The sequence below is a fragment of the Hippocampus zosterae genome, chromosome 11 (genome assembly GCF_025434085.1).
Source record: "Hippocampus zosterae strain Florida chromosome 11, ASM2543408v3, whole genome shotgun sequence".
NCBI classification, from domain to species: domain Eukaryota; kingdom Metazoa; phylum Chordata; class Actinopteri; order Syngnathiformes; family Syngnathidae; genus Hippocampus; species Hippocampus zosterae.
In genome coordinates, this window is record NC_067461.1 from 2,158,782 (window position 1) to 2,219,729 (window position 60,948).

Consider the following 60,948-nt stretch of genomic DNA (forward strand, 5'->3'; position numbering starts at 1 on the left):
GTGACGGGCGCCCTGACGTGGCTGCTTTGCGCGCCGCTGGCGCTGGGGCTGACGCGCCTGCTGTGGAGTTTGCGATGGAGTCTGAGCAGGGACCCCCGAAACCCGCTGCCCCTCCCCCAAGGCTCCATGGGCTGGCCTCTGGTCGGGGAGACCCTGCACTGGCTCGTCCAGGTAAGCGTCGAAGGTTTGGTGATCAAATTCAGCCGCGACTATTTTGACAGTCGATTCCGTTCATCGAATCTCTTTGACTTCTCCAGTCGAGACCAATTCTCTCTGTGTCCCCCCCCGCCCAAATAAGCCACTTTCGCTTTGGAAAACAACGGTCAACCGGAGGGATCAAGGAGTCCGTTTCCAAGTCGCTTTGTCTTGCGCGACTGTATTCTACTGCCTCTCGGTGGCCACACCAAAGTATTTGCCACAAGCAAGAAGCACCAGGATGTCTGTTGGGGGGGGGGGGGGGGCGAGTTTAGCCTCGGGTGTGAGCGCCAGCTAAAAGGACTCCTTGCTCTTTGGGGGGTTTTGTTGCTTTTTTTTTTTCAAAATCTCCCAATCCGTAAGCCGCTCATTTTTAAGAGTCACGGTGACGAGGGTTCGGAAATGAAGTGTATTTTGGGGGTCATAGTTTCAACGACGAATGAACAAAGGCAATCGGAAAGATTTTGAGGGGATCGTCATCAGCGAACTAGAAAAAATCTGATGGGGCGGCCGGTCGGCAGGGCTCCGACTTCCACGTGTGTCGCAGGCGGCGTCACGGCAACGTGTTCAAGACGCACCTCCTGGGCAAACCCGTCATCCGGGTGACGGGCGCCGACAACATCCGCAAGATCCTGATGGGCGAGCATAGCCTGGTGTGCACGCAGTGGCCGCGCAGCACGCGCATCATCTTGGGACCCAACACGCTCGTCAACTCCACCGGTGACGCTCACAAGAGCAAGAGGAAGGTACGGCCACTCAGCTGGTGCGGGGGGGGGGGCTGCGGGGGGGGGGTCAAAGGTCAAGCGAGTCGGGTGGAGTCAAGTCTTGGCTTAGGCAAATGGCCACACACTGTTGGGAAAAAGGTGCGGGTCCGTCGGCTCGTCACTGGGGCGGCATTTCCTGCGATCCTTTGAACTCGCCCCCTTCGCGTCTGTCAAATTGGCCACATATTTGTACCCTTTGCGGGCAAACGGGTAGCCAAGACGACGACGCGCTACAATAACTGACCCGGCAAGGCCAAGATCTATACGTTGCCGGTGTGATTCCTCAAATCGGGGCAACTTTTCACGGCTGACGAGAAGTGTGTCGCGACACGTGTCTGTCCAGGTGTTGGCCAAAGTGTTCAGCAGAGGCGCTCTGGAGTCGTACCTGCCCCGGCTGCGGGACGCCGTGCGGCGCCAAGTGGCCGAGTGGTGCGCGCGGCCCGACGCCGTGGACGTGTACGCCGCCGCCAAGTTGCTGACCTTCCGCATCGCCGCTCGCGTCCTGCTGGGTCTGCGGCTGGACGAGGAGCGAGTGGTCTACCTGGGCGCCATCTTCGAGCAACTCATGGACAATCTCTTCTCGCTTCCCGTGGACACGCCGCTCAGCGGTCTTCGGAAGGTCCGTGTCCGATCTTTCCCCCGACGTCGGTTTCTGATGCGGTGCGGTCGCGGGGGATGCGACGTCGTCCCAGTTGATCGGTTTGAACGTGAAAGGCCTCTCGTCTTTGTCGCGCGTTCAAAGAAACGGAGGGTTGAAGGTGATTTGCAAATGGTTTGTAGGGGATCAGAGCCAGAGAGATCCTGCACGCCAACATGGAGAAGATCATCGCCGAGAAGATGGAGCAGCAGCACCACCACCAACATCTGGACGCCTTTGACTACATGTTGTCCGGCGCCAGGGAGCACGGCCGCAGCCTCACCATCCAAGAGCTCAAGGTACGAACTCCCGTTAGCCTTGCAGGGACACCTCAGCCTGCGGGCCTTAGATGCTTGGGTGAGGTAGGCTTAGAACTCCAGCCGATAGAAGAATATCCTCCACCAGAGTTCTTTCGGGGGCAGAAACCGCAAGCTCCCGAAAGGATCTTCAGTGGAACCGCCGAAGGAGTTCACGTCAGGGCGTTCTCGCTGACTTTGCAGGAAACGGCCGTGGAGCTGATCTTCGCCGCTCACTACACCACGGCCAGCGCGGCGACGTCTCTGCTGCTGCAGCTCCTCTGCCACCCGGCCGTGGTCCGACGCCTGAAAGCCGAGCTGGATTCCGAAGGGCTGACCGGCCCAGGAGACGGCGGCGATGGTCCTCGGGCGAACTTGAGCCTGGATAAGCTGAACCGGCTACGCTACTTGGATTGCATCATCAAAGAGGTTCTACGCTTCCTGCCGCCAGTTTCTGGAGGCTACCGGACCGCCCTGCAGACGTTTGAGCTGGACGTAAGTAACCGTCCGTCCATCCACGCGTATCCGCAAACGTGGCAGGCAGGACCTTAGATCCGAGCGCACGAAGGAATCTCGTTTCTGAGCAGCTCGCATATTAGCAGCAAGGCGTTGCCGTGAGGATCGTCGCCCCACCATGGCCTCCTCATCCTCAGATGCCCCTCAACCGCCCCCACCGCGCCCCCAATTTGCGCAGGAGGCTTTTTGTAAAGATGAAAAAAGATTTCAGAGGAATTCCCCCAAGACTATTGTGGTCCACGTGAGGCTGTTGCTGCTGGTCTTTCTCAGGGTAGAACCGGTCTATAGAGCACAAAATGTCATTATGCCTGTTCACTCAAGCACCGAGACCCGACCCGGCCCGGTAATTGGACTGGAGTTAAGAAAAAGCTCCTATCAAAAGGAGAAAAACCACAAGAGACGACAAGTTTCCTCTTGCTTCTTCTTCCCAAACAAAGACTCGGGCCACAGAAATGAAAAGGAGTAATCTTTCTTCTAGACCGAGTCCGAAAAGAAGTTTTTGGCAGTGAATGAGTTAAGGGTAAAATGATGACTACTTTGGCCCGCCATCTTGTAAGCTTTCACCGTGACAACACAAACAAAAGTACTTGACACGTTGCGCAGGTCGAAGAAGCGCACTCGTCGTGGTTTAGAGAAAACCAAATTTGAGGCGATGGTCCTGGTGGGAAAATGGAGGAAGTGTTGGGGGGCGAGATCCCGTCCCAGGCCCAGGTGGAGGACTTTGGCGATGATGTTGTTGTCTTGTTCATGGGTCAAGGGCAGGATGGGGGGCGGGGGGGTAATGGACAGGCGGATCAAGCGTATCGGTCTGTCGGGGCGAAGAAGCAGCTGAGCCAAAACGCCAAGCTCTCGATTTTCCGGTCAATCTACATTCGGATCCCTCACTTGAGGTCACGAGCTGGAGGTCGTGACCTAATAACAAAGCTCATCGGATACGAGCGGCCGTAATGAGTTTCCACCGCGGGATGTTCGGTGCTCTCCCCCCCACTTAGAGAGGGGGTGAGAAAACCGGGCTCGAGCATCTAATTAGGATTGTCTCCTGGACGCCTTCCCGGAGAGGTGTTCCGGGTCCGGGTAGGAGGCCCCGGGACACGCTGGAGAGACCATGGCTCCATGAATGCCTGAGGAAGAGGCTGTGGGGGGGCTCCTTCCGCAACCCGGCCCTGGAAGCGCAAGTGGGGGGATGGCGACATCGATATTTATCAGCACCTTTGTGTTTGTGCTCTCAGGGCTACCAGGTCCCCAAAGGCTGGAGTGTCATGTACAGCATCAGGGACACGCACGAGACCGCCGCCGTCTTCCGAGCCCCGGAGCTCTTCGATCCGGACCGTTTCGGGCCGGACCGCGAGGAAAACCGCTCGTCCCGTTTCAGCTACGTGCCCTTTGGCGGCGGAGTGCGGAGCTGCGTGGGCAAAGAACTGGCTCAGATGGTACTCAAGACTCTGGCCGTGGAACTGGTGGCGACTTGCGAATGGAACCTGGCTACCCAGGACTTCCCCAAAATGCAGACGGTGCCCATCGTGCACCCCGTCGACGGACTGCACGTGCGCTTCACGCCAAACCGGCCGCTTCGTTAAGACGGACCGGCGTACCGGGAGGCGGGTTCCACTTTTCAGGACTTTCTCAGACTCGCAACTGCATCAAGTCCGGTCTTGTGTGCTACGATTGCACTCCGGCAACATTCTGGCCAGAGCAACACGTTCCGACCCGATGTCGACACGCATTCACGCCTAATGGACGCCGCATCGATACGCATTTCCCCTTCCTATCAATACGATTGAACTCAAATGATCATGACGGAACCGCATACCACCGAGACCATGACACTTTGCGCCGCTGAACCGAGGACTGGCCGATCCTATTTCTTTGCCGCTGCTGTTATACGCCAAAACAATACAGTGGAACCTCTACTTACGAAATTCATTGGTTCTGGAAAAATGTTGTAAGTCAAGACGCGTTTTCCATGTAAATGCCCTAATTCGTTCCGAGCCCCCCAAAATTCCGACATAAATGTTTTTTAAAACATCCCCACAATATCGTGATCATTCTCGAATCGCAACCCTCACCCATTCGTACACTCGGTATCAAAAAAAAAATTGACGCGTTACATCAGTCCCACGCTGACAGCCGACATCCAGATCAGCTCTTGACGATCCACGTTCAAACCTCGAGGCCATGGGATGGCAAAACACACACTGACAAGCCGCCTCTCAACACGTTCGCACCTGATCTCGGCAACGCCCTCTGTAGCGAGACGCGGGTTCACATCGCCAGTCAACAACTTCGCACTCGACGTGAACCCGACGCTGACGTCCGCTTCCCGACACGTCTGCGTGATCCGACGCTTTCGGCAAACGAGCGAGCGGGAGGAAGCTGGCTGCAGGTGTGCCAAATAAAGTGGGTAGCATGTGAGGGGGGTGTGGGGGGGGGTGGATGAGCAATTACAAAGCTGTTTTCGCCATGTGACTTGATTTTTTGCGTGTCGTGGCGGGGCAGGCCTAACGAAGCCAGCGCGGGGGGGGGGGGGGCGGGGGGGGGCGTCAGCGGTGCCAAGGTCGTTATCTGGTGGACTCCCAGTCGCTGTGAACTTGGCGACATTTTGAAGTGGGAGTTCAGCAGAGTGCCACCGGGGAGGTAGGGGGGGGCATGGGGTCAGTGGGCGGTCAGTCTGTGCGGGGGGGGGGGGGGGGGGTGGAATCGAGGCGGCGCCAAGAGCACACAAGGGAGCGGCGACGCGTGACGCAACCTGCATACGGCGGGCGGCGCGGTGGGCCGACGGACGGCACGTAGGATCTGCCTCACCGGGGCCCCCGGGTTCCGCTTTTCGCCAGTGGCCTGCTCGCGCATTATGCCGGCGGGGCTACACAATGGCAGCTCCTTCAAAATAAAAAACCGAATAAGTCTTAGGGTACACGAACAATGCCTGAGCAAGTTTTTTGGGGGGATTTTGCGTGGTGTCCGGCCTTAGGACACCACAAAAACGTGCTGACAGACTCCGACTGCGGTGCAATATTGCAAGATTGCCTTTCCAGCGCTAGCGCGCAACAGCGTAGCGCTTATTAAGAGTCACGGTGATGAGGATTCGGAAATGAAGTGTATTTTGGGGGTCATAGTTTGCGGTCTTTCAACGACGAATGAACGAAGGCAATTGGAAAGATTTTGAGGGGGTCGTCATCAGCGAACCTGGAAAAATCTGATGGGCGGCCGGTCGGCCACCTGTAACACCTGATTTGGACTGACGACCAGTCCAGTTTTGGTCTTATTTTACGTGCCATGATATTGGTTAGCGACCAATCATCGTTTGTCCATGTGCGCCCTGTCATTGACAAACCAGTCCACTGTCGACACGCACCGTGACATTGGCCGGCGACCAGTTAGCCGCATGTCCGGATGTAGCTGGCGACCGGTCGGTTGTCTACACGTGCCCCTCAGACCGAATGGCGACCAGTCCCTTGTCCGAGGTTTTCGTGAGTCAACGGCACTGTCGAGGCCTGTTCGACGGCAGGTTGGTGGGACAAAAGCGGCAGGTGGCGCTAGGTGGCGAGTGACAGCAGATTGCTGGCAGGTGGGGGGGGAATTTAAAGTCAGCTAGCGGCAGAAAACGGCAAGTAGTGGTCGCTTCGATGTTAGCGGCTGGCATTGGCTACGCGTTGGCTTCTTGACAGCTGAGAAGCCGCCGAGTGCAACGCGTTCTTGTCTCGGGTGTAAGCCAAGGTGATTTCCAAGGTTAGCAAGTGAAGTCAGAGCAGCGCCGGAGGCAAAAGTAGGAGGAGGAAGAGGAGGTGTGGGGGGGTTGGGGGGGGGGAAGCCGGCCGGGGCCACACAGCTGTACAGCCCATAATTATCGGCTTCGGCAGACAACATCTGTTATGTCAGCATTCCGGGCCCGCAAGCCGACACAAACGCGGACACTGAGCGCCTCGACCTTTTACACGCGACCTTTCACCTCCGGGTCAAAGTTGCCGTCGGTGGACTTGAACCTAGAACGTGACCTCTCGCCGTCCCCGGAGCGCCCCCTGGCCCCCGAACAAGTTCAGTTCAACCAAGACTTCCGTCCAACAGTCAAACGGTCCAGCGGCCACCACGGCATCGTCGTGGACGCACGACAATGACGACGACGATGAAAACGGGAGAGGAGAGCGCCTTGCGTTCAAGGTCAACGTCAAACGTCGTGACAGGCGACGGGTTACCTGAGGTGAACTTCGTCTTCCTGACACACAATCAATCAAGTGCAAGCGATTCATCGAATGGAAATGTCAAGATACGAAGATCATTCAGTATGCCTGCCAACCCCCCCCCCAACCCCCTAAAAAGAAATCAGAGCATATTTAGCCTTGGGAGGAAATTGGACAAATCAAAACAGTTGATTTGATTTGATTTGATTCAATAATCGGATCAATCGTCGATGAATCGGTTCATTCTTGCACCTTCACAGCAGGACATCCTTGTTGCTGTGGTAACCGCATCAGTCCACATTTTGTAAGCACGTCTTGGGAAAATGAAATCCTCCTTACAAAGGGCTCGACAATTCCGGGCATAAATTAAAAAAAAAAAACGGGCCGCAAACTGTGGCGACGATCTGACGCAACAGTCAGAGCAAAAAATTAATAAAAGCTCCGCTCAGAGCTGAGGCGAAGCGGCATGGCCGCGTGCAATAAATGCAGCCGAAGCGTCGGGACTGCGACTTGTCGAAACGCATTTTTCTCGGCAAGTTTGTCTGCGCGCCACATTGCCGCGAGCGCTTGACGGGTTTCACCCCATTCGTGAACTCCGGCTGGGCTGACGGAGGTGCTTCTTTTCCTCCGCACGCCTCTCGCAGGTGTTTTCGCTTATCCTGCCCGAGTGGAGCAAGGTGGGCGTGGCCTGGGCTGCGGCGCGAAGAGCCGGAGTGGGGGGGCGGGGGGGGGGTACTCCGCCGTAAGTCTCGCGGTGGCCCGCAGGCACGCGCGGACTCCTCCCCCGCGCTCGCTAAATTTGACTAGGAGTTGAAGGCACGGATGCGCCGGAGTGGATGTGTGCGGGTAGTTTAATCGCAAAACGGTCGCGGGTGAGTGGAAGAAAAGTGACAGGCGGTGGCGTAGGGAAATTGCAAATAGCTCCTGGCGCGACATTCCGGCGGCGTTGTTTTGTGTGGGGCCCTTGGCACCCGGGCCAATCCAAACAGCGAGAGGTCGCGAACTCCGTGTTTGTCCAACGGTGAGAAAAGGTGACGCGGCGGCGAGGTGGCAGCCGAGCGCTCGGCGGGAAGAGCAAAGCTTCGGAATGACAACAAACGGAGACGCCGAGCTGTTCCACATCGTTGGCTGCCGTTTTGGCCAAAGCCGGGCTTAGAGCTCGACACCTTCATCGTCGGCCTCCTCCTCCTCCTCATCCTCATCATCAACACTACCGCCAGAGTGTCCGTTTTGCCTCTTTTGCAATGACGATTTCCAAAGGCACCAGAGATGCAGCTAGGCTAACGCCTTCCTCGATTCAAAATGGTCGTCCGATTAAAGTTACCATTCAAAAGCATTCCTGCGGTGTCGGCGACAAAGCAAAGTCGGCACCATTCTTCGGAGAAGGCCACAGTCGAACCGATGCCAACCGGCCGCACGAGAGAGCTTCGCGAGGCGCCGCTCGGTGATCACAACACCAAACAAATTTGCGCCGTGGTCCGGTTAACGCAACTCATCGAAGAGTTACCAAATAACAAAACAAGCGCACCCTTTTTATGACCTGCTCTGCTGCAGGAAGCTTGTGGAGAGAGCGCACGGCTTCCTTTTCGAGTGAGGGTCCTCGTCAGGGCTAGTCTCCAAACAGACTATACTGGATTGGTCGCCTGGCAATCAATCCCTGAGCGACCAGTCAGTCAAGCAAGACAGCCACCGGCATCCTCGAAAGCAAACCTCCTGCAAGCGCCTATCGAGAGCAGCCAAACATGGAGAAAGGGTGCCATCTGCTGGCAGTCTCGACACAACACACTTTTTTTAAGGTGCATAACAGTAGCTTAAATAGACATTGTGCTCAAAAACAAAAAACACACTCAAATGTTGTTTTTTTTTTTCAAATCACTGCTCATCGCTAAATAATTTAATTTTGAGTTCCAACAATTAATTAATTGATCGGACGTTGTCGTGTACTTCCATTTGTCTACATGAAATCGGGTTAAGAAAACAAACACGTTTGTCAATAAAAGTAACAATAAATGAACGTCTTACCTTCAAAATGTTTCTCCGCGGCAGTTCCTTCGGTCCAGTTGACCCTCAGACGTCTTATGTAAAGTTGATTGATGTTGAAAAAATAAAATCACATATTTAAAAAAAAAAAAGTTTGACAGCGTTGCACTTTAGCTGTTAGCTTCACGATAAACTGAGCTAATTGTTTTGTCACTTCAACTAGCGATTTGCTCGCTGCCACTCTTGAACGTTCACGGTGCTCACAAGAGCTTTAGGAACAATCTTGTCACAAATAAAGTATGGATATAATTCATATAGGAGTGTTGATGATGACCAGGAACAATTACTTGACATCTTTTGACGTCAATTGTCCCACTTGGAGCTCACTTGGAGAAACAATTCGGCGATACACATGACTTCCGTTCAAGTGCACCGACTTTCAAAACAAAACGTATATGTTCGTGCTCTTACATTTTCTAGTTCCGTTTTACATTTTCGTTGGCAAATGAACGAAGCACAAATAGTCATTTATCCTTGAACCCCTCCTACTTGGGGCAGCATCTCTTTCTCGACTTGGAAAGGGCACGCCAAAAAATGAAAAATAAAATACAAACCTTTGTAGAATTTCAAGCGAGTTGTTCTCAATATGAAAAAGTGCACACTTCAACCTTAGAAAAATCGAATATCTTTTTTAAAATTTAATATAAGTGGGAAAAGAAAATCCCAGAGCAACCTAAAGACACAAATCTGTTCCATACACACCCGTACATGTGATCAAACGTGTAAATGAGGCGATTTCAGGGAATCCAACCAATCGGTTTAGGATGGGTGCAATATGCGGGCGAGCCAGTAGTTGGCACTAGTGTGTCACATGACTTGGTGGGTGCAATATGCAGTCGAGCCAGTAGTTGGCACTAGTGTGTTACATAAGATAAGATATCCTTTATTCGTCCCACACTGGGGAAATTTACAGCCTCCAGCAGCAAGAATGTATGTAGAAAGAAGAAAGGAGAAAGAGAAAAAAAAACAACAAACATCTTTCAATTAAATACAATATGAACACAAATGGATAAATCGCAGTACTATTTACGATTTTCCTTCACATCATTGAATTATTATTATTATTATGATTGTTATTTTTTATTCATCAGCCTTGATGAATATGAACATGACTTGATGGGTGCAATATGCAGGTGAGCCAGTAGTTGGCACTAGTGTGTTACATGATTTGATGGGTGCAATATGCAGGTGAGCCAGTAGTTGGCACTAGTGTGTTACATGATTTGATGGGTGCAATATGCAGATAAGCCAGTAGTTGGCAGTAGTGCATCACATGACTCGAGGGAGCTCGCGTCTTGTGTTTGACTTGCACGTGGACATTGAACAGCATTGTGGACTTCAGACCGCTGCGTGTCCACAGCGTGCACACAATATTTGAACGTGCACGCCGTCCGGCAACAACATTGTCTTTCATTGGCTCTTCAGCAGGGTCACATGACCCTTGCCATTTTGGGGCGCCGCTCAAGTAGGTCAGCCCCCCCCCCTTGCTCCTCTCAAGTGGGGCGTGAGGTGCCAAGGTTCCGCCCATTGGCCAATCCGCCGATGGTTTATCTTCATTTTTATCAGGCACTAAACCTTTACGGCCGTCTCTCCGTTATCGGCGACCTCGTCTCTCGCTAGGCAACCACATCAATCGGGCGGTTATCTGTACTTGACATCAGCAGCGTGATGATCCTATGGATGGATGCAGCATGCCGAACACTTTTCCTCCGTGTATTTGAGCGTGAGGGAGAGTGCGAGTAAAGCTAGCTGTACATGAGCAGAAGATTTGGAAAAGAAGGCCGAGAGTAAGTTCTACAGTATATAAACACAGCTGTTATATATAAAGTATATAAACACACAGTCCTGGCAGCTGTTTTTCTGATAACCTCCCTTCCCACTCTGCCCACCTTGACCTTTTTTTAACAAACATTGTGAGCCATGTCAAATGATTGTTCCTTTTTTTTTTTTTTTTGCTTTGCATGTCATAAGCCACTGATACCCCCTGATCCAGATGATAAATTTGTGTGTGTGTGTGTGCACGCGGGTTCACCTGGAATCAACTCTATCTTTGCCTGTGAGGTAATGTGTTTTATTTGCAGGTGATGTCGCTTTTGGAATTGCGCCGCCAAAGACAATAAAGCGTGAGGACACCATGAGCACCAAAAGGCCTCTAATATCTCATCCATTGATTTTGTTATTATCTAGGGCGGCCCAGTAGTCCAGTGGTTAGCACGTCGGCTTCACACTGCAGAGGTACCGGGTTCGATTCCAGCTCCGGCCTCCCTGTGTGGAGTTTGCATGTTCGCCCCGGGCCTGTGTGGGTTTTCTCCGGGTGCTCCGGTTTCCTCCCACATTCCAGAAACATGCATGGCAGGCTGATTGAACACTCTAAATTGTCCCTAGTTGTGAGTGTGAGTGCGAATGGTTGTTCGTTTCTGTGTGCCCTGCGATTGGCTGGCAACCGATTCAGGGTGTCCCCCGCCTACTGCCCGGAGACAGCTGGGATAGGCTCCAGCACCCCCCGCGACCCTAGTGAGGATCAAGCGGCTCGGAAGATGAATGAATGAATGAATGATTTTGTTATTATCTTCATGTGAAGACTTCACGAGCGGTTCCATTGCGCCATATTTAGCCGGCGTCCTTGCTCAGTGAGTTAACATGACTTGAATGTACTTGAATGGCTGCTCAATAAACCGGGGACGACGATTTATTTCAATTATTGTTGACGCACGTACCAGTGATCAAGCTGTGTCAGGGTGTAGCCCACCTACTTCCCGCAAATGACTGGGACAGGCGCCCCCTTGTGTTGAGACACAGGTCGACATGACGTACCCAAAACGACATTGGCCACATTTGATAAAAATTTGCAGGGTCACCCGAAAGGGCGCAAAGACAGCATGCCAAGATTTTTGAGGACACGATAATCACGATGGTCCACTTGAACATCAAAACGGGCCAAGCAGGTAAGTCTGGACAGACTCGAGGCCCAATTGGCATTTAAGGACCCAAGATGACAAAGATACAACCAACGTCTTTTGATCTCAATCTTTACTGCACCATTAAAAAAAAAAAAGTTGAGACAAGCTTTGGGAACATTTCGACCTGACGTGAACCTTTCCACGCTGCAAAGTCCTTATTTCGCTCCGGACCGACGTTCCAGCAAACTCAAGCCTGCTGTTACAACATGCATTCTGGAGCGTCGCCACCAATGATCAGCATTATTTTCTCTGGCGTGTGTGTGTGTGTGTGTGTGTGTGTGTGTGTAGCCCTGCAGTGGTGCCTGGAGATTTGAGTAGTCCCAAGTGTTTCAAGAACCTTTCAGCTGATGTTTTGCTTTGAGGTGCAAACTCAACCTGGACATACGAGTGCTCTAGCTATGTTGGGAGTGAACTCGCGTGATTAAAAGCATCCATTTGGTTTGGCAAATAGTAAACAGTTATTTAAAAAAAAACGTTCCAATGTGTTTCAAACGAGCACATAGGACTGTAGCTGACCCTTTCAGTCCACTAACTGAATGCTAACGCTAATGATCATCGATGCTACCGACAGGAGTCACGGTTATGTGTTCTTTAGTCTCTGCGACGTGCACAGACGCCAACAATGTGTCAACGGAGGCGGACAAAAATCTCACGGGTGACTGTGAGGCAGGCGAGTTGGCCAGCAGAGGGCGCGCCTCGTCTTTTGCCGAAGCCGCTGGCCGTCGGGTGCCATCTTTGCCGTTGCGAGCCCCGACAAAATTAGCCCTGCCCCCATTGGCCGGCCGGCTCGCCCACTCTGCCCCCATTGGCCAGTAAGCTCGCCCACCCTTCTCCTATTGGCCGGCCGGCTCACCCGCTTCCTGCCGATTGGACGCTGTGGGGAGCGCGGAGCGCTAGAAAGCCAGCCGAGCCCGACCCGCTCCGCCACTCACGTACGTCGCGCCCCAGCTCGGAGGAGGAGTAGGAGGACGACTACGAGCAAGCACACCGCCGACCAGGAGAAGACGAGCGACAGCAATGTTCTAGAAGAAGCTGACTTTAGTTGGAGTGCTCGGATCCGAGCTTTTGTTTCCCCATGAGTGCTGCCAGGTGAGAGCTTGACGTCAACTTCCCAAAAAAAAAAGTCCTTTGCCAGTCGTCACGTCGCTTCCGCTTTGAGCGTTGACAGCTTAAACGTCGTCGAAACGGCCAAAAAGAATCCAGTGACCAAGTTAAAGTCGAAGGTCTGCATAAGTGACGCACAGTTGGGAAAGTATTCTGCGCCTCAAGTTGAATGGAGGCCACTTCAAATCTTTTTCAAGGTCAACTTTTGACAAATAATTGACGCTTGAGACGTACGTCGTCTTTTTTTTCTCAAATTGTCGTGCCATTACAAAGCCCCGTTTGATTGAGAATCTACGAAGACAACTTGTTTCGTCTTTTCTTCTTCCTCCTAAACTTCTGCTGCTCTAACAAGACCAAAAGTAACAATAAAAGTTTTGAACTCAAGTAGTTTATCCGTCTCAATGTTGATTTCACAAAAGATGAATTGAGGCAACAATTGTCCTTGAACGATGAACTGGGAGACTTGAGAATCTACCCAGACTTCGCCTTCTATTAAGAGTAACAAATCATCGAGTCAAGTACAACGAACAAACATCAAGCAAAGAAGTGTATCTAGCAAAGGTGTTAATCTGTGGAATAATCTCGAAACGGACCTAAAAATGAGTAAATCGCTTGCTGAGTTCAAAAACAAATTCAAAAAAAATAGTACAAACAACCTACATCAATCAGAGTTAAAATGATAAATTCTAAACATTAAATATAATGATAAATCGGAACTAAGTTGATAAATAGAGAAAAGTATTGAAATTATGAATACAAGAGAAAATTGACACAAGAGCGCCAGGGTGAGGATGTATATAATCCCGATACAAACCAAAAGCTGTAAAAATATCACGGTTAAGGGTAAAGTATGAGCCTTAATGGAGACTTCTTACTTTTTCTTTTCTGATTATTATAAAAATGATTTAGTAGATATAAACACATAACGGGGTAGAACTAGATTAGTTTTTTTACTTCATCCTACTCCCTTGAACATAATAACTGTGTTGAATGAAGACTGATTTCTTACTTTTTTACTATTTTATCGACCTTATTTTCCGTCAAATTATTACTGAATATGTTTTATGTTCAATAAACAAAACAAACAAACAAGTAACTTGAAGTAACTGAACTTCAAGTGGAATGGGGGGGGCCGGGGGGGCGTGGCTCGCTTCCACTTTTTGCGGCTTGTCGTGACCCGAGTGACCGACGTTAATAAATGCTGCTCTGTCCTCATATTTCCTTCCTTTTATTTTGAAAAGTAACAAATACCTCAAGGAACTTGAAGCGACTCGAGCGAAAGTTGCCACCAGTCCGGGTGCCTCTAATTTTATAGATTTATTATTATTTTTTTTTAACGGATTTATCATGAGCATGAGGGATACTCGTCCGCTTTCTTCTTCCGTCGCAAGTAAAAGAGTGTCAACTTTGAAGCATTTGTGTGGAAGCTTGTGCTCACCGTCTCTTCCTGTCCCAACGCGCAGCCTTCTGCGGTCCTTCAGTCCGTCGGCGATGCCCGGGCCGGTCATGCCCATGGACGTGGCCATGCACTTCTACATCAGCCACTCTCCTCCTCCTCTCAGGGGCTTCCTGAGCTCCTACGAGGCTCCTCTCACTCGGAGCAAGAGGCGGGACCGGGCGGCCGCCGCCGCCACCGCAGCCGCGGCGGGGCTCAGGCCCTGCCTGAGCAGCCAGCAGAGGGCAGCGCAGCACGAGGGCTGGAGCGGCAAAGGCGAGAAGAAGAAGAAGGTGGTTTTCGCCGACTCCAAAGGAATGTCGCTCACCGCCGTCCGCGTCTTCTCCAAGAACGAGGAAGAACGCAACGGCGATGAGCTGCAGTTCGAGATGAGCGACCTGGAGAACGCCGCCATGGACCTGAAGATCAGCTCGGCCTGCAGCCTGGAGCTGGACTTCAAGCAGCCCTCGGCCGACTACCTGGACTTCCGCAACCGCCTGATCCGGAACTCGGTCTGCTTGGAGAACTGCTCGCTGCAGGAGCGCTCGCTCACCGGCACGGTCAAAGTGCGCAACGTCGGCTTTGAGAAGTCCGTGCGCGTGCGGGCCACCTTCGACTCGTGGTCCAGCTTCGTGGACGTGGACTGCACCTTCATGAACAACGTGTACGGCGCCAACGACACCGACACCTTTGCCTTCGTTCTGGACCTTCCCGCCGACATCCCGCCGCACGACCGGGTGGAGTTCTGCGTCCGCTTCGAGGCCCGGGATCGGATCTTCTGGGACAACAACAACGGCAAGAACTACGCGGTCAAGCACGTGGGCTGGACCGCCGCGTCCTCGCCGGCTCCGGCCGAGGAGCAGAAAGCGAACGGCGTCAAGGTTGTGGAGATGGACCTGGACCAGTTGGGAAGTCCTCGCATGTGCAGCGGCTTCTTCCCGGGCTGGCAAAGCTGGAACCACGCCGATGCCGCCGTGCCCTACTGGTGACGGGCTGCCACTCGACCGCGTCGACGACGGACTTTACGTCCTTCATATTGAAGGGGGGAGCCGGCCGACCTACCAGCCGGCCGGCCAGCCAGCGAGCCAGTGTGGGTCCTGACGGATGCAAGGCGGATTTTTTTTTTAGTGTGGGGAGGGGGGATGGGGGGTGTCTTCTGCGTCTTGGACATGCTGATGATGTCATCAGAGGGCGACTGCACCTTTTTATTGCTTCACACGCTTTTGGTACTTGCGGTCTTCCGCGTCTTTGTGATTTGCACAGTTTGCGTGCGTGCGTGCGAGCGAGGCTGCCGATCAAAAAGTTTCGTTTTCTTTTGGCAAAAAGGAAGTAGTGTTGTTTGGAATAAAAGTTTATATTTGTGCACTGACGTCTCCGTTTGTTGATTTGGTTGAGGGTTCGGCACGGCGAGCGCTCGAGCGAGCGTCGTCCGCCTCATGGCTCCGCCCATCCTGCGCCTGCGTGTCAAGGCTGAGAACTTAAGTAAGGGCGGGGGGGCTTTGGCGTTAAACGTGACACACCTTCCGTGCGAGGAATCCGTGCGACCGCTCAGGAAGGAAAGCCGGCCGCTCCTCCATCTTGGACTCATCATCCAGAGAATCTCCTGCGGGCAGGATCAGGACTTCCTGCTGCCGCGTTCCTGACAGCGGCTCAAAGCTGCGATCGGACACGCAAACATTCGGCTCGTGACATGAAAACGTGCCTTCCACACACACACACACACACACACACACACACAAAAGCCAGACCAGATTTTCCGTTGACAAATAGCCAAAGCAGGTGGAACTGAGTTCTCCTTAGGCAGAGCAGGCACATCCGGATAGGACCCCCCCCACCCTAAAAAAACAAAAATCAAAAGAATCAAAAGGTTGAACACGCTTCCTTCTAAACGACGATGCGAATGAGCAACGCAAACACAAGAGAACAAAAAATATTGAAACTTGCTATAGGAACAATTGTCATCTAAGAAATGCCGCCAGTCGGGAGAGAAAAATGTCTTCCAGGCACCAGCAACGGTTAAATTTTCAAAACAACTTCATTTGCGAAGTGTGTGAGTTGGTCCAAACACACACACCCACACACACAGACCGCAATCAGACATGCATTCAGGTCACACAGTCAAGTCTGAACAGGCCGAGAACTGTTAGCACAGCGCTAATGTTAGCACAGCGCGAATGTTAGCACATAGCGCGAATGTTAGCACATAGCGCGAATGTTAGCACAGCGCGAATGTTAGCACATCGCGCGAATGTTAGCACAGCGCGAATGTTAGCACATAGCGCGAATGTTAGCACATAGCGCGAATGTTAGCACATAGCGCGAATGTTAGCACAGCGCGAATGTTAGCACAGCGCGAATGTTAGCACATAGCGCGAATGTTAGCACACAGCGCGAATGTTAGCACATAGCGCGAATGTTAGCACATAGCGCGAATGTTGGCACATAGCGCGAATGTTAGCACAGCGCGAATGTTAGCACAGCGCGAATGTTAGCACATAGCGCGAATGTTGGCACATAGCGCGAATGTTGGCACAGCGCGAATGTTAGCACACAGCGCGAATGTTAGCACATAGCGCGAATGTTAGCACATAGCGCGAATGTTAGCAGGTGGTTTTGCAAGTACACGTGTCAAGCTAACTTCGCTTGAGACAAAAAAAACCCGAGGCAGCTGAACAACAACGTCGGTTGCCGGGGCAAGCGCTAGAATGCGCATACTGTCGCTAACTGTCGCAAGTAGCTTAACGTATGCTAGCTGGGTGTGGTGCCCAAGCTTCTGCGACTAAACTGCTAGGGGTTGTGTCATTTTTTTATTGGTCAATGAATTAGATTCAAAAAAACATTTTTAATTGCCTCTTTTAGTCAACGGCAGGACAGTATTTTGAATTGACAGCGCAGAAAATGCATGAGCGAAGAAATGATGATTCAGCAGCTAGTCCGGTCCATAACATTGGCCTCAAAATCAGCCCAAAACATCGATCATCGTTTTGCAAAGTAAAAGCAAGCGTTTGCAAAAGTCTTATTTGAGTCAACACAAAAGATAAGCAGTCAGTTGTCAATATTTACGATTGAGAGGTTCAATTGCCGACAATCTGGAGTCAAACCAGCTCTCGAAACACACAAACCGATGTGGATTAAGTTGATCATCGATCATTCGTTGAGGAATCGTTGCAATTCCGCTTGAAGGCCATTTAGCAAATCCAAAGTGCCTGGTCGTGCAGACTTGACTTCAAGACCAGATAAACGCCGATAAGCCCAGATAGAAGACAGAAAGGCGTGGAAGACAAAAATAGGATTAGATAAAAACCTCGCTTCTCACTTAGTGCTCGGCCTCTTTATCAAGTGGGTCAAACTCGGCTCTGATAAAAGCTCCCGCAGAGAACCGCAAAGACCGAAAGCCGATGCGTCCGTCGCGCTCTTGGTCCGAGGTCTGCCGCGCTCTTCGGGACACGTTCCTTCAAGTCCTCAAGGTTCCCAATTTCCAGGAGCCTGTTCAACTCTTTCAAGTCCTTTAGGTTTTGGAGGTCACATTCAGTTCTTTTAACCACTTCAGGTCTTTCTAACCTCCAGTAGTAGTTTCAGTTCCTTCAGGTCCAAATCTTTGAGGTTCTCTGCCTCCCTCCAATCCCTCATATTCTTCAAGTGTGCGAGATTATTTTCAGTTCTTTCAGGTCCTTCAGCTTTCCAAGAGCCATGTCCTTCCTTCGGGTCTTTCTAGCCTCCAGTAGCATTTCCAGTTTTTGAAAGTCCTTCAGGTCTCCTTTGTCCATGGCAGTTGTTTCAAGCCATTCAGGTGGGCTAACTTTGCGGCTGCGTGTGAGGTGAACATTCCACACGCGCGTGGAAGGGAAGGCTTCCATCGTGATGTGTGAGTGACAGCTGCTGTAACTGGACCTCAGCTGAGCTTACATCGGCTGGCGGTCTTGACACGGGTGACATTTATCTGCTTTTGTCCAAGTACCAATCCGAGAACCTCAATGTTGGCATCGCATCAAGACTCAGAGAAATGGCAGTCTTTGGTCACAGACTCTGTGTGTGTGTGTGTTTGGGAGAGGGACGACAAGGGTTATTAAAGTTTAACATTTTTAATTATGGTTAATTTTATTTAGTTTTGAGTTGTTTTTTTTAATGTAATTAGTTTTCAGGGCAGTTTTGTTCGTTTTTATTTGTTTTTTATTTTCAAAGACACAGTCTTAATATTCGTTCTTGGTTTTGTGTTTGTGTGTGTAAGAGATTTAAAAAAAAACACCATGGTAAGTGTTGTCTTGCAAAAATTCAACCAACAATTAATTTTAAAACATGTTGACAGTGCAGAGTACGATCTGACGGTCCACAGACTTTGAATTACAAAAAAGTGCATTGCATGATAGCGCTTCTAAAATTAGACGTAAATTGGCTAGTTGCCAACTTCTCAATTGGATTCGTGGCTTGATTTATTCGTGTGGAAGATTTAAACCCGGTACAGTGTACCATTGTTTGGATACAGTATATAAACTTTTTATATATGAAAGGAAAAAGGAAAGCACTTTTTACCTAGCGTTGCGTTTCGGGCTGTGTTGGCAAACAACAAACTGGTCTCCCGAGATCGACGTCATCAGCTGGCTATTTTTTCGTTGGCTGCTGCTTATGGCGTCACTTCTATGCGACACGCTTGGGGCGAGCATGCAAATGGTTTTTGTCGTGTGCACAGATTTGAGCATGAGAAAGCAAACCTGAGTCAGGTGATTGTCATAAAAGGATCATCAAGTTTACAATCGTACACCGTATACAATCTTCCATATGAATATTTAATTTTTCAAAGCGACGTCGCTGGCTGCATGTCAATCACAGACACTTGCGCAAGTTGTCTGGAACTCACACCTGGGGCGGTGGCAGCATGAAAAGTCTTTATTGCCTTCAGCAGTGACTCTGCACTTTTTGCCCAGTGTGCTTATGCAAGCGCCAAGAAAGAATTTACAAGACGCAGCAAGGCCTCCTTGTCTGGGGAGCAAACAGCAAGCACTGACCTACTTTTACAAGCTCAATTCCAATATTTATTACGTTCATTTGTTTTACTTTTTTTTGTCCAATCGAATTGCAGCCTGTCTGTATTGCCACATCAAAATAAAGCTTCAATGAATTTGGGATCCCGTGTTAAACATAAATACAAACAGAATGCAATGATGTGCAAAAAAAATATTTCATTGAATATGCTACCAAGACATTAAAAGTTCAAACTGACCAACGTGATTGTTTGAAGCAAGTCATCATGAACTAAAATAATCATGGCCGCATTCTGAGTGATTATTACCACTTTGTTACACCACCTTTTCTATTCATCAAGGAAACTAATGATCGTAGGTGAAATTGTTTCCCATTCTTGCTCGATGGGAGACAGGTCTGGACTGCAGGCAGGCCAGTCTAGTCCCTGCACTTGTTGTAACACATGCAGAATGTGGGTTGCCATTGTCTTGCTGAAAGAAGCAGGGGCCTCCATGAGCATATGTTCCTTCAAAAGCTAAACGCACCTTTCAGCATAAATGGTGCCTTCACAGCATCACAGACGCTGGCTTTTGAACTTTCCGGAAGGTTCTTTTCCTCTGTGGCCCGGAGGACACGACATCCACAATTTCCCCCAAACTACTTGAAATGTGGGCATGTCGGCGACGTTTCTGGCTGTTGTTGAGAAATGGCTTGCCTGCAACTCACCACTTAAGAAAGATTCGTCAGCCAGTCACAGGAAGTGATGAGACAGGTCATACCTAACGAAACATTTAACACTGCCAAATTCTTTGTGTGTGCGTCACGCAACTCTCCCAGGGAATGACTCGTGTCTCGAGTTGGGTTACGTTGTAATTTGTGAGACTGTGTCCGGTTGTTGTGGTGTGTGTGTGTTTTTTTTTAATGGACAAACAAAATGTAGCATCAATGTGGGGCCAAGAGAGGAAGTGGGAGGAGCTTTGATGAAGAACATAAGGCTGACAGACAGGGGGCGTGGCTAAAGCAGTTGTTTTGGAACCAGAGTAGGGCAAGTGTGTTTGCAAACAAGACGAGGACTTTGAATGGAGCCCCTGGGATGGGGGGGAGGGGACACTGTGTGTTGTGGGGGGGTTGGGGGGGGGCTCTCCAATGTGGGTTAAGTAAAAGAATGTTAACACAGCCAACCAATAAGCACTCCACACCGTGGGCCCCACACCCTGGACCCCAAATCCCGACAGAAAACAGATCAATGAATGAAAAAAAGGCAGTTGAAGGTCATTGGCCGAGCACCTATCACGTTTGAGGGTGTGCGCGTGTTGCGGCGTGGGCGAAACTACCAAATAAGACTACGGGTGGGTAGTGCAATTCCCTTTAGTTACTCAATGACTAAGCTGGCCGTGCCCTACTTCATCTCCAACCTTACTGTAAATACTTAAAATACATACACCGCTCAGTTCAATAAATATTTACTCACCCTAACTCATGCTGGTAGTAAATTCATACGACACATGCATCCATTTTCTAATTGGCTTATCGTTATGAGGGTGGTGGGCGTGCCGGAACCTATCCCAGTTGTCTTCGGGCAGTAGGCGGGGGGGGGGGGGGGGGGGGGGCGCGCTCACACTCACACCGAGATACGGTGTTGCATTAGCCTGCCGTGCATGTTTTAGGAATGTGGGAGAAAATCGGAATACCCGGAGAAAAGCCACGCAGGCACGCGGGAGAACATGCAAACTCTACAGTGGATCGTCAACACGAGTACCCGTCCTATGTTGTGGTTTTAGCTTGTTGGCTAAAGCAAGGTCAATGACTGTTGCTTATTATGAATCATATACACGTTTCTTCATTCTTCATTCTGGCAATGGAGACGAGACTTTGTGTGGGCCACGCAAAGCTTCAACCAAGACTTTTAATGTCAAACTTTCAACATCATCGACGACAGCACGCAGGAGGTGAACACACACTAGTCTCAACGCAACTATATTCTCTTTGCTAACAACAACAACAAATGCCGAGACAGACATCTTCTAGTCACCAGGTACTAGTTGTCAGCTTCAACCCGTCATTTGCGTCTCGCTGTCAGGTTGTCAAGTTCTAGTCGCTGACTTCTAGTAGTCAATTTTTTTGGCTGTGTTATTTTGTGGTCATCGGGTTCGAGCCGCCATTTTCTCGTCGGCAGTTTCCGGCGCTCGTGTTGTAGCGCTCACTTGGGGACTCCCATGGAGTGAAAGAGACAAAGAACCTTTGAGATTAAGCCGCTTGTTATTAGGGGGGGTGCTGGAGGCTCCATGGGTTGGGGCCACGTTGCGACCCACATTATCCACTTTGGCTCCCGGCCACCAGTGCCGCTTTGGGAACTTGCGCACGTTACCATGGAAACCGGGCCGGCAGGGCAGCTGAGGGCCAGCCACAGTTTGCGGGGCGACGGTGCTGATTCTTTACCCCTCCCTGCTTTATTTTGCGCTTTCTCCTCCTTACGATGCACTCCGTCTACTGCTAAGCTAAGCTAATGCTAAAGCTAAGGCGTGTCCTGCAGCGTGTGCTTCTTCAACACGGTACCATGTCAAACATCGACAAAGGAGTCTTCAGTTCCTTGTCGGGGTCCAGGTCTGCAGTCCTGTCAGCTTCGAGTTGTCAGGTTCTTGTAGTCGTCAGCTTGTAGTTGTCGGGAACAAGTCAGGTGAGGGTCAGCCATCGCTACTCGTCAGGTTGCGGTTGTCACATTCTAACCGGATTCCAGCTGTCTGGTTCGAGTGGTCAGATTGTCGTCATACATTTCGTATTCTGCTTCGAGTTGCCAGGACGTCATCATCGTCTGCTCTTTTTGCGCTGATAAGCTAATGCTAAAGCTAAAAGGCATTAGTGTTGCAGCTGTCACTCAAACAGTTCCTAATCAAAAGGCTTGTGCTGCTGCAGCGTCTAAACACACCACAATGTCAAACTCTCGGGGGAAAAAACCAAAACAAAACAAAACGTCAGACTGGTGACATTTCGCACAATAGCTGCTAACTTTCTCAGCACGTAGCTTAGCTGGATTTACATTTTCCGACTCGCCATTTCACCTTGAGGAACGCGGCGATACTGCGATACGCTTGCGGCGCTAACTTGTTCAGGCGCTTAAGTACGATCTCGATAAATAAAAGCAAAGTTACCAAATTGTCCGTTTAAATAAAAGTAGCAAAACAAAGAGCACTCAGGAACGCTAAAATGGCTAGCTAGTGCCCAACCGGAGAGGGAAGGAGAGGAGAAAGTCACTCGAGGCCGAAGCCCTCCGCGTTGGAGATGGCGATGGTGAGCTTGTGTTTGAGCTCCTTCTTGCTGCGATATGGCGGCAAGCAGATCTGATTGAAACACGTGTGCGACACGGGAAGCCTGAGGACACACAAACATAAGAACACGCTTAGCGACTGGCTGTCACAATGAACAACATGGCTGCCAATAGGGAGGAGCTTGTCAGAGTTCACGACGTAGCCATTTGGTGGCTAAATTTAGCCCCTCGGCCAACCCGTGTCCCAAAATAACGTGACTTCCTGCCAAAGAGCTTGTTGGAAGGCAACGGCGCAGTCCGACTGACGGGTGTCAAGTGTTATCATTGATAGTCGCAGTTTGTAGAAATAACAGATGTGTGAACACAAACGGTGGAGCAACACGTTTAGAGGGATAATTGGAGGGCCCATTATTCATTCATTTTTCATTCATTCATCTTCCTAACCGCTTGATCCTCACTAGGGTCGCAGGGGGGGGGGGGTGCTGGAGCCTATCCCAGCTGTCTCCGGGCAGTAGGCGGGGGACACCCCGAATCGCTTGCCAGCCAATCGCAGGGCACACAGAGACAAACAACCATTCGCACTCACACTCACACCTCGGGACAATTTAGAGTGTTCAATCAGCCTGCCACGCATGTTTTTGGAATGTGGGAGGAAACCGGAGCACCCGGAGAAAACCCACGCAGGCCCGGGGAGAACATGCAAACTCCACACAGGGAGGCCGGAGCTGGAATCGAACCCGGTACCTCTGCACTGTGAAGCCGACGTGCTAACCACAGGACTACCGGGAGGGCCCATTAATCATATCATAAAGAGTTCTTTGGGGGGGGGGGGGGGGGGGGGGTTCATAAGGCACGATAATGTAGAGTGCTAGTTTGAAGTAGAGTATAAAAATCGTAGGTTAGCGCATCCAAGCTAAAAACATTTGCCCAAGGTGACCTCGCCCCATTCATGTTAGCACATGCATTCATTAGCGACGAAAAACAAATATTTATTTCTCTCCTGAACAATGTCATTGCAAAGTCAGATTTTTGCACACTTGATTTTTTTCACTCCGGGTTGTTTGCGCAAATGTGACGTCGGCGATGAGGACGAAGCACGTGACCGCCGCCATTCGGGTTTGTGTTTTCATAACGCGTCAAGACCAAAAGCGCCGCTTGCGCTCATACCAGTCGGTGGGCGCATCGATCTTGGAGATTTTGAAGTTGAGCTCGGCCATCCCTCCCACGGGGATGCGGTCGCTTCCTGTTGCAAAGTGCAGAAGTTTCTTTTGAAGATCCACGGGGAACGACAGGACCACCTCCCAGAAATTCCTGCACGCATGCACACACACTCAAGACTCATTTCTGATCATCACAAAGTGGCGATGACGCGCTGGCATAATAATAATAATGTTGCATAAAAAAAAAAAACATGAAGCGGCTTGTTTTCACTTTTAGACGGTTGCCTGAGTGTATTTGCGCGCATGTTTGTTTGGCTAGTGTACTTTGTGTTAGTTGGCGAGTTAAGCGTCGTCTTGTGCTAACTCGACAGAAGTCGAAATGCCACCGTTTGTTGGTACTTTAATTTGGCCCGTCGGTCAATATTTAGTCTGTTTTGCATGTCACGTATGCAGTCTGCGATGAACAAGGAGTTGCGCGCGCGTCCGTCACCTACCTGATGGTGGCGTCGCTCTTGCCGTATCCTTCGTAGTGCGCGGCTTTCTGCAGGGCGCTCATGTCCAGCTGAGGGCTGCCGCACACCAACATCTCCACTTCCTCGGGACGAAGCAGCTGCCGCGAGAACGGGGAAACGCGTCAAAACCCCCCCACAACGCCATCCGCAACGGAAACAACTGCTCTCGTTATGGTTGACGTCGGCGTTTCCTCCATTTGGATGCTTCAGTCAAGGGTTGGTTTGTTTGTAGGGTGCGCGTGACGTCATCGAGTTAAAAGTTTGCGGCGGCGCGCTGGTGTGCCGCGTGAGAAATCGAAAGCAGGAAGTTGGCATACCGACATCGTCCCAACTTCCTGTTGAAGAACAGTTACAAGCCGCCGACAAACCACGCAGCCCCCGGGCGCCGCCCCCGCGGCCAAACTCGGGTGATGCTTTTGGGTCGAAAGGCACGGGTCGCATGACCTTTGACCTTTCATTCATTCATTCATTCATCTTCCGAACCGCTTGATCCTCACTAGGGTCGCGGGGGGTGCTGGAGCCTATCCCAGCTGTCTCCGGGCAGTAGGCGGGGGACGCACCCTGAATCGGTTGCCAGCCAATCGCAGGGCACACAGAAACGAACAACCATTCGCACTCACACTCACACCGTGGGACAATTTAGAGCGTCCAATCAGCCTGCCACGCATGTTTTTGGAATGTGGGAGGAAACCGGAACACCCGGAGAAAACCCACGCAGGCCCGGGGAGAACATGCAAACTCCACACAGGGAGGCCGGAGCTGGAATCGAACCCGGTACCTCTGCACTGTGAAGCCCACGTGCTAACCACTGGACTACCGGGCTGCCCATGACCTTTGACCTCATTGTGTGAAATACGACGAGTGACACGACTGAGGTTCAAAAACGCCAAAGTCGAGTTCATCTCATCCGAGCGTTGCCGCAGAGGAAGTCATGCAAGAGCGGGCAGCATCATTATTTGTCAGCCGCTGCCGGGAGATGAGTGACGCCATGCCGCCGTATGACAACAACCTGAGTCAAGTGTGAGTTTAGCAACACCCGTACAAAAGTGAAAGTTTATCACCCGACTGACCATGAGGGCATCGGAGGCGCAGACGCTGTGGAAGCCGTGGTAGAAGGCGGCAAACTGCTTGCAGATGGATTTATTCAGCAGGAAGTCCACGTACAGCTGCACGTACTCTGGCAAGGGAACAACAACAACATATTGAGCACATCTGAAAGACAGCCACAAACACGCCTGTCACCATACGTCAGTAGCATAGACAGAAGGACAATGAAAAGTCAAAAAATGATGAGAATGCAGCACCATACCCTTGCGGTTGTGTTTGGTGACAACAATCTTGTCTCCTCCTGGCTTCAGGTTGTATGACTTGACCACGCCCATTTCCTCCTGCGACACCTGCGACACAAACGGGGCCTCCATGTTATCATGTTAGCTAGCACGTTTAGTAACATAGTCACCGGTGTTTGTTATTTTTTTTCTTCTCTTCTTTCTACTACATTCTTGCTGCTGGAGGCTGTAAATTTCCCCAGTGTGAGACAAATAAAGGATATCTTATCTTATCTTTATGTTAAGATGTTAGCGTATTCACTAGGCAATTCATTAGCGTGTTTGCCAGCATGTCCAGTAGCTTGTTTGTTAGCATGGCTTTTAGCATAGTCAAAACGTTCTTCTACTTATTAGTGTTTATGGGCATATTTGTTAGCCCGTTTATGAGCCTGTTAAAAAAAACTGTTCATTAGCTTGGTCATTAGCATATGAATTCCCGGTTAGCATGCTGCTGGTTAGCATGCTGCTGGTTAGCATGGCTGGCGTCTCATGACCAAAGTGGCGCAAGATTAAAACGACACCAGAAATTAAAATGGTTTCGATTCTTCTTTGTCATGGCACGTCATGACTACAAGACGACAAATTGCAGACTGCGTTCAACAACAAGGCCATAAGCAATTAAAAAAAATAATACAGCGCGTAGGAAGCCATTTCAATTCTCACGCCGCAATTTCTTTGGCTATGTACCATACGGGCCGCAAACGTTCTATGATTAGGAACACAAAAGTGGGACCGTATGATAAGCACAGTGCGTGCAGTGTAGTATGCGGTGCAAAGTGCAGGGACTGGAGGGGGGGGGGGTGGGACAGTATACATGTACACGAGTGCAATACATGATCAGACACAAGGTGTTAGGGGAAATGTTCCACAAAATTGCTAACCCCGAGATGCGATCGATTTCTCGATAGTGAGGCCTAACTGGAAGCGGTCTGTCGTGACTTCCTGCTAGCCACATTTCACACGGCCATGAACGCGCACGCGTCCTCCCCCTTCAGGCTTATACGCAATGTTTGTCTCCACTTTGATGTGACTTACTTTTAGAAGTCAGCTGCTGCTTTCACTTCAGGAGCAAGAAGAACATGAATGCGTCTGCGCGCCCTCTGAATTTGTGGCTTACATTCCGTTCATGTACATCGGTCAAAGTATTTATGCTGATGCTTTTTTTTTTGTAAGGCTCATTTGGAAAGTTTGGAAGGTCATCGTCATGTAGCACATTTGTCAATGAAGTTGACTTGAACTTGAACATTTTGGACGACGTTCTGTTGGATGTTAGCTCGGGAGCGAAACCAGTAACTGAAGCATCATCTATTTCCTCATTTTCCGCATGGTCAATTTGGAATCACCTCCTCGTTTTGGGTGAAGAGATGGGAGTTGAAAAACGTTTTTTTTAGTCCAATTCATTAACGTTAAAAATGAAATCCTTCCCTCAGCTAAACTGCACGACTTTGAACTGCATGAGACTTTTTTGCGTGTGAAGACATTTGTGTGCATGACAACCTGGAAAGTGAGGCACACGTCTTCCTCCACGTTCCCGTCGAAATTCAGCAGCTCCTCCAAACCGTGAGCCAGCTCCTGTCCACACACACACACGCATATGACGTGACATGATTTATTTGGATACTTTCAGTCAAGGTAACAGGCTGCTCTTTTTGCACACACAACGACTGGCACACTTTTAGCACACAAGCCTGTCTTCTCTGTGTGTGTTTGTGTGCGTTTCTGTGACCTTTTGGAAGGGCTGTGCTCTGTTCTTTGCCTCTTGCTAACTTTAATACACACACACACACACACACACACACACACACACGCACACACACACACACAAAGATTAAATAAGTGCGCAGTTAAACTCGACACAAAGGAGTCAGTGTGTCAAATGAAAAAGTTGACTTTGTCTCCCTCTGGTGGCAGTAGCGAGAAGTGCGTTGGAATAGGACAGGCATTTCACCGAGCAGGGACGTCAAACTCATTTTGGAGTCTTCCCCGGCCGTTATGACAGCAAAAACAAATCACGTTATTACTTGTACACAACAAATTCATAGACTCCTAGTTTTGAAATCAGTCCCAATGAACTACAATAGTCTGTTAATTATTGCAAAATCTCAAAATTATTTATCACGCGTGACAATTTGCTTTTTTTTTTTTTTTTTCCTCCAACAATTTTGCTTTTTCTCCTTTACCGGCATGATCTGCTGCAGGTCGTCCAAGGTGGCGGTCGCCATGCCGACGGGGGCATTCGGGTCACACGGTGCGGTGGGCGGAGTCAGCAGCTTCCTGTTACGAGACACGACGGGCCAGCCGACGTCGGCGCTCAACACCGTGATGCGAACGTCACATTTCTTACAATTACATGTGCCAAACGTTCAGTTGCTTCGCGGCATTCGCTTTTTTTTTTTTTTGTCAAGAGCTTGAATGAGGCGTGCGCTGACCTGTAACAGTAGAGTGGGAAGTGGATGTCCAGAGCGATGCTGTTGTAAACTGCCAAGCCCATCAGCTGAGCACTCGTTAAGGACAAGAGACACCCGCGCACACCGACAGCCCCCCCCCCCAACATATTTGTGTTCATGTATGTAGCATTGTAAAAGGGGGTAAATATTTAACAGTTCACAAAGCTGCCCCGTGTGCCCTGTTTATACTTCGTCATGGCTTACTGTCGCCATGGTGACCAGACAGCACTTCCCAACATCAATGAGCTCTTGGCTCAAGAGAAACACGTACACATTTCCCACAATGGCTTCATTCCTTACACACACACACTCACACACACACACACACACACACTGGGAAAGTTGGCAAGGAAAAGGCACCTATTAGGTTATGTAAGCTTTGACAGCTACCAGATGGCGGACCGCGCCCACAAACACATATAGGCACGGTTGTGTGTGTGTGTGTGTGTGTGTGGGTGAGGGAGAGTATGCGGTGAAGTGAGGTAGATGATGCTGCAGCCACAAATGAAGGCTGCGTGTGAAGGATACAGTCCCGATGAGCTGAAACTCGGAGTAGTTGCTGTCACACTTCCAGCTGCTGAACCAATGACAGCGAGACTCCTTCATGTATGTGAACATGCCTGACAGACACACACACACGGATACATGGGCGTCGTTATGACAGAGAGCAGGTGGGAAAAAAAAAATATAGGGCGGAAAGAAAAAGTAACAAGTCAAAGCGGCGAACGAAGAGTAAACATAAAATGGAAAGAGGACAAAAATACAAAGAGCGAGCCTTAAAGAATCGGAAAAAAAGACTAAGAGCATGCAAAAAAAAAAAAAAAAAGAGGCAATGGCGCACGGACGCGCGCCGCCCTGACCGTAGTCGTCGTGGAAGATCCGTCGGACGAGCAGCAGGAACCACTCCTTGGTCAGGCCGCCCATGTCCAGGCCCGCCTCCCCGACAAAGGTCACACGCAGTTTCTTCTTCAGGTCGCAGCGCTTCCTGCTCAACTGAAGACGAGCGCACACGCACACACACACACACACACACACACACTCCGTCAAGTCGGTCCGGCCGGCCGCTGGCAGCTCAGCTCTGAGCGACGCCGCTGATGCTACTTGGAACTGATTTCCCAAAATGAAAAATGAATGGGAGCGTTTTTCTTTGGTTCACCACTAGAGGGTGCTCGCGCCGCCTTCACAATCTCCGGGACCCAAATTCAAGGCAAAGAGAAAGCGAGTGGAAAAAGGAAAAGAACACCTCGGGATGAGCCGAGCGGTCATGTAAAACAAAAAAAAGGGTGCGCTGACCTCATCCAGCGAGTCGGCGAGGAGTTGCGCCCGTCGCACTTTGATGTTGAGGAAGAGGAGGTTCATGTCCACGCGCTGCCGTCGCGACACTTTGCTCACCAGGCTTTGCTGTCGCACACCCGAGCGGCAAAAAAAGCGCTCAGCCAAGCAGGATGAGGTGGAGGAGGAATAGGAGGCGAAGGAGGCGCGCTCACCCTGGCCTGGCTGATCATCTGCTGCTCCGAGTCCTTCTGGATGATGGCCTTCTTCACCGCCGTGGACAGGATGAAGGGAAACTGGCAGAAGGAGAACCTGAAGGAGAAGGCGCACCGTCAACTTGACGAAGGCGTCCGCGGCAGCAAACTCAAAGTCAAAAGAGGGCGAGGGGTTTCTTATTTTCAGGGATTCAGCGATCTACTGACCTGCTGGAGTTTCCGTAGCTCTGCCAGGTTCTGTACTCCTCCATGAAGTCGATGTGCTCCAGCGTGATATTGTAGAAGTCGGTGAAGGGCATGATGGGAGGAGACGACACGCTGTTGGCCGCGTCTGAACGCCACAAGAAACCGGTGAAAACAACGAGTCAAAATGTCCCTCGATATTTTTTTTTTCAATTACCGTATTTCCCGCACGACAAGGTGATTCAATTTTCTCAAACGCCGACAGTGCGCCTTATAATCCGATGCGCCAGGCGGTCGGACTCACTGAACAGAGCGAGCACTTTGGTGGCCGACGGGATCCACCAGGAGCACTTGGAGGCGGGAGGAAGCTCGTCGGGCTCGGCGGGAAAAAGGCGAGTGGAGATGAACTGCAGGAGGCGCTCCACCGGCTGACGGAAGCGCCGGCCGGACAACCTGTGATGCGGGCGCACCATTGATCGTCAACGTCCTCGTTGCGCTCACACACTTTCACCGTCATCCGAATCGGCATCGTTAGCGTCGGCATCGTTAGCGTCGGCATCGTTAGCGTCGGCATTGTTAGCGTCGGCATTGTTAGCGTCGGCAATGTTAGCGTCGGCAATGTTAGCGTCGGCATTGTTAGCGTCGGCATGGTTAGCGTCGGCATGGTTAGCGTCGGCATCGTTAGCGTCGGCATTGTTAGCGTCGGCATTGTTAGCGTCGGCAATGTTAGCGTCGGCAATGTTAGCGTCGGCATTGTTAGCGTCGGCATTGTTAGCGTCGGCATTGTTAGCGTCGGCATTGTTAGCGTCGGCATTGTTAGCGTCGGCAATGTTAGCGTCGGCATTGTTAGCGTCGGCATTGTTAGCGTCGCACGCCGTCACCGACATCATTCCCCCCCCCCCCAATCGTTGACGTCTCAGGCCGCCTTTGGGATCACCGTTGCCATCGTCACTGTCGTCATTGACATCGTCATCGTCCCGTGCCGACACAAAACGTCATTTCATTCTTGTCAGCATCATTGTCATCGTTCCTTCCCTCATGTATCACCACATGCGTCCAACCGTCGGCGTCGTTTTCATCACCAATAGATCATCTCCGTCGTCATGGCGAGCTCTTACTTTTTCAGCCAGTGCACCAGGAAGTGATGATCGGCCTCGGACAGGGAGGCCATCTGCCTCAAGAGGTGAGCGTAGATCACGTAGGTGCTGGTGCTGGAATACTGGGGGTTCTGCAAAACCAAAAGCAAGTCAAAAAAAGAAGAAGAGGAGCAAAAAAAAAAAAAAAAAAACACGCCTTCCCCCACCCCCCACCGTGACATCATCGGCTCACCTGAACCAGGATGAAGTACGCACGCAGGTCATCTTTAGTCCGAGGCCTGAACACACATATTCACAACAATAACAACTTTTTTCATTCATTCATCTTCGATCCTCACTAGGGTCGCGGGGGGGGGGGGTGCTGGTGCCTATCCCAGCTGTCTCCGGGCAGTAGGTGGGGGACACCCTGAATTGGTTGCCAGCCAATCACAGGTCACACAGAGACGAACAACCACCCGCGCTTATACTCACACCTAGGGACAATTTAGAGTGTTCAATCAGCCTGCCACGCATGTTTTTTTTGGAATGTGTGAGGAAACCGGACCACCCGGAGAAAACCCACGCAGGCCCGGGGAGAACCTGAATCGGTTGCCAGCCAATCGCAGGGCACACAGAGACAAACAACCATTCGCACTCACACTCACACCTAGGGACAATTTAGAGTGTTCAATCAGCCTGCCACGCATGTTTTTTGGAATGTGGGAGGAAACCGGAGCGCCCGGAGAAAACCCACGCCGGCCCGGGGAGAACATGCAAACTCCACACAGGGAGGCCGGAGCTGGAATCGAACCCGGTACATCTGCACTGTGAAGCCGACATCAATTTCAAAATACTTCGCAGAGTGCAGTGTGCATGCCAGGCCACTAGTTGGGGATGTTTATCGGTGGAAAAAAATACGTCATATGCAGGGCCTTGTGGAAAAGACGGAGACGTCGAATAGCGGTTGGTAAAAAAGATGCGTGGTGTGTGTGTGTGTGTGTTTGCGTGTGTGTATGTTGTCAAGCGGAGCGTGTTGCCATTTTGCGTGGCCCCGTAAAGCGCACGCACGACGTTATCGAGGTCCTCTCACCCTTTCCACTCCCTCAGAAGACTGTTGATGATTCCCTTCAGCACCGACTTTTGGATGTCCTCAGGCTGCACACACACACACACAAAAGGACGCACACACACACGTCGCTCATAAATGGCCGCGCGCGCCCAACGCGAGACGATGACGCGTGACAGGAAGTGGCGCGCGTGGCACGACTGACAGTTTGGAGCAGCGAGTCGTAGACGGCGTTGACGAACTTGGCGTTGACTCCCGAGTCTTCGATGGTGTCAAAGGAGGCGTTGGCTTCTCGCTGAGAGAAGGGGGAGGGGCTTGAGGGTGAGCACGCGAGAAGTACTTGTGGCCACCGTTGAGGAAGGGGGGTGGGGGGGCGTATCTTACCTTGAAGGCCGCGTTCAGTTCAATGAAAGAGTCAAAGGTCGTCAGGTAGAAATCTCGAAGCTCACGCCAGTCGCCCGACAGCGCCGCGCGCTCTGCTTCCTCGCTGACGACGACACACGCACACACACACACAATTGATGTTAGCGCATACACGTCGTAGCGCCTATATGTGTGTGTGTGTGTGTGTGTGTGTGTCGGTCTCACAGGAAGTCTTTGGTGGTCTTGGTGCGCAGCGGGATGACGGGGTCACACGGGAACGGCGCTTTGACCTCCGGCGGCAAAGTATCGATGGACGTTCGCTGCTTCAGACGGGCCAGGCTGCCGATCGGAGGAAGCTCGCACACTGCAGCGCGCCGAGACAGCACAATAAGTTGAAAGCCAGCCCACTTCTTGACTCTCAGTCAAACATCTTTGGAGAGATGAAATTCTGAAGCGCAACCTGATCAATATCAATTTACTTCATTGCTTCAACATATACACACACACACACACACGCGCGCACCGTCCGCTTTATAATTAGGCCCTTTGTTCTTGTTGCTATGGCAACGCTGCAGGTGCATCCTGGGTGCTGGAGAGCAAAAGACAAACGGCAAACATCCCCAAGCCCGACTTGACGACAAGCAGGACAGTGGCGGTTTTAACAAATAAGGCCACTTCTGGTGTGAGGCTTCATTTATGATTTCAAAAATAATAATAATAATAATAATGGGCGGCCCGGTAGTCCAGTGGTTAGCACGTGGGCTTCACAGTGCAGAGGTACCGGGTTCGATTCCAGCTCCGGCCTCCCTGTGTGGAGTTTGCATGTTCTCCCCGGGCCTGCGTGGGTTTTCTCCGGGTGCTCCGGTTTCCTCCCTCATTCCAAAAATATGCGTGGCAGGCTGATTGAACACTCTAAATCAGGGGTGTCCAAACTTTTTGCCAAGGGGGCCAGATTTTATGTGGTAAAATGTCGGGGGGCCGACCTTGGCTGACATTCTTTACATTGAACAACAATATTGTTCAACAAATTTTAGTAAGCCAGTCTGTTTCACATTTCCATTTTTATTTTAATTTCAACAATCTTAAGAATTTCTTTTGGTTCATTTGAAACAGGAATTTGAAATATGACATATCAGTCAATATAAACACGGAGTGATGTCTTGTTAACTCGTGAGTGATGCCCTCTAGTGTCTAAATGCTATTACTCATTTAGTGAATGCTATTACTCATTTAGCCACTAGAGGGAAGCAGTACTCTATGAAACATCACTCACCAGTCTACGAGACCTCAGTCAATGCAACACGTGTTCCATTGCGCCCAACCTGCGGGCCAGATGGCACTGATTTTATGACAGGGGCCGAGGGCCGGATGAAATTCGACCGCGGGCCGGATTTGGCCCGCGGGCCGGACTTTGGACATGCCTGCTCTAAATTGTCCCTAGGTGTGAGTGTGAGTGCGAATGGTTGTTCGTCTCCGTGTGCCCTGCGATTGGCTGGCAACCGATTCAGGGTGCCCCCCGCCTACTGCCCGGAGACAGCTGGGATAGGCTCCAGCACCCCCCCGCGACCGTAGTGAGGATCAAGCGGTTCGGAAGATGAATGAATGAATGAATAATAATAACGGAGCCACCTCCTGTGAGGCGGTGAAAGGATTTAGATTTAGTTTTTTTTAATTTGAATCCAGCGCTTGACCCTTGTGTGGCTTAGTGGTTGTCGCGCGGTGGGGGCTCGAGCCGGTGCTGAAGTCACCTGCCAGTGACAACGGCTGTCGCCATGACAACCCTTTCAGCAAATAGTCACCCGCGTCCAACGCAGCATCTCTCCCCACGCTGTCATCGCCTTCATTTAGTTTTACTGCTTTTGTATTTTCAACTGTGCTTTCTTTCGTTATTAATTTGTTCGTTGTTGTCTGGATTATTTTTTGCCCCACGCGCAACACTCAGTATACAAGCGGGGGGGGGCTGTTTTGAAGTGCTTTAGGAATACAATCGAGTCGAGCTCATTATTACTTGCGACCTCATCTCCTCATCCGCCTCATTCTTCTTCCCGTTTCTTCTTTCGTCAAGGACTTTGGCGCTCGCCTCACGATCCATCTTTGATCTTTTCGCTTTTTACCATCTTGGGCTTTGATGCCTCGCTCGGTTGTTGCCGCATCTGTCACCGGGGGCGACCGTAGTCACGGCGACAGATGATGACAATGCTAACTTTGAAGCTCGAGCAACAGACAAACCGCAACGGAGGACGGCCGGGGCCCACTGGGCAGCGTGAAAATGCGACACACACTTTTGCGATTTGCCACCTTGGGGGAGATTTGCATGAAACGGCCACTGACCGTGCTTGAAGCCTAGCGGCGCGGCGGCCATCTCGCCGTCCCTCAACCGAGCCCGTCTGTGGTTGAGCGTGTCGATGAGGCTCCCCAGGGACGGCAGCGGAGGCTTGGACTTGCGTGCCGGGGCCTGCAAAATCATCATCACACATCCCGTCAACAACACATCACATCTTCCTCTTCCTTCTCCTCATCATCAGAGTTGTATTTTTTTGCGGTTATGAGCTGCCACGTGCGAACGTGATGCCCTGACACGTGGGCAAGGAGAGCTCCCAGTTGGTGCTTGGTGAATGGGATGCCTCAATAAAAAAAAATGATATCACTCGCAAGGAGCATGGAGAAGATGTGGGGTAAAATGACGATGATGATTATGATGACATCACTCGGCAAGCCCCGCCCCCTTAAAAGGCACACACAATGAAAAACGTTTTTTTTTTGTCTAAAAGGGGGAGAGGAGTTGAGATAGGGGCCTTTGGACTTATGAGTCCAAATCAACGTGTAAGTCGAGGCACGGCTGCGTACAAGTCTCGAAGAAGAGGCGAGCCAAGAGGAGCTGCCGCCGACAGCGCACGCGCTACGCTCGCCGCAAAACATCTGGAACCTTCTTCAGGGTTCCGTCATCTCCAACGAGTGGCTCGCACGCGTCCGTATGACATTTCCAGACGGAGAAAACGCACACGTGATACGCGCGCATTCCCGAGCGCTCACACAAGGGCCGTGACATCATCACACATGGCCGCCACGGCCAGCTGGTGACATCATCACACTGCCGAGGTTATGCAAGTTGCGGCTCTTACATAAGCGTCTTTTGGCCTTTTCCTAAACGCACCGTCGGCCGCGTGGCTCGCAACAACAACGCCCGACAAAAGCGGCAGCTGTCAATCACATTTCAAAACAAGCAGGCCTGCTTGATGGCTCAGCACCAGCAGGCGTTTCAAAGTCGAACTCCAATCCAAGATGGCTTCCGCAAACAGCATGGACCGGTCGACTTAACGAGTCCTGCAACTCGTGAGTTAGGAGCCCTTCCACGCTCGTTCTCGCTCAAATGTTGGGAGCTCTATATTTTACATTTGATAAAACGGCACGAATGAGATCATGAAATCACAACTGAAGTGCATCGACTGAACGGCCATTGCGCTGCTGTTGTTTATGGCCACAAGGGGGCAGTGGAAGACTGACAGACTATGATTGCGATGTCTCAACTCCTCTCAGCTCATCAGTGCAGCATTCATATTTAGTTCTTCTTCACAGGTGATAAAGAACAGATGACGTGCACATGTCAAGATTTTCACTCACAAGTCAAAGCAAAAAAATAAATTTAAAAAAGCCCATCAATTGATTCCGAGTGTCTTTCAAAGTAAAAGCAGTTTTTTTTTGCGCGGAAACAAAAATAATCGAGCTGCTTTCACGGAGGCCGACTCAAATCTGAAGTTTTCTGCCGAGAGGCCGAAATCTGTACAAATTTACGATAAACAAGGTCTCTAAATGATTCATCGACTGCCAAAGTTCGCAATGACAAACAAGAAGTTGGTCCCCTGTGGGTACCACTTGTTGAATGTTCTTGTTGTTTGGCAGCAACAGAAATTAAGAAAATCCGCCCCCAAGGGGTTTGAAGACAATTGTAGAACTACGTGGTCACAAGTTGCGTTTCGATTTGGCGTCGTCTTATGCTTTGGTTTGCTTGCTTGCTCGCTTTAAGACGAAGTGAGGTGTATAATAGCAGCAGCCTCGCTTCGCTGGCTGGTTGCTTTTGGTGGTGAGCGTGTGGGTGAGTTTTCTTACGCTGGAAATGGGCGGCAGCTTGTCGCGCTCCCTGTTGTTCAGCCCATCCATCCTTTGTCAATTGTCGCCCGGCTGCCGGTGGCGGCCAAAAGTCTCCCAAAGTGTTCCCAAAGTGGCCCAAGTGCTCATTGTTGTCTTCTCGCTGCTGTCGTTGCCGCCGACACCGCCGCGTCGCAGCCGTCGCGCGCGCGTCGACGCGTACGCGCGCACAGCCAATTCGGGAGCTTCTTCATCTCAAGCCAGAAACAAAAAAAAAAAAAAGAGAGGAAATCAAAGAGAAAAAAACAGCGACAACAAGACACACACAACGAGTCTTCGTTGGTCACACGCCGTCAGCACGCAGAGTAGCCAGAAGACGCCCGTGGCGGGCTTCCGCCATGTTGGGGGAGGGGGAGGAGTCTAAAGTTGGATTTGGGGAGGAGTCTAAAGTTGGATTTGGGGAGGACTCCAGTTGCGGTGGTGGGGGATTTTTAACGGGCCCCACAACGCTCCACGTGAGCAACCAAACTCCTTAACGCCTTCGAAAATCTTCTCATATTAAAATTAAAATTGCCCAAAGAAAAATATTATAATAAAACTATAACATGCGCATTCAACATGTTTTTTCTAATTATTTTTAAAAAATGTTGAAGAAATTCATTGCAAATAATGCAGGAAGAATATTCGGGGGGAAAACCCTAATTTATCATGGATTATATCATTTGTCAATATTTTATTAATGTATTTTGTTTATCTTCTAGTTATTGCAGTAAACAATTTCTGAATACATTTATTGGAAATTATACAAATAAAAATATTTCTACAATTAACGATTTTATTCGCCACATAAAATAGGCAGTGTACATGACACTCCAGTGTATAAAAAAGTGGAGACAAGAGTAAATAATAATCCAAATATCATCACTTCTATATGTGCATCAAATAATTCACTTTCAACAAATTATTTTATTCAAACATGAACTGGCAGAATGACCTTATTAAGGGAAAATAATATTGAAGATTATTTACAGCCGCTTTTCTCGTCATTCTGGAACCCTTTTCATTTGAAAGCCCCGATGGGAAGTGACATCATGTTAGTTGCTTCACTGATTTATCATACTTTATGACGTAATCGGTATCGAGTCCTTGGCGATAGAGCACACACACACAAAAAAAAAGTTAAAACAATACACAAGTTGATATCACGTTTTAAAAATGCGCGTCTTGAGAAGGTTTTCATGTTTGGGAGACGAAATATTGTTTCCAAATAACGTAATTCTTATGCAACGCTGATGACGTGTTAATTTGAGGCGCACGTGATACCTTGTAGCGACACAAGAGGGCGCCATGACGCCATTTAAACTCCCATCTGCGTATCTGTGTGCACTACTTCCCCTTGACTAATGAATACCATACCATACATACTGTACAAGAAAGTAAACATATAATGGACTGTACCACAATTTATTACTGTTTAAATTTACTTGCTACACTTACTCTTTAGAGTTACTTGTTACAATTTCGATTACTTGTTCTGGTTTGACCCTGCCTCTCATCTGACCTCAGATGGAATATAGGCTCCAGCGGATGGAGAGATTACTTGTTACAATTAGTCATTACCGCTTACATTACTTGTAAAGTTAGGTTTTATATTTGCTTGTTTTTTAGTTACTTTTAGAGTCGTTACATTACTTGTTGTAATTTCTCATTTCTCATAATGGTTACGTGTTAGCTTTGCCAGTTGGAGGACACATGACTTCTTCAATTCAATTTACTTGCATTTGTTGAAGTTACTCATATAAAGTTGTTGGTCTTGAAGCTAACATGCTAACATGTTTGGAGGAAGGCGGGAATACGCCAACTCCACACAGTAAGGCCGCAGCCAGAGTGGAGGACAGAAACTCAGAACACCGAAGCAGACACGCAAACCGCGAGGTCGCCTCACACAAGCGCAAAGAGACAAACAAATGTCCTCAAATGGACTTAGCCCCCGTTAGCATGTCATCGCTAAATGAGCTGTCGCGCAGACCGCCGGTGATTGATGAGCAACCTCTTGGAAAGAGAGCTGCTCAGTTCACGTTACCCCGGCGGGTGTCAGCGCCGTGCAGTCAATATGCCCAGACCGCATTTATCTTGGGAAGTGACAAGTCGCCTGAGGGTGACGATTCCGGCTTTTATTTGGACGCATTTTTATTGACTACAGATCACATGGCCTGTTATGATTATTTTTGACTTTTTTATTTGTTTATTTGTGACAATGACCACTAAAGACCTTAACTTATCACAGCTAGTGCTTACATATCACAGTAATTATTTGTTTCAAGTATTTAGTGCTCAGGTACTAGCCACACTTCACAATTTTTTTTTTTTTATACGTTACAGTCACTTGTTACATTTATGATTTGGAGTTCATAAGTTACTTCGTAACATTGACGTCTGCTACTTACTGGTTGGATTGTAATTTGAATAATACTTTTACACGACTTGACTTTTTAAAAGACGACTTATTGCATTTACTGTACTCACGACAGATTGTTTCGTAGCTCAATGCCTCCAATGGGGCAAATGAAAGATGAAGAATACATGACTTGATTCTTCTGACTTTAGACGGGTGGCCTGCACGCGGGCCGCATGATTTGGCCGCATGCCAGCCACCTGCCACCATGATGTCACCAAGCTCAGCTCACCAACCTGACGTTCACGTCTCCAGTGACTGGCGTCACCACCCGGAATGTAAAGCACATCACATGCACAGGCCCGGAATGACCTTGTGACCTGCAGAAAGTCATATGCCGTGTTCACATGTCAGCGACGCCGAGCTCACAGGTTTACAGCTTGACATGCTCGTCAACAGTGACATTGCCGGGACAGCTTCCTCGAATGCGCCCTATGGAATTCTTTCACACGCACAGTGTGACGCTTGAAAGGTCCAGTCGAGGTCACGAGACCACAAGAACTCACAGATGAGGAGATGATCAATAGGGCCCTCGCGGCAGAAGCCAGAGGGCGGCCATCTTGTGTTGCCACTGTTACTGTTCCTTTTTGGATTCAGGTCAGAAGATGACGAATGGCGCGCCATTTACTCAGTTTCAGTTTGAAGGCACACTCAGTTAGATTGTTCTATATTTAGAACCAAATAAATTACACACATATTTGTGTCTATATTCATATATATTGTGTGCTCAGCCCACTCAACATCAAATCGAGGCGCGGATTTATTTGATGACATCGTGATTGAGGCGATGCCAAGTCATGTGACCCATCAAGCCACTGTAAAAACATTTAATATGTAAAGTGAAGTTTGAGGCACATACATGTACGTACACACGTCTTCATATATTATTCCTCTTAATATTATTTCTATCAAGCATAAAAATTCTTCCACATGTTTACGCGCTACAAAAATAGCTTCATTACACCCTGCAAGTGTGCATGTGTGTGTGTGTGTGTGTGTGTGCGTGCATGCTTGCGTGCGTGCGTGCGCACGTCATCCAAAGTCAATGCGCGGTCGGTACTCCAGGACCATGGGATACGTCTGCGAGGCAAGAAGACCAAAAAGATGACATCATAAAAATGATTCTAATTTCAGCAAGCCTGTCACAGCATAAATGACATCATACAACATGACATCCCAAAATACTAGTCATAGTATGCCGTAACGATCTTCTTACGTTGTCGGCCTGCAGCCTCCACCGTGTCATGTAGATGAACTCCAAGGTGTGATCTCGGCCCATGATCTCGCCGTTGCACAACACGTCCAGCTGTGACACACGCATGCGCGCACCAACACGTGTTAGCATCGTGAGCAGTGTGGCGAACGCTAATGGTAACGCTAATGACCTCGTAGGAGCTGGGCAGTTTGAGTTTGAGGCTGAGAAACTTCTTGATGGTTCCCACCGTCACACGACTGGAACAGCGAATGAATTTCTTCATCAGATCCTGAGGGACAAACACAAAATGGTGCCATGTTCAGCATACGGAGGACAAAAGCTGATTATGTAAACTGCGCATGCAGATTTAGCACCGGGTCATGTGACCTTTTAGCCAGTGTGGCTGAAAGAGTATAAACGTCTCATGGCTAGATTTGAGTTTCGTTAGCCATGACGTCACGTTCCACCTGTTTTGCCGCTATGTGCGCTGCGCATGCATGCACCCGGCAGATATGTCGAAGCCCAAATAACACACGTGTACCGCGTGATTGTACAAAATGCATACGTGGCAAGGCCTTGCAAGTATGAAGGCATCCAGTACCGTGACGCTGGTCTCGCTAGCCTGGCCCGTGTTGCGCAAACAGTCCAGACAGATGGCGATCTGAGGGTCACTCCTGTGGTAGTCGTCATCACCGGCACCGATGGTGTCAGGAAGCCCCGCCCCCAATGCATCAACTGCGGTCCAAGAACAAACAAAACATCAACACTACTCTACTTCCTGTTTCTACCACATGACAAGTGGTTAGCATCTTTAGCATGCATCTCCATCGTAACATTGTTGTCGTCATCCTCCTCTTCCTCACCTGGGAGCTTCTCACTGCGCTGGTTTTTCCTCCAGAACTCCAGCTCTCGCTCCTCCTCCTCTGGACAACACAAATGACGTCAGCTGCGTCAGCGTCAACATCGACGTCGCCATGAGGCCGCCATCAAGTGCAGCACTTACGCTCTCGGAGACCCGGAACCAATTTGTAGATGATCTCCTCCAGAGTGTTGTCCAACCTGGAAGTGCCGACACGCGATGCCGCACGTAAGAGCAGGTGAGCGTTAAGGAGGGTGGGCGGCAAATGTGAGAGGAGAAGAAGAGGATGTTAAATGAGTACAAACAGGAAGTATGGGGAGAAAACAGGAAGTGAGATGAAAAAGTCAGGAAATGCAACAAAGGGAAGTCATGTCAGATGGAAAAGGAAGTCTGGTGAGAAGGACGGGAAGTAAGATAAGATGAAAAGACAGGAAGTTGGATGAGAAGAAGCAGGAAGTGTGGCGGTCTGACCTGAGCATCTCCAGGGGGTTTGTCTCGTGGACCTGGATGCCACATTTGGGACAGTCGTTGCTCTCCTCAAAGTGCTGCACGATGCAACTCTTACAAACTGAGGACACACCAACGCACATTCAGGTAATCCGTACCAAGCTTAGCTCAAGGAGCGCGCGTGTCGACTTACAGGTATGCAGGCATTCGGTGACGGTGGTGGGCTTGATGAGATAACCTCCGCAAAGGTAGCAAGTGATGAAATGGTTGAAGTCTCGCACTCGATGAGTCCTTCCGCCGGCGGCCATGTTGGAAAGGGTTTTCTGGCACAGCCTCGGATCGATGTTAGTGAAGGTCAGAGGTCGACTGGGTGAAGTCCTGCTCCATGTTAGCGAGTCACGACTGCATTAACCGTCCTCGTGCAGCCTCGGGAAATTGCCGGCAGAAACTCTGACAAAAGCGTCCGACGACTGGTCTCGTTTTCCTCCCCTGAATGTTCGCAAGTCGCATGGTCACTCCATGAAGGTCGCCCCTTCTTCATCACACAAACCGCTGCAACCACACCAGACACACAAACACAAAAACACACAAGAGACGTAGGATGTCCCACTCACATTTTTGAAGGAAGTGTACCACTTACTAATAGTTAATGTACATCTGCATATGTGCTACAAAAAATGCTCCGGGTATTTCCTGATGCAGTACTCTATGCTACTCAATTGCTTGCTTACAACAGTGTACAATGTTGCAAAATACTGCATTGAGCAAACAAAAGCTGAACATGCTTGTCAATAATGTAAGCCAATATTGGTTTTCTTTCTCACACGGTAGCTCCGCCCCCCGACATCTCAACCCGGAAGTCATCCACCTGCCAAGTGAGGATTTCGAAGACGTCATTGACAAGCGCTCAAGCCACACACGCGCACGTCCCATCACATCGTGTGTGTGTGTGTGTGCGCGCGGGCGTGTGTGTAAACGCGCATCTGTGTGTCACTCACCTTCCTCATACGTCATCATGTGCGCGTAAACGTGTGGGTGTGTGTCACGAAAACGTCGACACCACTGACGACACGCGCGCACGGTACGAACACGCACGCGTATCACGGCTCAGTCCGACGACGACGCGAGCTTACCGGAAAAGTTGGCGGCTGTGACGTCACGAACGTTTTGAACGACTCATCGAACCGAAGGAGAAGAACGGGGTGGGGGTGTGAGGCAGAAAATGACAAGGAGGGCTGTGTGGCAGTAGGCGACGTCAAGTTAAGTCCGGAAGCGAGGAGAAGTCAACGAAAATAAATAAATAAATAAATAACTCACCTCTCCGATTGTCAAGCTCGTTTTCTCGCCGCTTCCTGCCTCAAACCGGATGCTCGCTCGCGTCCCTCCCGCCGTTGTCGTCGCGCTCTGACTGGGACACACAAGACGGAACTTGGAGGCTCCAATCGGCTCCACTCGGCTCGGCAAATGTCGGGTCGAGAGCCGCTGTGGGCGGGAAAAGCCACCGGGATGCGGAAGTTAATTATTTCCCACACGTAAACAACACTTGCTCGCACTGTCACACGCGCACACGTTCCTTTTCTTTTATTTATTATTTTTTAATCAGACACGCTCACAGACCGAAATAACGTTGGTGAAAAAAACAAACGTAATAAAAATAATTAAAACAGTATAAATATTGTTTTAGTTACCACTTGTTTGCTTGGTGGTGCTATCACAGATCACGTGACTTAACAGTGCTCAGATACTAACCCCCGGGACCCGATGACGTCACTCCACTTTCCTATGACAATACAAATCTACATACAATCTTTGTTTGAGTGTCAAAGGTCATGTATATGTATTTATTTTGCACATAAACTTTTATGGTTATGTCTTTTCTGTTAAATCTTGGTCAAATAATTTATTTGACAAGCATGACATTTAACGGGAGGTCATATTAATGAGACTAAAACAGAGTCGAAAAAAAATTAGCCGTGCCAGTGAGCATGCTAGGCTACACAACACAGCTCACATTGCCCATGTCCGTGTGTTGAAATTTGCCGTGGATGTCAGCAGCTGTCGTGCATGTCGTCATGATGTGGGAATGTGGTTGGAATGTTGGAGCCATCATGTTTTCCTCCGCCCTTCCGTCTCCCTGTTGTAATCCTTCCCTTCTTGATATGACTTGACCTTGCCACATTTGGACTGATATCTACTTATAACCAGGGTACTGTATGTGTTGTGTCATACTGTATTTAGAGTATTTAGTGGCACACAAAGACAGCGCTCTCACGACCTCCCCCCCCACCCCTCCCCCGTGAGAAGCGATAATGTCTCCTTCACTTGGTTGGCCATGAAGACCCTCTGCAAATTGCAAAGCCATTTGACCTCACTGCCCCTCTGGAGGCATAATATGAGCTCATAGAATTTCGTTCTCTCTATTTTGGAAAAATTTAATGTTATTGTTGTGCCATTATGCCTTTTCACCGTGACAAAAAGTATCATAGTTTCTGTAATGGTTATGATTTTGTTTCTGGAAAAAAAAAAAAACACCTGAAAAATGTCAATTGTTATGGGAACATCATGGACCCCCCCCCCCCACCCCCACCCCTCTGAAAATAGGCAACGCTTAATTCATACGGCATTTAGATATGAGACGAGGGCTTGGTGAAAGAATAATAAAGGAGTCCTTGTAAAAATGTCTCCCCGTGTAACCCTTAGATTAGGAGCAACATAGTGACCCAAGGAACTTGATGTCAGCCCCCCCGCCGACCCTGGAAGCGACCCACCACCCACTTCACCCATCTGCGTTCCATTCGCGGAGACCCTTCCAGGTCAGAATGAGCTCGCCCTCCCAGCCACCAACAGTTTGTGGCAGCTGCCCTCAGCGCCACGGCTCCCCTTTCATACATCCAGTCAGCGAGCTTGTGTCGTGGTGCGTCGGATAGGATGATGTTCCTTCCCTTCAAGAGTACATTGCAATACTTTGGACTAATTTGATTTTTCAAAATCAAGTCCAGTTTGTGGCGGCCCGGTAGGCCAGTGGTTAGCACGTCGGCTTCACAGTGCAGAAGTACCGGGTTCGATTCCACCTCCGGCCTCCCTGTGTGGAGTTTGCATGTTCTCCCTGGGCCTGCGTGGGTTTTCTCCGGGTGCTCCGGTTTCCTCCCACATTCCAAAAACAGGCTGATTGAACACTCTAAATTGTCCCTAGGTGTGAGTGTGAGCGTGGATGGTTGTTTGTCTCTGTGTGCCCTGCGATTGGCTGGCAACCGATTCAGGGTGTCCCCCGCCTACTGCCCGGAGACAGCTGGGATAGGCTCCGGCACCCCCCGCGACCCTAGTGAGGATCAAGCGGCTCGGAAGATGAATGAATCAATGAAGTCCAGTTTGTATCTGTCAGAAACAACAGCGGAAGACGGCGGTGATTGAAAGCGACCGCATGAATTTGAATTCCCCCCTCTGGCCCCAGCGCAAAGCCAAGAAACAGTACAAGGGACTCAGCTCCTCTCACGACGAGTCCTTTTTTTTTTTTTTTTGTCCGTGAACCCGAGGCCCGCTCCCTTAGAGGCATCCTACCTCCGTTGACCTTTTCGGCACCAAGGTCATGAGCCTCGGGTCTGCCAGTGGCTCCCCAGCCCAGGCTTGGTCTCCATTTCAAGAGATTTGTCTTTTAGAGTAAAAATAGTCTTTCACAGACTTTTTTTTTCTGTCACACTAAAAGCACCCAACCTGGCAAAAAAAAAAAGAGGATAAAAAACATTGCTTTGTGAGCAAAAAGCAGAAAAAAATGAGCTATATATAAAGCAGTGACTGTTGCTCTGATTTTTTTTTAACCTGATATTTTGTAGCACCTCAAAATATAAAACAACTAAAAAAAACGATTACCGGCCCATTTATTAAAAATGGGATTTATTTTGCAGGGTTTGCATTTTTGTGACGACATTGCTCATGTGTTTTGTTGATAGCATAAATCTGCCGAGGACTAAAAACACTCAGCGGGAGTCCGTTTTGCTCCAACAGGAAGTGATGATGTCCGTGTTTATTTTAGGGTGTGCACGTGAGGCGGTTTGGAAGAAGGGGGGAGGATGAGCAAGTTGGATGACGGACGCGCAGCGACATTGACTGTGACCTCATTCTCGCATACTCACAAAAGTGCGCACCCCCCAAAACACACTCGCACCTGCTTTCCTCCAGGCCGATGATTTTTCATTGAAAGCAATCTGACGAGAAAAGTGGACTGAGGTCAAGCACCACAAAGTAACCCTTCGCTTTAGGATTCAGGTCCTTTGAGCCCCCCCTGCTCGTTTTCCAGGTCTTGGACTTTGAACAGGAGGTAGTTCGATGCAAATAAATTGTTCCCAGCATCCCACCTTCCAAGATGAAGAGTGGATAAGCGATGCGCCCGGGACGCCAGAGAACGGCCTGCAAGGGTGGCGCTGGGGGCCCGGCCGGCTCGGACTGAAGGATTATCGCGACTAATATTAGCGCCAGGGCAGGGTTGGGGGGGGGGGGGGGGTTCAGGGGAAGAATGCCGCCGCCGCCGACGACCCTTTCCGAGGCGGCAGCCGTGTCGAATGCAAAAATGGAGTCATGGTAGCCTTTTGCAGTCATCTCACGCGACACATGTTGCACGCCGGCTTTGCGGTGTCGTGAGCGGTGCAGCTGACCTCAGACTTAAGTGATTTCACCGAGGGGGGGTGGGCGGGGGGGTTTGGGAAGCAGTGGCACACATCAAGCTGGATTCATTGATGTCTGTTTTGAAAACCAAGAAAGAACGCTTCGTGCATCATGAGCTGTCCTTGTCTTCGGTCAGCGATGACTTGAGACATGATGCCCCCCCCCCCCACCCCGCGATTGCATTTGACATGTACGACTCGTATGATGACCATTCCGCATGCAGGCTCTGCTCTCACTTTGCGGAATTGTTGGTCGGCTAGCTTGCTGTGAGTTTTCACATGTACACGCATGTGAACACGTCGCTAGACTTTCACCTTCTATTTGCGTCCGAAGGTCGCAGCTGCTCAGCGTGCGAATGTCCACGGCGGGCGAACGCTGTCCGCACGGTCCAAAACGGAAGCGAGGATTTGCTGTCGGTCACTTTCAAATCCCGGACGAGTCTTAGCGTGTCGTGCTGGGCTGACAAGCACACAAAAACAAGTGCACAAAACACACACACAAAGTTCTGCTGCTTGACAGGAAGTCATCCTTCGGTCCCGATTCAAATTTTCACTTTTGACAATGAGCAAAGGGAAATGAAGCCCACTTGAATTGGCTTTCCGCGAGGACACTTAGAAGTTGCAATGAAACTGTCCGCCCAGTTGCCATTCGCTCGGCATCAAAAGCCATCCGACGGGGCCGACGGTGCCGACCTGTCGGCTGATGATTGATTGGCTGCCGGCGGCCGGCGGACTATTTCTTCCTCCCTGTCGCCGATGACGCCATCGCATTGCACAGGTCACATGTGTGGAGGCCAAAGATGACTCACCTCACACAAATCAACAAAGAGGAACTTTCCAGGAACTTTTGTCTGTCGGTCTGTCCGTCCGTCTCGCTGTCTGCCATATGAAGGGGTGTGCATCTCTCCAATCAAGGACCATTTGCTCTCGATCTCGATACACGGGCTGCGATATGACACGTGAATGAGCTTGTGGCCCTCCTTTCAAGAAATACCACTCCGATGAAAGACCTTTCAGTATGCATCTTAATCTAGTTTGTGCAAGGTGCAACCATCTTGGTGGCAAGGCGGCTGACTGGCTAGCACGACCTTCCTGTCGGGAGTTTGCATGGTCTTCAAGTACTCCAGTGTCCTCTCCCACGTTTCAAAAACACACATGGCAGGCTATTGGAACACTCCAGATCACAGGTGTGAAACACAAGGCCCGGGGCCAGATCCGGCCCCCCCCCCCCACACATCATTTTATGGCGCCTGCGAAAGCAAATCAAAAATGTCAACTTTCATGATGCTTTGTTAAAATCTCAACCAAAATTTCTAATTCCCATTTGTAATAAATAAGAGTGATATTGTAAGCATGTTGTTGTTACGAAACCCCTTATTATACTCAATTAAACAACAGGTGAATACCCGTTATTCTTGACTTCTTTATATGGTTTCAGTCCAACGGAAACTGTAACAAAAAAAATGAGGTTGGCACCCTTGCTCTAGAATGATTATCCCTAGGTGTGGCTGGAATGTAAATGGTTGATCGTCTATGTGTGCCCTGGCTTGGCTGGCGACCAGTTTAGGGTGTACATCGCCTGCTGACTGTAGACGACTGGGATAGGCTACAGCAAGCCCACAACCATCTTGAAGAGATGCGGTTCTGGGATCTATATATATATATGCGCACACACACACACACACACACACACACACTCACACACACGCACCGAATGATCGATCATAGTCTGGCGCTGCCTTTGGAGCCATTGCAGTTTTCTCTCCATCAAGTTAGAATATGTTATCAAGTGAATGGCTTCCATTTGAGGGTATCGTGGATCCACATGCACAGACGCAGACATATTATGAGATATCTTGTGGCCTGGAGGAGGATTTTCTTACAGAGTGAGACCTCAGGCTGGCATGCGCTGGGTGTGTCTGTTGTGTCGGTTTGGTGGGGGGGTTGGGGGGTGGGAGGGGCAGGGGACGACTAGCTGGGTGGCAGCTATAAGAGAGAGACACATCACACCAAGAACATACCGTCGGGCACAACATGGGGCTACACAGCGTCCAGGAAATGGTCAGTGTGTTCATAAGTGTGTGTGTGATAGAGAGAGAGAAAGACATAAGCATTAGTGAGACTTTTCTTCCGAATTCCAGGTGAGTGGTAAGAGGTCAGAGGTCAGCGAGGGCCGTTTCCACGATGGCCAGTATGAGTACAAAACGCCGGTCAGTGGGAAGGAGCGAGATGATGGAGGCGACCGCCGCTCACGCTGCCAGCTGTTGTCCGGCGACTCGTCGGAAGACGACAGCGGCGGCGAGCACGACGAGGTCAGCGCGGTGGCCCTCAACGTGAGTATGCGCCCACGCTGTTACCATGACAACGCACCACTTTTGTGGATATCTGCCCTTCGCAATGGCTGACGACCAGTCCACTGTTCATCTGTCAGTCTGTTGTGTGTCTTGTGCGAGCGGTGACAGTGGATTTTGATTGCTTTTGAGTGGGGCTGTTTGAGACAACGTGACAATATTGTTTGATGTCGTTGTGGCACCCCCTTCAGGCACACTATGGTACTTCCTATGTTTTTATGATTTTATGTCCTGTTTTTATACATCTCGTTTACTAATTTTAACATTGTATTTTCTTATTGTCTGTACAGTGTCCTTGGGTGGTATGAAAGGCGCTGTAAAATAAAATGCATTATTATTATTATTACTACTTCATGTGACAAGAGCACATCGCCACAAAAAGCCAATTATTGATGGACATTAAAAAAATAATCCGATAAGATCATCTAATGCTGCTCTTGCTAATGCTATGCTACTATCATTTTACAGCAATAAATCCGATGCCAATGCTCGACGATGCCGATACCAATCCTTATGCAAATATTATGCGAGTGCTAATGTCATGTCAAATCAAAGCTAATAATATCTGTTAACGGTTTGAAAAAATATCGATACGCTCATGATTGATAGCCCTACATTAAAGGCGCTGCAATGTTCAATGCTAATACTCATTCAGTGCTAATCTTGATGAAATATGAAGTCATTTCAATACAATTTTACACTATTGTTACATTAATGCTAACATTGCGCTAATAATAATGCTACACTCGATTTGCTAATCTGAATGCTAATTCTATGAGTGTTATGCTAATATGTATTTGTTTGTTTCTTGCTTTATAAATACTCTGATGTCGGCAAGTGAGAATCTATTGCTGAATTGCCTTACCCAGATAAATTAAACCTGAAAACAAAAAATGTCGAAATTATTCTTACGTGGAAGAATAATGTGGCTGCGTTGCAGTTGGACAAGTGCGGACGTCTGCGTCTGGAGACGGTGGATGACCTGTTCAACATCCTTCAGCTGAGGAAGAAGAGGCGGCAGAGGAAGGCCTCCATCTTCAGGAAGAAGTCGGCGCCGTCCACTGAAATGCTGGTGAGACAAATTTTGCCCCCCCCCCCTCGCAAGTGAAGAGGAGCGAGGCGCTCCGCCGCCACTGCCGGCGTGCGCGCGTGACGCCATCTCGATGCCTTTCAGCCCGACACGGTGGAGGCGCCGCTCTTCTTCGCCGCTGCTGTGGAGAACAAGATGGCTGTCGTGCACAAGTACCTGAACGAGGAAGGAAACCCCGACGCCGTCGACCATGTGAGTTTTGCCACCCCCGCCATTCCTGGCGACATTTCTTGACTGGCCACTGAGCGATGACATTGTGTTTGTGCTCAGTTCCAGAGGACCGCCCTTCACATGGCCTCCTTCAAAGGTCACGTGGAGATCATGACTGCGCTGCTGGACGCCGGCGCCGCCATCGAAAGGCAGGACAAAGTGAGACCGGCGGCCATTGATAACTATGCAATACCACGGGAAGGAAATGCCGATCACTTACGGGGTCATGTGTGTGTGTGTGTGTGTGTGTGTGTGTGTGTGTGTGTGTGTGTGTGTGTGTGTGTGTGTGTGTGTGTGTGTGTGTGCGCATTTGTGTGCGACCGGCTGCGCGTGTGTCAGCTGGAGTCGACGGCAGTCCACTGGGCCTGCAGAGGCGGAAGCCTTCCCGCCCTTCAACTCCTCCTGCAGCGCGGCGCCAAGATCAGCGCCAGAGACAAGGTGACCCTCTCACCTCTTGACCTTTACACAGAATTTGCTTTCAGGCTAGCAAATGACGCGCCAACAAACACATTTAAAACTCATTCGGCACCAGCCGAGTCTAGACCGAGTCTGAAAAGACGTTTAAAAACGTCTTTGGGAGTGAATGAGTTCATAAATGAGGTTGACAAACAAGTGTATGTCGTTTTTTTTAAAATGAGCATGTAGGAAAATATAACGCCCCCTATGGATCAAAAGCCACATCTAGGGACAAGCAAGCTGACAGAAGTCCCATTTCTGTTGCCCCATGCATTTCATTCATTCATTCATTCATTCATCTTCCGAGCCGCTTGATCCTCACTAGGGTCGCGGGGGGTGCCGGAGCCTATCCCAGCTGTCTTCGGGCAGTAGGCGGGGGACACCCTGAATCGGTTGCTAGCCAATCACAGGGCACACAGAAACGAACAACCATTCGCACTCACACTCACACCTACGGACAATTTAGAGCGTCCAATCAGCCATGTTTTTGGAATGTGGGAGGAAACCGGAGCACCCGGAGAAAACCCACACAGGCCCGGGGAGAACATGCAAACTCCACACAGGGAGGCCGGAGCTGGAATCGAACCCGGTACCTCTGCACTGTGAAGCCGACGTGCTAACCACTGGACTACCGGGCCGGCCCATGCATTTCAGATACTGTCAAAGTACAAACAAACCCCCCCCAAAAAAAGTCCAAGGGCCATTTTGAGGATTTGCGGTACTCTCTACGGGAGGCTGCTTTACTGCATCAAAAATGGCAGACAGTTGTTGTTGTTGTTCAGTCCGTCGCCATCGGAAGCTTCTAGTAAAAGTCTCTTTTGCTCTGTCTTGCGCAGCTGCACAGTTGCCCTCTGCACGTGGCCGTTAGGACGGGACACGTCGAGTGTGCCGAGTACCTCATCCACTGCGGCGCGGACATCAACGCCAAAGACAGGGTGAGCCCACGCGCAACCGCGGAAAAATTCTAGTCCTGAGTGAATGTATAAGTTCTTTGTATTAGTCCTGAGAGAAGGTTCTAGTTTCGGGTTCCGTTTTGTGGTGACCGTGGTGGTCTTTTTTTTTTGGGGTTAGGACGGTGACACTTGCATGCACGACGCGGTGAGGATCAACCGCTTCAAGATGATCAAGCTGCTCATGATGTACGGCGCCAGTCTCAACGTCAAGAACTGCGTCAGTACAAGCGCACACCTCACGTCCTCACACGCGCGTCCTCGGATCTTTGCCCTCGTATCCTCACACGGGACGCATGTCCGCATCGCAGATGTCCGTAAATGGGTCGCACCTGTCCTTGTGTGACGGGGTTCACAACTATGATGGTCTCGAGCTCCACGTCGCTGCCGCTTCAAGAATACCAGACACTAGGATGTGGCTTTTCCCTTTTTTTTTTATTGTCTGCAACATAGTATGGCAAGATAGGTGAAGCCACGGGGCTTTTCAGTCTAGAAAATAACATGTGACTTCCCTGGTAGCTCTGCCTGAACTAAACATCATCCACAAGAAGCTAAATGCACAACAAATCGAAATATACAACATAGGTGATCGTATATTAACTATTTACAAAGAAAAAGAAAAAAAAACACTTTCACTGGTATCTACGTGATGCCACTGAACGCATCACACGCAGCAGAACGGCTGCACAATGCACAGTAATGGCGGCCGCGACGAACCGCGCGGGTAAACGCCAGCCACACTAATAGTCAAATGAAAAAACAACACGAAAAACTATGTAGAGTACAATCAAAAGGAAAGAAGCATTACCTGCAACACAGTATGGCAAGATAGGTGAAGTCACGGGGCTTTTCAGTCTAGAAAATAACTGCGCAACAAAAAAAAACACCTGTTAACTCAATGGATAAAAACTTTCATTCGACAAAACTTAAATGAAATGACGACACAAAAAAACAATGTGGACTCGGAACAAATCCGGGAACTAATTAAATACACAGCGGCGTAGAAAAAGGGAAAACAAAGTGAAATATTGTAATTGAACTAGAAATGAATCCGGACCGTCAATGAAACCTGACTTACCCTGTGACTTCCCTGGTAGCTCTGCCTGAACTACGGCGGGAAGCTGGTGCCATACCGTGCGCTGTTGCGTCACTTCCGTCATAATTTAATAAACGCAATAATTCACTCCGTTACACTTGGACGTATCACATGGCCACATACATGAGCGGCCTCACGCTGACGTGCCCTTGTGCGCAACAGGATGGGAAGACGCCGATGGAGACGCTGTACGCGTGGCAGAACGGCGCCAAGAGCCTCCTGTTCAACTTCAGCGAGGAGAGGGCGGAGCTTAACGAGAAGATTATGTGACACCGGTGATGTGGGTCACATGTTTTCGGGGTCTACTCCCTATGGCTGATTGTTGACGTTGCTACTTCGACGTCAACATTGTGAAAAAGCGACGGCGCGACACGACGCTCAAATGTTGCTGGACGACATTTGGGAGTTTTTCTTCGCGTCGGCGACGCTTCCTCAATTTTGTTTTTATCCTTTTTTTCTTATCTTCCTCTTGTCGATGATAGACGGCCGGTGACAGCTTGTACTCACTTTATTGATGTTTTCATCAAATTGGAACGACCCTGTGTCCCCTGATGATGACATCACAGGCGGACATCTTAGTTAGCGGCATTAGCATGTTTTCTTTCTCGTTTTTCTATTATTTATCTGATTACAATGATGGATGGGAGACAGATGAGATGATAAGGATGTCGAGTACGTAGAAACATTTTGGAAATGTTTTTGAACAGGCAGGGATTGGACAACGGGCGACTATTTATTTATTTTCAAGTCATTTGTCGAAGTAAATAAGTGGTTTATTTATTTAATATAATAAAGACGATCAAAACTGTTTGCTTGCATTCAGTTGAACACTTAGTTTTCTGAACTGAAAATAAAACGACATTGAATTATTATTTTATGATTAAAATAACCAATTAGACATATTTTACTTTCTTGCCAAAAAAAAAAAAGATGACTGTCACCTCATTTGAAATGTGGCAAAAAAGTAGCTCCTGCTGGGTACATATCTGCAATCATTGCTGACTTTATTTAACAATTTTAAAATGACACAGAATGTCATTGTTCCCAAATTTACTCTTCTTGATGTTTTACATCCGCATTTCAATAAAGACAGAAAAATGGAATCTATGAATAGGGGAGCTGGATTGCCTGTTTAAAAAACGGCACAAAAGTTTGCCTGATCGATGTGGAAAGCGTGCGGCCCCTGATGATGACATCACAGGCCGATGTCGCGCTACTAAGAAAGGTTAGCATGGTTTCCTGATTTGATCTCTGCTTGACAAATGGACGTGAGACGTTGGGAGCAAGTTGCAAAGGCGCAGTGTGTGTTCGTGAATGTTGTCAATAAAGTAATAAATAAATTGCAAGCATTTCCTGATTATTGACTTATCGGTTAGCATCAATGGCACCGCAAGGTGTCGTGTGTGTGTGTGTGTTGGCAATAAAGTCAATTTACGGTCATTTGGAGCGCTTGCAGTCTGCTGACTCAGCGGCCAGTGGCCAACATGGGTCCGTCAACGTCGGGGTTGTTCTCCGCGCACGCGGGGTCCTGGGTGAGTGTGGGGGTGGGCTTCTGGAAAACGTGCAAAACGTCCCAGGCAGCAGGAAGCAGGCGGTGGCGGAAGATCCGGGACGCCAGGAAGGAGAAGAACAAGATGGAAGCCAGAGAGCAGAGCATGGCGAAGGTTTTGACTGGGAAGTGCTGCACGTAGACGCCGTCACGGTCGTCCCAAATACCGCCCGGGAAGCGCAACACGGGCGGCAGGCCCAGCAGGGGCTCACCGCTCAACACGCGGACGGCCAAGCCCGCCACGCCGCCCAGGATGGCGCCGTACGCGTTGGTGACGGGAAAGAAGACGACACAGAGCAGCTGCGGGAAAATCACGTTGTAGGCAATCTCGGCCCCCGTGATAAAGAAGAGGATCACGCTGGCCTTCAGGCGGGTCAGCGCCGTCCCGACCACGCCCACCACCACCACCGTCGCCCGGATGGCCAGCTGCAGCTCACGCTCCGACGCCTGCCAGACCACAAATTCACCGTTTCCACTTCAGTATTTTAGTTTCCAGTATCAGTATTACCCTTTCCCACACACATGATCAGCTTTCATTCCGCCTCAAAGCCCTTTCACGCTGACTTTTGCGGCTTCCGCACCTGCGGCCTGAGGATGTTTTTGTAGAGGTTGGCGGTGAAGACGGAGGCGGCAGACAGCAGGGCGGAGTCGGCCGACGACATGACGGCGGCGGCGACGCAGCCGATGCCGATGATGGACACGTACGAGGGCGTCAGGGTCTGCAGCACCAGGGGAAGAACCAGCGCCGCCTCGTCACGTTCGTAAGGGGACGGAGAACCGTATGATGTCGCGTTCCAGTCTGAGGACAAAACGTGCAGCTCAACTTCAACGGTCCATCCATCCGTTTCAACAGCGCTTAGGTGACCTAAACTGGTCACCAGTCAGTGACAGGCCACATATGGCGACAAAAAAAAAAACATCCACAGCCCTGTTTACATAGTCACTAACCCTTGTGCGCTCCAAATTAAAAAGGCCTTAAGTTACGCATTTTACAATTTTTGTAATGATGTATTTTGTGTTATAAAAACATTCTTTTTTTTTTTTCAAACACTCAAAATGTTCAGCGGCATCTGTGCTATCCATACATATATAGTTTTTATTAGTTCTTTGTGATTTTTTATTCTTTATTTTTTGCAAAAGGGAAAAAAAATTGTGTCTGGAGGTCCCAACCAAGCCCTACTAACAATCCCGACCGGACGTGTTCATGTAAAATGCATTGGTTTCAAGCCTCCTGCAAAAAGGCAAACTCATTTGCGATCCTCTGACGACACCTAAAAATTGGAATGACTTCAACCCAACAATGTGGCATGCTTACGTCTGTTCAAGCGAAAACAAAGCGATTGACGTAAAAATCGCGTGAAATGCATGTATACACATTAGGTTTATGATGCATTCAAAAATCTGAATTATAATGGGTCTCTACGGTGCAAAATATGTAAATTGTGAAGGTTAAAGTATCAAAACGTTTTTTATTATTGCTGCAATTCCTGAGAATTATCAGCCGGTGACGTCATGAAATTTAGGCGATTTTAGAACCCCTCCATAAGCCTTTGATTCAAAGACATCATTTTACATTTATCGCAAGCGGTGCACTACGAGGGCTAAATAAGACTGACACACAGCACACCCCTTTGACACTAACCTTTGCCCCTTTTACACAAACATATGAAGTGACACATACAGACCTTCCCAACTTTATACGGACAAACAGTAGAACTGATATGTGTCTCGTCGCCACGGCCCGTCTATGCATCCGAATTTTTCAAGGCGCTCTCACCCGTGGATGCCCCCACGGCCCCCAGCAGCATCGGCGGGATGCAGAACACGATGAAGACGGCGGCGGAGATGAAGCAAACGCGCTTGGCGGTGGACGGGGACGACATGGACAGCGTCCTCTGGTGGAAGGACTGATATCCCAGAGTGCCCAAAGTCTGAGAAAACAGAGGCCGCCCCCCCCCCCCCCGCGCACCCCCCACCACCATCACACGCATGCGCCCGCGCACACACACACGCACGCACACACACACGCACACACACACACACACACACACACCTCAGTCCTTGCATGCCCCGAAAAGTGGCATGTTAGTCACTCATTGCATGTGTGTGTGTGCGTGTGTGAGATTGTGTGCGTGTGTGCATGTGTGTTTGTCCCTGTGCGAGTGCCTCAACACCCTCACCCACAAGAAGAAGCTATCCACGAGGATCCATATGTTGCTGACGTTCCAGTCGCCGACCCAGGGCGCGTGCAGCGTGTTGTTCATCATCGTGGAACCGATGGGCGTCACGAGAGGATTGGACAACGCGAACGGAACGCACAGCCACTGTACGAACATACACACACGCACACGCAATGAGTGAATGAGTGGTCAGTCTGTGAGTGAGTGAGGGGGTGACGGGGTGTTTGTGACCAGGCTGAAGAAGATGAGGAGCAGCTGGACGACGTCGGTGTAGGCCACCGAGTAGAGGCCGCCCAACAGCGTGTACGTGATGGCCACGCAAGCCGAGATCCAGATGCACACGCTGAACGACATGTCCAGGACCACGCTCATGGTCACGCCTGAAAGAAAGCACGCACACACACCACGCACGATGTCACAACGGGGACACGCTGCACGTGCGCTTGGTGTGTGTGCCAGTGTGTACGTTTTTCGGTGGGTGTATGTGAGAAGGAGCGTGTGTGTTAATGTGTCTGCATTGCACAATGCAAGCTTGTGTGAGTGCATGCGCATCACCCAGGCCCGTGAGGGTGCCGGGCACCCAGAAGAGGTCGAGGAAGATCGAGATGGAGCTGAAGACGGCCGTCAGGCCTTTGCCGTACTTGCGCTGGAAGGGATCCATCATGGTGACACATTGGGTTGCGCGCATCGGCCCAGCAAACACCAGCCCGCCTGTTGGAGAGCCAACATCATCTTAGCAATCGGCCGTCGGGAAATAAAAAGCTCGCACACTTAATTTATGTGCTTGTTTCAAACTGACAATGTGTAGTTTTCAGCAAAAACCAGCAAATATTATCTGCCAAACTGCCACATGAACTGAGAGGAGTTGCGTTCACTGCCACCGTACAATGCCTGGATCTCCAATTTTTGCTCACGTGTCAAAGGAAAAAAACAGATCTCATATGATGTCTCAGACCTCAACGCCTGTTGTGAGTCACTTTTATCTCAAAGTACTACTGCATAGCCCTTTTATATTGATTAAATTAGCTAAGTGCAATAGCAATTATAATCATTATTATTACTAATAATAACATATGTGGGCGGCCCGGTAGTCCAGTGGTTAGCACGTCGGCTTCACAGTGCAGAGGTACCGGGTTCGATTCCAGCTCCGGTCTCCCTGTGTGGAGTTTGCATGTTCTCCCCGGGCCTGCGTGGGTTTTCTCCGGGTGCTCCGGTTTCCTCCCACATTCCAAAAACATGCGTGGCAGGCTGATTGAACACTCCAAATTGTCCCTAGGTGTGAGCGTGGATGGTTGTTCGTCTCTGTGTGCTCTGTGATTGGCTGGCAACCGATTCAGGGTGTCCCCCGCCTACTGCCCGAAGACAGCTGGGATAGGCTCCAGCACCCCCCGCGACCCTAGTGAGGATCAAGCGGCTCGGAAGATGAATGAATGAATGAAAATAACATATGTATAGATATCATGTGTGTGTGTGTATCTACTGTATATTTACCAATAATAAGGGATGTGCTTTCGCCCAGCGTGACAGCGGTAGCCCAGCCCACGCCCATTGAGGGTGTGTACACCATCTCGGCGAGACCCACGATTGTGCCGCCTCCGACCCACGTGGCTTCGGGAAAGAAGAACAACAAGCACATTACCTCCGCGGGGAACCCCACCCCCACCCCGCACCACACACACACACAAGCAAAAAAATTAGAAGATGGAAAGTTGCTTGGAAAGGTGCTCACCTGTCATGGTGAAGACCCCCATCAGCAGGCTGATGTTACGGTTTGCAAGCAACGACATCTCCAGAATGCTGCTCCTCTGCTTGCGCTTCAACCTCCTGGACCTGACTGACGCCCAGATCCCGATGCCGAGGACCAGTGCGTAGAAGAAGACCATGGAAATGATGCCCGGAATGTTGGCGGCCATCTTGGAATGAAAGACACCCCCCTGCAAAAATGACGTGGGAGTTTCTTCTGGTCATCCAAACTTTTGCTGCCACCAACAAATATATTCGTCAAGTTGGTGTTTTTTCAACGGAGGGTTTGGAAGAGTGTCCTGATATAGGTCAATTCAATAAAAGACGCTGCGGCTGTACCATGAAGCTCATCAAGGTGAGTACGCGACAGGATGGACAGTGCTATGAAAACGACACATCAGATTCCAACAAATGAAAAATCCAGTCCAATCTGATCTTCTGGAGCACTTGCTGGACACGATATGTCTGTCACTCTTATTGAGCTCACAAACTTCCCCACTGTCCTGTGGTGTTCCACAAGGCTCAATCCTAGGGCTTCTGCTGTTCTCACTGTATCTGCTCCATCTGAAGTTCCACTGCTATGCGGATGACTGTCAGATCTATGTCCCGCTGAGTTTTCTCATTGAGGCCACTTTTATTCTGCTGAAAGTAAATCAAGACCTGCATGCCACTAAATTTCTTGAATTTCAATGAAAAGAAGACGGAAGTGATGGTGTTTGGTTCCAGTGGCCCTTGTACGGACAAGATCAGTTCCCGGCTCCTCAGGACCTGCTCTGACCAGCTGTGTAACATTGTCCAGCACATCTTCAACCTGAGCCTGAAGTTGGGCAGAGCTCCACAGCTGTGGAAAACTTCGTGCCTGGTCCCAGTGCCCAAGACCCCCCACCCTAAGGAGCTGAACAGCTACAGACCTGTGGCGCTGACGTCTCACCTGATGAAGACGCTGGAGAGACTCATCCTCGCACACCTTGGACCCGCTGCAGTTTGCCTATCAGCCTGGCATCGGCGTGGAAGACGCCATTATCTACCTCCTCCACTCAGTGCTGTCACACTTGGAGAAGGCTGGGAGCACTGTGAGAATCATGTTCTTTGATTTCTCCAGTGCCTTCAACACCATCCAGCCCAATTTGCTGGGAGGCAAACTGCAGAACGCCGGAGTGGACCACCATCTCACAGCATGGATCATAGACTACCTCACAAATCGGCCGCAGTACGTGAGATTGCAGAGCTGTGAGTCGGACGGGCTTCTCTGCAGCACTGGAGCGCCGCAGGGGACTGTTCTGGCTCCATTCCTGTTCACCATTCCTGTTCTACACCTCGGACTTCAGACACGTCACTCAAAACTGCCACCTTCAGAAGTTCTCCGATGACTCTGCGATTGTTGGCCTCATTACAGAAGGGGACGATCGGGAGTACAGGGGACTGACAAAGGACTTTGTGGACTGGTGCCAGCAGAATCTCCTCCAGATCAACCCTCGGAAAACTAAGGAGTTGGTTGTGGATTTCTGCAGGAAAAAGTCCTCACCAGCACCGATGAACATGCAGGGTATGGACATAGAGAGGGTGACCTCCTACAAGTACCCTGGTGTTCTTCTGAACGACAAACTGGACTGGTCTACAAACATGGACACCCTGATTAGGAAAGGACAGAGCCGACTCTTCCTACTCAGGAAACTGAGGTCTTTTGGGGTTCAGGGGTCACTCCTTAAGACGTTCTATAACTCGGTGGTGGCCTCGGCCATCCATTATGGCATTGTCTGCTGGTCAGGCAGCATCTCAGCCCGGGACAGAAAGAGACTGGAGCGACTGGTCAGGAAGGCCAGTTCTGTCCTGGGTTGCTCCCTTGACACTCTGGAGGAGGTGGGCAACAGAAGGATGCTAACTAAGCTAAAAGCTATGATGGCCAGTCCCTCCCACCCCCTCCAGCCCGCCCCGACAGCACTTGGTAGCTCCTTCAGCCAGAGACTGTTGCACCCGCGCTGCAAGAAGGAGAGATACCGACGCTCGTTCCTACCGACTGCTGTCAGGCTGATGAATAAAAAATAACAATCATAATACTAATAATAATTAAATGATGTGAAGGAAAATCGTAAATAGTACTGCGATTTATCCATTTTGTGTTCATATTGCATTTAATTGAAAGATGTTTGTTGTTTTTTTCTCTTTCTCCTTTCTTCTTTCTACATACATTCTTGCTGCTGGAGGCTGTGAATTTCCCCAGTGTGGGACGAATGAAGGATATCTTATCTTATCTTATCTTACATCCCACCCTGCGGACTTGGGTCCCACGGTTCCTTATCTTATGGCAACAGTCTCCACCTTGGGTCTTAAACTGCACCGTGATTTGACATTGGACTGGTAAATTGGTGCCATTGTTCAATCCAGCTTCTTTCATTTTAAGCAGCTGGCTAAAATAAAGCCTCTCCTTTCTCAAAAGCACTTTGAAACAGTCATTCATGCCTTCGTTACATCTCGGCTGAATTACTGGAACGCACTTGATTTTGGAGTCAGCCGATCCTCCATGAAGCGTCTCCAGTTGGTCCAGAATGCTGCTGCCCGCCTTGTGACTGGTACTCGTAAAAGGGAGCACATAACTCCTACTCTGGCATCCCTTAGACTTGATATACGATATTTTCTCCATGTACAGCACTTTGTATAACAGCAGTTTTTCAGTGCTTGAGAAATCCGCCAGAGTTGAGTTGAGAATTGGAGCTATTTCCATAATTTGACTGGCAGTGGGTGTGGTCCAATGTTGAAAGTCCTTTGGATGAACATTTGCGTTGACAAATGTTAATTTTCGTTCGATATGTAGGATCAAGGAAAATCTGTCAACAGCCACACCTTTTTAAGCCGGAGGGTCACGTCGCAACTTGTGCAAACTTGATTCGCAAAAATAATGAGGTGACAGCACTCGACGCCGTCGTGTTTTGGCTCAGAGGTGGACAAAGTGAAGAAGATGCGAAGACAGTGTTCTTGACCTGTCTGCATTGCAACCTTCCAAGTGTGAGTGCCCAGAATGGTGGAAAAGTCTGCCCGAGTTCAGTAAAAATCAGAACGCGACCCGCTCTTAATGTTTCTTGATCAACATCACGGTGGAGTCGCAAGCGTCAGCTTACCTTGTGCTGCAAAAGACCGACGGCAGATGTTTGCTGCTCCCGTCTTTTTCTTCAACAAAACTCTCCACGTGGCCGAGTAGAGCCTTTAGATGAGAGCGTCTGTCCTTCGGACGTCACCTTGACTGCCTTTGAACCACGCCAAGTTTCTCCGTGCTAATTGTCGCATGTCTCCGCCCCTTGCCAGACATGCGACGCGGTGACGGGAGAAGAGCTTTTAACCCATGACCGGACCGAAAGCGCTACCTGGCCGGGAAGGCTGAGCTGGTGAGCTGCCCTGGTCTTCCATCGGCATGGTCGAGAGTCGTCACGTAGTATTCCTTACATTCCTTTGGGTGTTGTTCCGCCACCCCCCCTTGAATGTTGCATCGCTTTCACCAACTGGTATTTTCCTTCTGCTGTAATTTGAAATGCCGCTTGCTGGACGTTGTCAACGTTGGTGAATTTTGTCTGCATTGTCTTACCCCCCCCTCCACCTCCCAAAAAAATTTTGTTTTGCTCGACCTTTGTCCAGGAGACAGAGCTCGTGCTCCAAAGAGCAA

At 49.7% G+C, this 60,948-nt stretch overlaps 6 protein-coding genes and 2 long non-coding RNA genes across 10 annotated transcripts in view; 4 read left to right on the forward strand and 4 right to left on the reverse strand.

Moving 5' to 3' along the window:
• Positions 1-4,431, forward strand: part of LOC127610514 (cytochrome P450 26C1) — a 6,511-nt gene extending 2,080 nt beyond the window's left edge. For both annotated transcript variants that reach the window (XM_052080745.1, XM_052080746.1), the window contains exons 2-7: positions 1-171; positions 717-941; positions 1,303-1,578; positions 1,740-1,895; positions 2,097-2,387; positions 3,638-4,431. The exon at positions 1-171 is cut by the window's left edge and continues 124 nt beyond it. In XM_052080745.1, the coding sequence (XP_051936705.1) occupies positions 1-171; positions 717-941; positions 1,303-1,578; positions 1,740-1,895; positions 2,097-2,387; positions 3,638-3,985 (1,467 nt within the window). In that variant the 3' untranslated portion in view covers positions 3,986-4,431. The remainder of the gene's footprint in view (positions 172-716; positions 942-1,302; positions 1,579-1,739; positions 1,896-2,096; positions 2,388-3,637) is intronic.
• Positions 4,432-12,487: 8,056 nt separating this feature from the next.
• On the forward strand, positions 12,488-15,485 carry LOC127610520 (protein phosphatase 1 regulatory subunit 3C-B-like). The gene is made up of 2 exons (XM_052080761.1): positions 12,488-12,672; positions 14,151-15,485. The coding sequence occupies exons 1-2, from the start codon at positions 12,659-12,661 to the stop codon at positions 15,109-15,111; spliced, it is 975 nt and encodes a 324-aa protein (XP_051936721.1). The 5' UTR covers positions 12,488-12,658; the 3' UTR covers positions 15,112-15,485.
• A 1,476-nt stretch (positions 15,486-16,961) lies between these two features.
• LOC127610541 (uncharacterized) lies at positions 16,962-18,701 on the reverse strand. The gene is made up of 2 exons (XR_007964887.1): positions 18,653-18,701; positions 16,962-18,148 (listed from the first exon to the last, which is right to left on the reverse strand). It is a non-coding gene; the product is annotated as an uncharacterized LOC127610541 (long non-coding RNA).
• Positions 18,702-20,973: 2,272 nt separating this feature from the next.
• hectd2 (HECT domain containing 2) lies at positions 20,974-36,487 on the reverse strand. Its single transcript, XM_052080718.1, has 22 exons — positions 36,076-36,487; positions 34,300-34,423; positions 32,194-32,332; positions 31,990-32,092; positions 31,811-31,900; positions 31,630-31,694; positions 30,793-30,838; positions 30,582-30,691; positions 29,768-29,916; positions 29,488-29,611; positions 29,281-29,377; positions 29,087-29,194; positions 28,654-28,786; positions 28,322-28,413; positions 27,776-27,840; positions 27,527-27,620; positions 26,844-26,918; positions 25,328-25,415; positions 25,089-25,195; positions 24,001-24,116; positions 23,514-23,657; positions 20,974-22,450 (listed from the first exon to the last, which is right to left on the reverse strand). The coding sequence occupies exons 1-22, from the start codon at positions 36,124-36,126 to the stop codon at positions 22,330-22,332; spliced, it is 2,241 nt and encodes a 746-aa protein (XP_051936678.1). The 5' UTR covers positions 36,127-36,487; the 3' UTR covers positions 20,974-22,329.
• Positions 36,488-39,322: 2,835 nt separating this feature from the next.
• Positions 39,323-42,493, reverse strand: pcgf5b (polycomb group ring finger 5b). 2 transcript variants are annotated; one of them, XM_052080769.1, is made up of 9 exons: positions 42,328-42,493; positions 41,204-41,562; positions 41,035-41,131; positions 40,708-40,763; positions 40,568-40,627; positions 40,306-40,439; positions 39,895-39,993; positions 39,726-39,815; positions 39,323-39,589 (listed from the first exon to the last, which is right to left on the reverse strand). In XM_052080769.1, exons 2-9 carry the CDS (start codon positions 41,316-41,318, stop codon positions 39,542-39,544), a joined length of 699 nt encoding a protein of 232 aa, XP_051936729.1. In that variant the 5' UTR covers positions 41,319-41,562; positions 42,328-42,493; the 3' UTR covers positions 39,323-39,541. The 2 variants fall into 2 exon arrangements, with proteins under 2 accessions (XP_051936729.1, XP_051936730.1); XM_052080770.1 differs by lacking the exon at positions 42,328-42,493 and adding an exon at positions 42,144-42,289.
• A 34-nt stretch (positions 42,494-42,527) lies between these two features.
• LOC127610537 (uncharacterized) lies at positions 42,528-44,624 on the forward strand. Its single transcript, XR_007964884.1, has 3 exons — positions 42,528-43,216; positions 43,711-44,023; positions 44,393-44,624. It is a non-coding gene; the product is annotated as an uncharacterized LOC127610537 (long non-coding RNA).
• Positions 44,625-47,650: 3,026 nt separating this feature from the next.
• Positions 47,651-52,948, forward strand: LOC127610521 (ankyrin repeat domain-containing protein 1-like). The gene is made up of 9 exons (XM_052080762.1): positions 47,651-47,729; positions 47,810-48,001; positions 48,960-49,091; positions 49,194-49,301; positions 49,380-49,478; positions 49,659-49,757; positions 50,612-50,710; positions 50,847-50,945; positions 51,984-52,948. The coding sequence occupies exons 1-9, from the start codon at positions 47,703-47,705 to the stop codon at positions 52,089-52,091; spliced, it is 963 nt and encodes a 320-aa protein (XP_051936722.1). The 5' UTR covers positions 47,651-47,702; the 3' UTR covers positions 52,092-52,948.
• A 318-nt stretch (positions 52,949-53,266) lies between these two features.
• LOC127610508 (high affinity choline transporter 1-like) lies at positions 53,267-60,572 on the reverse strand. The gene is made up of 9 exons (XM_052080726.1): positions 60,410-60,572; positions 57,280-57,484; positions 57,042-57,158; positions 56,106-56,261; positions 55,782-55,930; positions 55,551-55,694; positions 55,148-55,301; positions 53,952-54,169; positions 53,267-53,817 (listed from the first exon to the last, which is right to left on the reverse strand). Exons 2-9 carry the CDS (start codon positions 57,461-57,463, stop codon positions 53,287-53,289), a joined length of 1,653 nt encoding a protein of 550 aa, XP_051936686.1. The 5' UTR covers positions 57,464-57,484; positions 60,410-60,572; the 3' UTR covers positions 53,267-53,286.
• Positions 60,573-60,948: the final 376 nt, after the last annotated feature.

Coding starts and splice junctions, on each gene's coding strand:
- hectd2 (XM_052080718.1), bottom strand. CDS start 36,126: ATGGATGGGCTGAACAACAGGGAGCGCGACAAGCTGCCGCCCATTTCC. Junction 30,839..31,629: donor CTTCTGAGGGAGTGGAAAGG/GTGAGAGGACCT, acceptor ATGTGTGTTCAG/GCCTCGGACTAAAGATGACC. Junction 29,612..29,767: donor CAAAGTGCTCGCTCTGTTCA/GTGAGTCCGACC, acceptor TGTGGCGTTCAG/ACGCGGCCAACAGCGTGTCG.
- pcgf5b (XM_052080769.1), bottom strand. CDS start 41,318: ATGGCCGCCGGCGGAAGGACTCATCGAGTGCGAGACTTCAACCATTTC. Junction 40,440..40,567: donor GCGCAGTGAGAAGCTCCCAG/GTGAGGAAGAGG, acceptor CTTGGACCGCAG/TTGATGCATTGGGGGCGGGG. Junction 39,590..39,725: donor GGAGGCTGCAGGCCGACAAC/GTAAGAAGATCG, acceptor CTTGCCTCGCAG/ACGTATCCCATGGTCCTGGA.
- LOC127610521 (XM_052080762.1), top strand. CDS start 47,703: ATGGGGCTACACAGCGTCCAGGAAATG. Junction 49,302..49,379: donor ACCCCGACGCCGTCGACCAT/GTGAGTTTTGCC, acceptor GTTTGTGCTCAG/TTCCAGAGGACCGCCCTTCA. Junction 49,758..50,611: donor AGATCAGCGCCAGAGACAAG/GTGACCCTCTCA, acceptor TGTCTTGCGCAG/CTGCACAGTTGCCCTCTGCA.
- LOC127610508 (XM_052080726.1), bottom strand. CDS start 57,463: ATGGCCGCCAACATTCCGGGCATCATTTCCATGGTCTTCTTCTACGCA. Junction 57,159..57,279: donor GGGGGTCTTCACCATGACAG/GTGAGCACCTTT, acceptor TCTTTCCCGAAG/CCACGTGGGTCGGAGGCGGC. Junction 54,170..55,147: donor GGCCGTGGGGGCATCCACGG/GTGAGAGCGCCT, acceptor TTTTGTCCTCAG/ACTGGAACGCGACATCATAC.